Source organism: Arachis ipaensis, chromosome B7 (genome assembly GCF_059453495.1).
Source record: "Arachis ipaensis isolate K30076 ecotype BB chromosome B7, ASM5945349v1, whole genome shotgun sequence".
Taxonomy (NCBI): Eukaryota; Viridiplantae; Streptophyta; class Magnoliopsida; order Fabales; family Fabaceae; genus Arachis; species Arachis ipaensis.
Genome location: NC_142442.1, coordinates 63,225,626 through 63,297,714, shown reverse-complemented (window position 1 = coordinate 63,297,714; position 72,089 = coordinate 63,225,626). Strand labels below are relative to the sequence as shown.

Here is a 72,089-nt window from a genome sequence, read left to right as displayed (position 1 = left end):
CCTCTTTAATTCAAGCACTTTTACTTTCACTTCCTTTTGGTTCAAGTTGCTTTGTTTATATTGCAATTTTGTGTTTCTTGAAGTTTTGATTAATGAATTTTACATTTCATGCTTCCTTTATGTTTAATTGCTTGTTTATGTTTGGTTTTGTTGATAGTTGGTTATAGTTTTACATTTTACTTTGCAATTCTCCATGTTTTACTTTTATGCACACAAGGTGTTTGTGAAAAGGCCAACTCTAGATTTTGAGTAGATTTTCCCACCTTGGCTTGTGGTTTGAGTTCCTATGATACCAGAGTCATAATATCCAATATTTAGTGGTAATTCTTGGGTAGTTAGTTGGCTCTTGTTTCCATTGACGCTAGCCTTTTATCAACTAGTTTGGTAAGTTAGTTAGAACTTATGCATTAAGGTCAATTATGCTTGCTTGACTTACTCCTCGATGGTTGGGGATGACTAGGCAAGATTGACTCATGATAATTACCATAGTTGTGGTTATGGCGATGATAGGATTCCTTGGATGCTCATTCCCAAGTCAAGGCTTTCCTTAATGCATTTACAGCATTTTCACTAGTTTGGATCCTATTTACCTTTACTTGCTTTAATTACAATTTTGATCATTGCTTAGTTCTTTTAACCTTTCGTTCTTTAATTGAACAAAACCCCTTTTGTTCTCTTCACAACCGAAAGAAGTAACATTTTATTTGCATTCCTAGGTTTAACGACTCGAGGTTTAACTACTCTCGGTTTAGATTAGTAACATTTTATTTTTCCTTTGCCGAGAAGGAATTCTCAACCGATGAATTTGCTTGCATCATCGATCCCACGAGGATTGTGGTTTGAAGCAAGCTTTGGTTATCCTGCAGGTCTTAGTCAGGCATATCAAAAGGATTGAATGTGGTAATTACTTTTTATATCAAATAGATTCAGTAATGGGAATAGAGAAAAAGAGTAATTAGAACTCAGAAATTGTGTAAACTATGAAAAGAGAATAGTTAAGGTTTGGAGTTGCTTAGTCTTTCTGAATTAACTCTGGCATTACTGTCTTCTTTGCTTGTGAGTGATCTCTTCTATGGTAGGCTGCATCTGATCAACGCCATGGGCCATGGTCATTGATCTCATCTGCTACAGATTGAATGCCATTGGCCGTGGTCATCCAATCTGGCGAAGGGTGAAGCGCTAGCAGTTCATTCTCTTGGCGATCCTACTCAAAATGCCACAAACAAGGTCAAATCTTCCGGATCAGAGGATGCTGCTTCTTTGAATTCTAGCCTATACCATGGAGACCATAATCTCCCCGAAAATTGGCTGAACTGGTGTCTCGAGAAGTCCCCAACGAAGTCGTTGATTAGCCGTCTGAGAGATGTATAAACATAGTTGTTGGCTCATGCTTTCCAATCACGTATTCACATGTACCCAAGTAGACGCGGGTATTTGTCAGGAACGTTCATCTTAATATGATGAATAGAGCTGATTATCACTGATCATCCTATCTACCATGTTGAAGATCAAATATACATCCTAGAAATAAATCAAACACGGATCGAAGAAGAAACAGTAATACTTTTATTAATTCATAGGATTCAGCAGGGCTCGTCCCCTCAACCTATGAGGTTTAGAAACTCATACTGATGAGAAATACAATGGTAAAACATGTATGATGGTAAAAGTGATGTAAAAGTGTTCGAATAACATGAATAAAATCCGTTAAATACTAAACAATAACTAGTAAGGGTTAAACAGTCTTTTTAGTGCTAAAATCCACTTCTGGGGACCACTTGGGGAGTGTTTAGGCTGAGATTTGATGAGATCCACATGCTATGAGGTCTCTTGGGTGTTGAACGCTGGCTAGGGGGTCCTTTCTGGGCGTTTGGACACTGGGCTCTGCTCCTTGGGCGCTGGATGCCAGAAAAGGGGCAGGAGGCTGGCGTTGGACTATTAAACAAAGTATGGACTATTAAACATTGCTGGAAAGCTCTAGAAGTCAGATTTTCATAGCCGTTGAGAATGTTCTATTTGGACTTCTGTAGCTCCAGAAAATCTCTTCCGAGTTCAAAGAGTTCAGATCTGGACAGCATCTGTAGTGCTTCCTCTGTCTCTGAATCAGACTTTTGCTCTAGTTCCTCAATTTCAGCCAGAAAATATCTAAAATGGTGCAAAAATGCACAAACTCAAAGTGGAATAAAAAAATGTGAATTTAACACTAAAACCTGTAAAAACTTAATAAAAACTAAACAAAACATATGAAAAACTATATGAAAACTATGCCAAAAAGCGTATAAAATATCTGCTCATTAGCATATCGTGACTATCAGGGCGATTGCCAGTCCTTTGGCAAATATCATAGTTATGGACAAACTATGTAGAGTCCTTAAAGAGTGTGGGCCAGTAGAAGCCACTTTGGAGAATCTTTGTGGCTGTTCGCTCACCTCAAAAGTGTCGTCCATAGTCTGAGCCATGACAATGCCATAGGATTCTCTGTCCCTCTTCTTCGGATATGCAATGTCAGATTATTCCATCCGAGCATCTTTTAAATAGATAGGATTCATCCCACAAGTAGTACATTGCATCATGCATGAGTTTCCGGGCTTGCTACTTGTTGTACTCTTTGGGAATGAATCTTATAGCCTTGTAATTTGCAATGTCTGCAAACCAAGGTGCTGTCCGGATGGCATAGAGTTGCTCATCTGGAAAGGTCTCAGATATGCCAGTGGAGGGGGGAGAAGTCCCTGCCACTGGTTCAATCTGAGACAAGTGGTCAGCCACTTGATTTTTGTACCCTTTCTGTCTCTGATTTCTATATTAAACTCTTGCAGGAGTAATGCCCATCTTATGAGCCTGGCCTTAGAGTCTTGCTTTGTGAGTAGATACCTCAGAGCAGCATGGTCAGTGTAGATAATGACCTTAGATCTTACTAAATAGGATCTAAACTTGTCAATAGCATAAACCACTACTAGTAATTCTTTTTCTGTGGTGGTATAGTTCTTTTGTGTGTCATTCAAAACCCGACTGGCATAATAAATGACGTGCAGAAGCTTGTCATGTCTATTCCTCAGAACTGCACCAATGGCATGGTCACTGGCATCACATATCAGTTCAAATGGTAAGTCCCAGTTGGGTGCAGAGATTATAGGCACAGTGATAAGGTTAGTTTTCAGACTCTCGAAGGCCTGCAGACACTCTTGGTCAAAGACAAATGGAGTGTTAGCGGTTAATAAGTTGCATAGAGGTTTTACAATTTTAGAAAAATCTTTTATAAATCTTCTGTAGAATCCTGAATGTCTAAGGAAGCTTCCGATTCCTTTGACATTATTGCGTGATGGTAATCGCTCAATCACCTCAACCTTAGCTTGATCCACTTCTATTCCCTTGTTTGAAATCTGGGCCCAAGAACAATGCCTTCAGTCTCCACAAAGTGGCATTTTTTCCAGTTTAAAACTAGGTTTTCCTCTTGGCATCTCTTTAAAACTAGGGCCAGATGGTCAAGGCAGGAGTCAAATGAGTCTCCAAAGACAGAGAAGTCATCCATGAACTAACACTTCAAGGAACTTCTCCACCATATCAGAGAAGATAGAGAGCATACATCTCTGGACGGTGGCAGGTGTATTCCACAGGCCAAATGGCATTTGCCTATAGGCAAACACGCCATATGGGCATGTAAATGCTGTCTTCTCTTGATCCTATGAATCCATTGCTATTTGATTGTACCCAGAATATCCATCCAGGAAGCAATAAAAAGCATGCCCTGCTAGTCTCTCTAGCATTTGATCAACAAATGGTAAAGGAAAGTGATCCTTTCTGGAGGCGTTATTGAGCCTTCTATAGTCAATACACATACGTCACCCTGTAACTGTCGTTGTAGGAATCAGTTCATTCTTTTCATTATGAACCACTGTCATGCCTCCCTTTTTGGGAACAACTTGGACAGGGCTCACCCACGGGCTATCATAGATGGGATAAATAATCCCAGCCTCCCAGTGCTTAGTGACTTCCTTCATAGCTGGATTCAGTTGCCTTTGTGGTTGTACCACTGGTTTGGCATCATCCTCCAGCAGGATTTTGTGCATGCATCGAGTCGGGCTAATACCCTTAAGGTCACTTATAGTCCATCCAAGGGCGGTCTTGTGAGTTTTGAGCGCTTTAACTAGTGTGTCTTCTTCCTATGGCTCTGGTGCACGAAATTGTGATGTCCAGGCTCGAACAATCCCTGACAACGTGAGCAACTTGGTACGCGTAATTGTGATTACACTTTAATGATGTAAAATTCATGGCTCTTTCTTTCCCTGGCAATGGCGCCAAGAACATGGTGCCAATACCATGGTTCACAACTTCGATACAACTAACCAGCAAGTGCACTGGGTCGTCCAAGTAATACCTTACGTGAGTAAGGGTCGAATCCCACGGAGATTGTTGGTATGAAGCAAGCTATGGTCACCTTGCAAATCTCAGTCAGGCAGATATAAATTGATAATTATATTTTCGAATAATAAATAATAGAATAGGGATAGAGGTACTTATGTAAATCATTGGTAGGAATTTCAGATAAGCGAATGGAGATGCTTTTCGTTCCTCTGAACCTCTGCTTTCCTGCTATCTTCATCCAATCAGTCTTACTCCTTTCCATGGCTGGCTTTATGCAAGGGCATCACCATTGTCAGTGGCTACATCCCCTCCTCTCAGTGAAAAATATGCTCACATGCTCTGTCACAGCACGGCTAATCATCTGTCGGTTCTCGATCATGCTGGAATAGGATTCACCCTCCTTTTGCGTTTGTCACTAACGCCCAGCACTCGCGAGTTTGAATCTCGTCACAGTCATTCAATCATTGAATCCTACTCTGAATACCACAGACAAGGTTTAGACTTTCCGGATTCTCTTGAATGCCGCCATCATTCTAGCTTACGCCACGAAGATTCCGATTAAGAGATCTAAGAGATACTCATTCAGTCGAAGGTAGAACGGAAGTGGTTGTCAGGCACGCGTTCATAGGGAATGATGATGATTGTCACGTTCATCACATTTAGATTGAAGTGCGAATGAATATCTTAGAAGCGAAATAAGATAAATTGAATAGAAAACAGTAGTACTTTGCATTAATCTTTGAGGAACAGCAGAGCTCCACACCTTAATCAATGGAGTGTAGAAACTCTACCGTTGAAAATACATAAGTGAAAGGTCCAGGCATGGCCGAGAGGCCAGCCCCCATGGTCTAAGAACTATGCGTTCAAAGATGCCTAATACAATAGTAAAAGGTCCTATTTATAATAAACTAGCTACTAGGGTTTACAGAAGTAAGTAATTGATGCATAAATCCACTTCCGGGGCCCACTTGGTGTGTGTTTGGGCTGAGCCTGAGTGTTGCACGTGTAGAGGTCCTTCTTGGAGTTGAACGCCAGCTTTTGTGCCAGTTTGGGCGTTCAACTCTGGTTTTGGCTCCTTTTCTGGCGTTGGACGCCAGATTTGGGCAGAAAGCTGGCGTTGAACGCCAGTTTACGTCGTCTATCCTTGGCCAAAGTATGGACTATTATATATTGCTGAAAAGCCCTGGAAGTCTACTTTCCAACGCAATTGGAAGCACGCCATTTCGAGTTCTTTAGCTCCAGAAAATCCACTTTGAGTGCAGGGAGGTCAGAATCCAACAACATCAGCAGTCCTTCTTCAACCTCTGAATCTGATTTTTGCTCAAGTCCCTCAATTTCAGCCAGAAAATACCTGAAATCACAGAAAAACACACAAACTCATAGAAAAGTCCAGAAATGTGAATTTAATATAAAAACTAATGAAAACATCCCTAAAAGTAACTAGATCCTACTAAAAACATACTAAAAACAATGTCAAAAAGCGTGTAAATTATCCGCTCATCACAACACCAAACTTAAATTGTTGCTTGTCCCCAAGCAACTGAAAATCAAATAGGATAAAAAGAAGAGAATATACTACAAATTCCAAACTATCAATGAAACAGAGCTTCAATCATATGAGTGGGACTTATAGCTTTTTGCCTCTTGAATAGTTTTGGCATCTCACTTTATCCATTGAGGTTTAGAATGATTGGCATCTATAGGAACTTCAGATTTCGAATAGTGTTATTGACTCTCCTAGTTCAGTATGATGATTCTTGAACACAGCTTCTTTATGAGTCTTGGCCGTGGCCCTAAGCACTTTGTTTTCCAGTATTACCACTGGATACATAAATGCCACAGACACATAATTGGGTGAACCTTTTCAGATTGTGACTCAGCTTTGCTAAAGTCCTCAATTAGAGGTGTCCAGGGTTCTTAAGCACAATCTTTGTTTTTGCTTTGGACCTTGACTTTAACCGCTCAGTCTCAAGTTTTCACTTGACACCTTCACGCCACAAGCACATGGTTAGGGACAGCTTGGTTTAGCCGCTTAGACCAGGATTTTATTCCTTTAGGCCCTCCTATCCACTGATGCTCAAAGCCTTGGGATCCTTTTTATTTCCCTTGCCTTTTGGTTTTAAGGGTTATTGGCTTTTTCTGCTTGCTTTTTCTTTTTCTTTCTATATTTTTTTTTTCGCCTATTTTTTTTTCTGCAAGCTTTGTTCTTTGCTGCTTTTTCTTGCTTCAAGAATCATTTTTATGATTTTTCAGATTAACAAATAACATGTCTCCTAGTCATCATTCTTTCAAGAGCCAACATATTTAGCATTCTTAAACAACAACTTCAAAAGACATATGCATTGTTCAAGCATACATTCAGAAAACAAGAAGCATTGTCACCACATCAATATAATTAAACTAAGTTCAAGGATAAATTCGAAACTCATGTACTTCTTGTTCTTTTGATTTAAAACATTTTTCATTTAAGAGAGGTGATAGATTCATAGGACATTCATAACTTTAAGACATAGTTACTACTACTAATGATCATGTAATGAAGACACAAACATAGATAAGCACATAACATAGAAAACGAAAAACAGAGAAAGCAAGAACAAGGAATGAATCCACCTTAGTGATGGTGGCATTTCCTTCTTAAGGAACCAATGATGTCCTTGAGCTCTTCTATGTCTCTTCCTTGTCTTTGTTGCTCCTCCCTCATTGCTTTTTGATCTTCTCTTATTTCATGAAGCATGATGGAGTGCTCTTGATGTTCCACCCTTAGTTGTCCCATATTGGAACTCAATTCTCCTAGGGAGGTGTTGATTTGCTCCCAATAATTTTGTGGAGGAAAGTGCATTTGAGGCATCTCCGGGATCTCATGGAAATGAGCTTCTTGCGCCTCTTGAGCTCCATGACTGGGCTCTCTTGCTTGCTCCATCTTTTTCTTAGTGATGGGCTTGTCCTCTTTAATGAGGATATCTCCCTCTATGTCAATCCCAGCCGAATTGCATAGGTGGCAGATGAGGTGAGGAAAGGCTAACCTTGCCATAGTGGAGGACTTGTCAGCCACCTTGTAGAGTTCTTGAGGTATAATCTCATGAACTTCCACCTCTTTTCCAATCATGATGTTATGGATCATGATGGCCCGGTCTATAGTAACTTCAGACCGGTTGCTAGTGGGAATGATTGAGCATTGAATGAACTCCAACCATCCTCTAGCTATAGGCTTGAGGTCCAATCTTCTTAATTGAACCGGCTTGCCTTTGGAGTCAATCTTCCATTAAGCTCCTTCTACACATATGTCCATAAGGACTTAGTCCAACCTTTGATCAAAGTTGACTCTTTTAGTGTAGGGGCGTTCATCTCCTTGCATCATGGGCAAGTTAAACGCCAACCTCACATTCTCCGGACTAAAATCTAAGTATTTCCCCCGAACCATTGTAACATAGTTCTTTGGATCCGGGTTCTTACTTTGATCATGGTTCTTGGTGATCCATGCATTAGCATAGAACTCTTGAACCATTAGGATGCCGACTTGTTGGATGGGATTTGTTAGAACTTCCCACCCTCTTCTTTGAATTTCATATCGGATCTCTGGATACTCATTTCTTTTGAGTTTGAAAGGGACCTCAGGGATCACCTTCTTCTTGGCCACAACATCATAGAAGTGGTCTTGATGGGCTTTGGAGATGAACCTTTCCATCTCCCATGACTCGGAGGTGGAAGCTTTTGTCTTCCCCTTCTCCTTTCTAAAGGATTCTCCGGTCTTAGGTACCATCAATGGTAATGGAAAAACAAAAAGCTTATGCTTTTACCACACCAAACTTAGAATTTTGCTCGCCCTCGAGCAAGAGAAGAAAGAAGAGATGAAGAAGAAGAAGAAATGGAGGAGAGGGAGAAGGTGATGTGGTTCGGCCAAGAAGGGTATAGAGGGGTTGTGTTGTGTGAATTTGATGAAGAATGGAGGGCTTTATATAGGGAAGGGAGGGGGGTTAAGGTTCGGCCATATGGGTGGGTTTGGGTGGGAAATTGGTTTTGAATTTTGAAGTTAGGTGAGGTTTATGAGGTAGGTTTATGGGGAAGAGTGGATGGATGTGAGTGGTGAAGAGGTGATGGGGAAGAGAGTTTATGGGGTTGTGTGAAAGAGAGTGGTGAGAAGAAGTGAGTGGAGGTAGGTGGGGATCCTGTGGGGTCCACAGATCCTAAGGTGTTCAAGGATTTACATCCCTGCACCCATTAGGCATGTAAAAATGCCTTTGCACACAACTCTGGGCGTTCAGCGCCAGGTTGGTGGCCATTTTGGGCGTTCAACGCCCATTTGTGTGCCATTTCTGGCGTTGAACGCCAGAACCATGCCTTTCTGGCATTCAGCGCCCAGAAGCTGCCCATTTTGGGCGTTCAGCGCTAGAACCATGCTCTGTTCTGGCGCTGAACGCCAGACAGATGCTCCTCCAGGGTGTGATTTTTCTTCTGCTATTTTTGATTCTGTTTCCAATTTTTCTATTTATTTTGTGACTCCACATGATCATGAACCTAAGAAAACATGAAAAACAAAAATAGAATTAGATAAATAAACATTGGATTGCCTCCCAACAAGCGCTTCTTTAAAGTCAATAGCTTGACATTGGGCTCTCATGGAGCCTCACAGATGTTCAGAGCATTGTTGAAACACTCCAACACCAAACTTATAGTTTGGATATGGGAGTTCAACACCAAACTTAGAGTTTGGTTGTGGCCTCCCAACACCAAACTTAGAGTTTGACTGTGGGGGCTCTGGTTGACTCTATTTTGAGAGAAGCTTTTTCTGCTTCCTCTCCATGGTTGCAGAGGGAGATCCTTGAGTTTTAAACACAAGGAAGTCCTCATTTATTTGGAGGACTAATTCTCCTCTATCAACATCAATCACAGCTCTTGCTGTGGCCAGGAAAGGTCTTCCTAGGATAATGGATTCATCCTCTTCCTTTCCAGTATCCAGGACTATGAAATCAGCAGGGATGTAAAGGCCTTCGACCTTTACTAACACGTCCTCTACTTGTCCATAAGCCTGTTTTCTTGAATTGTCTGCCATCTCTAGTGAGATTTTAGCAGCTTGCACCCCATAGATTCCCAGTTTCTCTATTACAGAGAGGGGCATGACGTTTATCCCTGAACCAAGGTCACATAGAGCCTTAAAGACCATGGTGCCTATGGTACAAGATAGTATGAACTTTCCAGGATCCTGTCTCTTCTGAGGCAATGTCAGTTGATCCAGATCACTTAGTTCATTGATGAACAAGGGAGGTTCAACTTCCCAAGTATCAATGCCAAATAATTTGGCATTCAGCTTCATGATTGCACCAAGAAACTTGGTAGTTTGCTCTTCAGTAACATCCTCATTCTCTTCAGAAGAGGAATACTCATCAGAGCTCATGAAGGGCATAAGGAGGTTCAATGGAATCTCTATGGTATCTAGATGAGCCTCAGAGTCCTTTGGTTCCTCAGAGGGAAGCTCCTTATTGATCACTAGACGTCCTAGGAGGTCTTCCTCCTTAGGATTCACGTCCTCCTCTCCTTCTTTGGGTTCGGCCATGGTGCTTATGTCAATGGCCTTGCACTCTCTTTTTGGATTCTCTTCTGTATTGCTTGGGAGAGTACTGGGAGGGATTTCAGTGATTCTTTTACTTAGCTGGCCCACTTGTGCTTCCAAATTTCTAATGGAAGACCTTGTTTCATTCATGAAACTCACAGTGGCCTTGGACAGATCAGAGACTAAGTTTGCTAAATTAGAGGTATTTTGTTCAGAGTTCTCTGTCTGTTGCTGAGTGGATGATGGAAAAGGTTTATTATTGTTAAACCTGTTTCTTCCACCATTATTAAAGCCTTGTTGAGGCTTTTGATTCTTCCATGAGAGATTTGGATGTGATGCGCATAAACTAGTTATGCTACGATTTAGGAAATTGCACAATCGGCAAAATTCCTTCCGGCAAGTGCACCGGTTATCGTCAAGTAAAAACTCACAATAGAGTGAGGTCGAATCCCACAAGGATTGGTTGAATGAGCAATTCGGATTAGAAGTGTGTCTAGTTGAGCGGAATCAAGAATTAGATGAGAGTTGCGGAATGTAAAATTGGCGGGAAACGTAAATGGCAAGAAATTGAAATTGCGGAATCTTAAATTGCATGAATTAAAGAGCGAGAAGCTAAATTGCTGAAATTAAAAGGGAATAGGGGTGATTGCATGAATTGAATTGCAGAATGTAAAGAGAAAGTGGAAATCGGAGATGGGGAATTTATTGGGTTATAGGAGATATTGAGATCTCCGAATCAAAACATTTTTATCTCTTCCTCAACCAATGCGTTCATTGAATTTTGCTTGGCAATCTTATATGATTGGATCCCAATCCTTTGGCTCACCAATTCTCTCTAAAAACAAACAAATTCCCAATCCCTTGGTTTAAATGTTCATAAGAAGAGATGATGCTCGATCACTGATTATACCACACAGTTTCATGAACCACAATTTGGTAGGATTACATGTCACAATATCCATCCAAACCCCAATCCAATTCACTGTGAGAAAGCTTCTCTAGCATGAATCCTCCATTCCTTTCCCAAGGTTCCGAAGGATTCCAATTATGGGTAGTTTCTTTCCCAAGACAACTACCCAATGGAATTAGATCGAGAAGCTTTCTAACAAAATTCAAGAGAAAAGATTGAAGAAGAAGATAAACTATTATTGATTCATTGAATTACAATAGAGCTCCCTAACCCAATGAAAGGGGGTTTAGTGAGTCATAGCTCTGAATTCAATTACAAAGGTATGAAAACTAGCAAAATGAAAAAGTCAAAGTCCCTCCTAACTTAAATTCTATCCTATTTATACACTTTCTATATTGAGCTTCTGTTGTGTTTCTTGGGCTTTGAGGCCTCTCCCTGCTTTCCTTTTGCTTTGGGTTTATGATCCATAATCCTGATGAGGCTGTGATCCAATTCTGTAACATTCATTGAGCAAACTTAGTGATAAACAAGTAATGACACAAGACTCAACAAATTAAAGCTCCAGACTCATCAATTCTTCAGGCCCAATTCCATAAACCATGATATTCAATTGGGTTTCATACCAGAGTAAGTTTAAGTTAATGTTTGTGCTCAAAAGCTAACTTAAACTACAATATTTTTGGCCCAGAAACCTTTTCCAATAGTGCCGTTTAAGTTGTAGTTTAAGCTTAAACTGCAGCTTAAACGCCAGACACTTCCAGTGATGCCTTTTGTGGAAGCACGTTTAAGCTTCAGTTTAAGGTTAAACTGAAGCTTAAACGTGGAAATGGAAGAAGGCAGCCCTGGAGGGTAACGTAGTCGAACACGTTTAAGCTTCAGTTTAAGGTTAAACTGAAGCTTAAACGTGGAGATAGGAAAAGCAGCCCTGGAGGTCGAACACGTTTAAGCTTCAGTTTAAGGTTAAACTGAAGCTTAAACGTGGAGATAGGAAAGGCAGCCCTGGAGGTCGAACACGTTTAAGCTCCAGTTTAAGGTTAAACTGGAGCTTAAACGTGGAAATAGAGAAAGGTAGCCCTGGAGGTGTCGAACACGTTTAAGCTCCAGTTTAAGGTTAAACTGGAGCTTAAACGTGGAAATGGAGAAAGGTAGCCCTGGAGGTGTCGAACATGTTTAAGCTCCAGTTTAAGGTTAAACTGGAGCTTAAACGTGGAAATGGAGAAAGCAACCCTGGAGGAGAAAACTTGGTCGAACACGTTTAAGCTCCAGTTTAAGGTTAAACTGGAGCTTAAACGTGGAAATGGCTCCCTGGTGCATTTCCCATTTCTGGCGTTTAACTTCCAGTTTAAGGTTAAACTGGAGGTTAAACGCCACTTTCACCCTTTCCTCAGCTTTTATGATTTTGGCCGTTTAAGTTCCAGTTTAAGCTTAAACTGGAACTTAAACTCCACATGTGATATTCAAGCTTCCTTTATTGATTTTTGTTGCTTCCTGGCCTAGGTAATTTACCTCTGCTATTGCAGGGTTTTCAGGATCATAAGCTTCTTCTTCAGAAGATGCCTCTTGAGTACTGTCGGATGCAGCTTGCATTCCATTCAGACTCTGAGAAATCATATTGACTTGCTGAGTCAATATTTTATTCTGAGCCAATATGGCATTCAGAGTATCAACTTCAAGAACTCCCTTCTTCATAGGCGTCCCATTATTCACAGGATTCCTTTCAGAAGTGTACATGAACTGGTTATTAGCAACCATGTCAATGAGTTCTTGAGCTTCTGCAGGCATTTTCTTTAGGTGAATGGATCCACCTGCAGAAGTGTCCAGTGACATCTTTGATAGCTCAGATAAACCATCATAGAATATATCCAGGATGGTCCATTCTGAAAGCATGTCAGAAGGACACTTTTTGGTCAACTGTTTGTATCTTTCCCAAGCTTCATAGAGGGATTCACCTTCTTTCTGTCTGAAGGTTTGAACATCAGCTCTAAGCTTGCTCAGCTTTTGAGGAGGAAAGTACTTGGCTAAGAAAGCCGTGACCAGCTTATCCCAAGAGTTTAGGCTGTCTTTGGGTTGAGAATCCAACCATAATCTAGCTCTGTCTCTTACAGCAAAAGGGAAAAGCATGAGCCTGTAGACTTCAGGATCTACTCCATTAGTCTTAACAGTATCACATATCTGCAAGAATTCAGTTAAGAACTGAAAAGGATCTTTAGATGGAAGTCCATGAAACCTGCAGTTCTGCTGCATCAGAGAAACTAATTGAGGTTTCAGCTCAAAGTTGTTTGCTCCAATGGCAGGAATGGAGATGCTTCTTCCATGTAAATTGGAATTAGGTGCAGTAAAGTCACCAAGCATCTTCCTTACATTATTATTATTTTCGGCTGCCATCTCCTCTTCCTGTTCGAAAATTTCTAAAAGGTTATCTCTGGATTGTTGTATTTTAGCTTCTCTTAGTTTTCTTTTCAGAGTCCTTTCAGGTTCTGGATCTGCTTCCACAAGAATGTTCTTATCCTTGCTCCTGCTCATATGACAAAGAAGAGGGCACAGAAAAATAATAATAATAATAGAGATCCTTTATACCACAGTATAGGGATCCCTGTGTGAGTGAAAGAAAAGAGGGAGACAAAGAGTATGATGTAAAGAAAGAAACACAACTGTGAGGATGGCAGAGATGTGAGATGAGATGTTAGTGAATGAATAAATAAATAGAAGGAGATGAGAGAGAGAGAATTTTCGAAAATAATTTTTGAAAAAGAGTTAGTGATTTTCGAAAATAGTTTTTGAAAAATGTTAGTATTTTTTGAAAATTTTTAAAATCAAAAATAAAAATAAGAATAATTAGTCAATTTAAAAAGAAATTTTTGAAAAAGAGGGGAGATATTTTCGAAAATTAGAGAGAGAGAGTTAGTTAGGTAGTTTTGAAAAAGTTAAGAAACAAACAAAAAGTTAGTTAGTTAGTTGAAACAAATTTTGAAAAGATAAGAAGTTAGGAAGTTGGAAGAGATATTTTGAAATTAGATTTTTGAAAAAGATAAGATGAGAAGATATTTTTTAAAAGATATGATAGAAATTAGTTTTTGAAAAAAGATTTGATTTTTTTAAATCACAATTAATGACTTGATTCATAAGAAATCACTAGATATGATTCTAGAACTTAAAGTTTGAATCTTTCTTAACAAGTAAGTAACAAACTTGAAATTTTTGAATCAAAACATTAATTGATTATGTTATTTTCAAAAATTTGATATAAAAATAAGAAAAAGATTTTTGAAAAATATTTTTTTGGAATTTTCGAAAATAACTAAGAATTTTGAAAAAGATTTGATTTTTGAAAAAGATTTTGAAAAAGATGAGATTTTCAAATTGAAAATTTGATTTGACTCATAAGAAACAACTAGATTTTTAAAAATTTTGAAAAAGTCAATTCAAATTTTCGAATTTGATGAGGAGAAAAAGGGAAATATATATATTTTTTATTTTTGAAATTTTTATGAAAAACATGAAAATGATGCAATGCATGAAAATTTTTGGATCAAAACAATGAATGCATGCAAGAATGCTATGAATGTCAAGATGAACACCAAGAACACTTTGAATTCCAAGATGAACATCATAGACACAATTTTGAAAAACTTTTAATGCAAAGAAAACATGCAAGACACCAAACTTAGAATTCTTTAATGCTTAGACACTAAGAATTCAAGAATGCATATGAAAAACAATAAAAGACACAAAACAAAAAATCATCAAGATCAAACAAGAAGACTTACCAAGAACAACTTGAAGATCATGAAGAACACTATGAATGCATGATATTTTCGAAAAATGTAAGATGCATATGCAAGTGACACCAAACTTATGATATGACTTCAAGACTCAAACAAGAAACACAAAATATTTTTTATTTTTATGATTTTATGAATTTTTTTGGATTTTTATTTTATATTTTTCGAAAATTATTTAGAAAAGAGAAAAATAAGGATTCAAAATTTTTAATATGAATTCCAGGAATCTTATGCTCTAAAGCTCCAATCAAAGGGTCAAGCATGGCTGAATAGCCAGCCAAGCTTTAGTATGTAACTTAGACATGACACACCCAACATACTCATTCCCAAAGGAATTAGACATGGCTTTACAGCCAGCCAGGCTTCAACATGCTTCATGAAACACTAGAATTCATTCTTAAAAATTCTGAAGACAAATAGATTTTTGAAAACATTTTTATTTTTTTTCGAAAACAAAGGAGAAATTTTTGAAAGATTTTTGAAAAATTTTTGAAAACAAAACAAAAAGAAAATTACCTAATCTGAGCAACAAGATGAACCGTCAGTTGTCCAAACTCGAACAATCCCCAGCAACGGCGCCAAAAAATTGGTGCTGTTGCCGGATCAAACTTGGAACTGATGTTACCGGACCAAAAGCTTGCCGAAAACTCAAACAATCCCCGGCAACGGCGCCAAAAACTTGGTGCGCAGAAATTGTGTAATTCATCGGTGAGAATTTCAGATAAGCGAATAGAGATGCTTTTCGTTCCTCTGAACCTCTGCTTTCCTGCTATCTTCATCCAATCAATCTTACTCCTTTCCATGGCTAGCTTTATGCAAGGGCATCACCGTTGTCAGTGGCTACATCCCCTCCTCTCAGTGAAAAATATGCTCACATGCTCTGTCACAGCACGGCTAATCATCTGTCGGTTCTCGATCATGCTGGAATAGGACTCACCCTCCTTTTACGTTTGTCACTAACGCCCAGCACTCGCGAGTTTGAAGTTCGTCACAGTCATTCAATCATTGAATCCTACTCGGAATACCACATACAAGGTTTAGACTTTCCGGATTCTCTTGAATGCCGCCATCATTCTAGCTTACGCCACGAAGATTCCGATTAAGAGATCTAAGAGATACTCATTCAGTCGAAGGTAGAACGGAAGTGGTTGTCAGGCACGCGTTCATAGGGAATGATGATGATTGTCACGTGGTGCACGAAATTGTGATCTCCAGGCTCGAACAAATCCTGGTAATGGCTCCAAAGCTTGGTGCTCTGATCTTATTTCATAATTGTCACAACTTCGATACAACTAACCAGCAAGTGCACTGGGTCGTCCAAGTAATACCTTACGTGAGTAAGGGTCGAATCCCACGGAGATTGTTGGTATGAAGCAAGCTATGGTCACCTTGCAAATCTCAGTCAGGCGGATTTAAACATGATACTTTATTAGATTAAAATAAACAATAAAAGGGATAGAAATACTTATGTAGATTCATTGGCAGGAATTTCAGATAAGCGAATGGAGATGCTTTTCGTTCCTCTGGACCTCTGCTTTCCTGCTATCTTCATCCAATCAGTCTTACTCCTTTCCATGGCTGGCTTAAGTGATACATCACCACTGTCAATGGCTACTTTCGGTCATCTCTCGGGAAAATGATCCAATGCCCTGTCACGGCACGGCTAATCGTCTGGAGGCATCACCCTTGTCAATGGCTTCATCTTATCCTCTCAGTGAATAATATGCTCACACACCCTGTCACGGCACGGCTATTCATCTGTTGGTTCTCGATCATGCCGGAATAGGATTTACTATCCTTTTGCGTCTGTCACTAACGCCCTGCAATCGCGAGTTCGGAGCTCGTCACAGTCATTCAATCATTGAATCCTACTCGGAATACCACAGACAAGGTTTAGACTTTCCGGATTCTCTTGAATGCCGCCATCATTCTAGCTTACGCCACGAAGATTCTGGTTAGGAGATCTAAGAGATACTCATTCTAGCTTAATTCATGTAGAACAGAAGTGTTTGTCAGGCACGCGTTCATAAGGGAGAAGGATGATGAGCGTCACACATAATCATCACCTTCATCACATTCTTGGGTGCGAATGGATATCTTAGAAGAGAAATAAGAAGAATTGAATAGAAAACAGTAGTACTTTACATTAATCTTTGAGGAACAGCAGAGCTCCACACCTTAATCTATGGAGTGTAGAAACTCTACCGTTAAAAATACATAAGTGAAGGTCCAGGCATGGCCGAGATGGCCAGCCCCCTTGATCTAAGAACAATGCGTTCAAAGATGATCCTAAGATCCTAAGATGATCAAAAGATACCTAATACAATAGTAAAAGGTCCTATTTATAATAAACTAGTCACTAGGGTTTACATGAGTAAGTAATTGATGCATAAATCCACTTCCGGGGCCCACTTGGTGTGTGTTTGGGCTGAGCTTAAGTGTAGCACGTGCAGAGGCCATTTGTGGAGTTGAACGCCAGTTTCTGTGCCAGTTTGGGCGTTCAACTCTGGTTTTGGATCCTTTTCTGGCGCTGGACGCCAGATTTGGGCAGAAGGCTGGCGTTGAACGCCAGTTTACGTCGTCAATTCTTGGCCAAAGTATGGACTATTATATATTGCTGGAAAGCCCTGGATGTCTACTTTCCAACGCAATTGGAAACGCGCCATGTCGAGTTTTGTAGCTCCAGAAAATCCACTTTGAGTGCAGGGAGGTCAGAATCCAACAGCATCAGCAGTCCTTCTTCAACCTCTGAATCAGATTTTTGCTCAAGTCCCTCAATTTCAGCCAGAAAATACCTGAAATCACAGAAAAACACACAAACTCATAGCAAAGTCCAGAAATGTGAATTTAACATAAAAACTAAGGAAAACATCCCTAAAAGTGGCTGAATCCTACTAAAAACATACTAAAAACAATGCCAAAAAGCGTATAAATTATCCGCTCATCACAACACCAAACTTAAATTGTTGCTTGTCCCCAAGCAACTGAAAATCAAATAGGATAAAAAGAAGAGAATATACTATAAATTCCAAACCATCAATGAAACAGAGCTTCAATCATATGAGCGGGACTTATAGCTTTTTTGCCTCTTGAATAGTTTTGGCATCTCACTTTATCCATTGAAGTTCAGAATGATTGGCATCTATAGGAACTTCAGATTTCGAATAGTGTTATTGACTCTCCTAGTTCAGTATGATGATTCTTGAACACAGCTTCTTTATGAGTCTTGGCCGTGGCCCTAAGCACTTTGTTTTCCAGTATTACCACCGGATACATAAATGCCACAGACACATAATTGGGTGAACCTTTTCAGATTGTGACTCAGCTTTGCTAAAGTCCCCAATTAGAGGTGTCCAGGGTTCTTAAGCACACTCTTTGTTTTTGCTTTGGACCTTGACTTTAACCGCTTAGTCTCAAGTTTTCACTTGACACCTACACGCCACAAGCACATGGTTAGGGACAGCTTGGTTTAGCCGCTTAGACCAGGATTTTATTCCTTTAGGCCCTCCTATCCACTGATGCTCAAAGCCTTGGGATCCTTTTTATTTGCCCTTGCCTTTTGGTTTTAAGGGTTATTGGCTTTTTCTGCTTTGCTTTTTCTTTTTCTTTCTATATTTTTTTTTCGCCTATTTTTTTTTCTGCAAGCTTTGTTCTTTGCTGCTTTTTCTTGCTTCAAGAATCATTTTTATGATTTTTCAGATTATCAAATAACATGTCTCCTAGTCATCATTCTTTCAAGAGCCAACATATTTAACATTCTTAAACAACAACTTCAAAAGACATATGCACTGTTCAAGCATACATTCAGAAAACAAGAAGCATTGTCACCACATCAATATAATTAAACTAAGTTCAAGGATAAATTCGAAACTCATGTACTTCTTGTTCTTTTGAATTAAAACATTTTTCATTTAAGAGAGGTGATGGATTCATAGGACATTTATAACTTTAAGACATAGTTACTAACTACTAATGATCATGTAATGAAGACACAAACATATATAAGCACATAACATAGAAAAACAAAAAATAGAAGAAATAAGAGCAAGGAATGAATCCACCTTAGTGATGATGGCGTTTCAATGATGTTCTTGAGCTCTTCTATGTCTTTTCCTTGTCTTTGTTGCTCCTCCTTCATTGCTTTTAGATCTTCTCTGATTTCATGAAGGATGATGGAGTGCTCTTGATGTTCCACCCTTAGTTGCTTCCAATAATTGTGTGGAAGAAAATGTATCCCCTGAGGTATCTCAAGGATCTCTTGATTTGTAGTCAAATGTTCTACCACTGAGCTATAGACCCTTGATGGAAGCTTTTATCTTCCCTTTCCTCTTTCTAGAGGTTTCTCTGGCCTTAGGTGCCATCAATGGTTATGGAAAAAACAAAAAAGCTATGCTTTTACCACACCAAACTTAGAATGTTGCTCGCCCTCGAGCAAAAGAAGAAAGAATAGAAGAAGAAGAGGATATGGAGGAGATGGATGGCTGTGTGTATTCGGCTATATGGGTGGGATTGGGTGGGGAAGAGATGTTGAGTTTTTGAAGGTAAGTGGGTATATGGGTGTGAGTGGTAAATGGAAGACAGAAGGGATGAGTGTTTATTGGGAATAGAGGATGATTGAGAAGAGAGAAGAGAGTGAGTGAAGGTAGGTGGGGATCCTGTGGGGTCCACAGATCTTGGGGTGTCAAGGCATTTACATCCCTGCACCAATTTAGGCATGCAAAATGCCCTTGCACACAACTCTGGGCGTTCAGCGCCAGGTTGGTGCCCATTTTGGGCGTTCAGCGCCAGAACTATGCTCTGTTCTGGCGTTTGAACGCCAGACAGATGCTCCTCCAGGGTGTGATTTTTCTTCTGTTGTTTTTGATTTCGTTTTTGATTTTTTTGTTTATTTTGTGACTCCACATGATCATGAACCTAAGAAAACATGAAAAACAATAAAAATAATAATTAGATAAACATTGGGTTGCCTCCCAACAAGCGCTTCTTTAATGTCAATAGCTTGACAGAGGGCTCTCAAGGAGCCTCACAGATGTGCAGAGCTTTGTTGAGACTTTCCAACACCAAACATAGAGTTTGGATATGGGAGTTCAACACCAAACTTAGAGTTTGGTTGTGGCCTCCCAACACCAAACTTAGAGTTTGACTGTGGGGGCTCTGGTTGACTCTGCTTGGAGAGAAGCTTTTTCTGCTTCCTCTCCATGGTTGCAGAGGGAGATCCTTGAGTTTTAAACACAAGGGAGTTCTTATTCCATTGAAGGAATATTTTACCTCTGTCAACATCAATCACAGCTCTTGCTGTGGCCAGGAAAGGTCTTCCTAAGATGATGGATTCATCCTCTTCCTTTCCAGTATCCAGGACTATGAAATCAGTAGGTATGTAAAGGCCTTCAACCTTTACTAATACATCTTCTACTTGTCCATAAGCCTGTTTTCTAGAGCTGTCTGCATCTCTAATGAGATTTTAGCAGCTTGCACCCCATAGATTCCCAGTTTCTCTATTACAGAGAGGGGGCATGAGGTTTATTCCTGAACCAAGGTCACACAGAGCCTTAAAGATCATGGTGCCTATGGTACAGGGTATTATGAACTTTCCAGGATCCTGTCTCTTCTGAGGCAATGTCAGTTGATCCAGATCACTTAGTTCATTGATGAACAAGGGAGGTTCGACTTCCCAAGTATCAATGCCAAATAATTTGGCATTCAGCTTCATGATTGCACCAAGAAACTTGGCAGTTTGCTCTTCAGTAACATCCTCGTTCTCTTCAGAAGAGGAATATTCATCAGAGCTCATGAAGGGCATAAGGAGGTTCAATGGGATCTCTATGGTCTCTAGATGAGCCTCAGAGTCCTTTGGTTCCTCAGAGGGAAGCTCCTTATTGATCACTGGACGTCCCAGGAGGTCTTCCTCCTTGGGATTCACGTCCTCTCCTTCCCTTACAGGTTCGGCCATGGCGCTTATGTCAATGGCCTTGCACTCTCCTTTTGGGTTCTCTTCTGTATTGCTTGGGAGAGTACTAGGAGGGATTTCAGTGATCCTTTTACTCAGCTGGCCCACTTGTGCTTCCAGATTTCTAATGGAAGACCTTGTTTCATTCATGAAACTTACAGTGGCCTTAGATAGATCAAAGACTAGATTTGCTAAATTAGAAGCATTTTGTTCAGAGTTCTCTGTCTGTTGCTGAGTTGATGATGGAAAAGGCTTGCTATTGCTAAACCTGTTTCTTCCACCATTATTAAAGCCTTGTTGGGGCTTTGGATCCTTCCATGAGAAATTTGGATGATTTCTCCATGTTGAGTTATAGGTGTTTCCATAAGGTTCACCTAAGTAATTTACCTCTGCTATTGCAGGGTTCTCAGGATCATAGGCTTCTTCTTCAGAAGATGCCTTTTGAGTACTGTTGGATGCAGCTTGCATTCCATGCAGACTCTGAGGAATCATATTGACTTGCTGAGTCAATATTTTGTTCTGAGCCAATATGGCATTCAGAGTATCAACTTCAAGAACTCCCTTCTTCATAGGCGTCCCATTACTCACAGGATTCCTTTCAGAAGTGTACATGAACTGGTTATTAGCAACCATGTCAATGAGTTCTTGAGCTTCTGCAGGCGTTTTCTTTAGGTGAATGGATCCACCTGCAGAAGTGTCCAGTGACATCTTTGATAGCTCAGATAAACCATCATAGAATATATCTAGGATGGTCCATTCTGAAAGCATGTCAGAAGGACACTTTTTGGTCAACTGTTTGTATCTTTCCCAAGCTTCATAGAGAGATTCACCTTCTTTCTGTCTGAAGGTTTGAACATCAGCTCTTAGCTTGCTCAGCTTTTGAGGAGGAAAGTACTTGGCTAAGAAAGCCGTGACCAGCTTATCCCAAGAGTTCAGGCTGTCTTTAGGTTGAGAATCCAACCATAATCTAGCTCTGTCTCTTACAGCAAAAGGGAAAAGCATGAGCCTGTAGACTTCAGGATCTATTCCGTTAGTCTTAACAGTATCACATATCTGCAAGAATTCAGTTAAGAACTGAAAAGGATCTTCAGATGGAAGTCCATGAAACTTGCAGTTCTGCTACATCAGAGAAACTAATTGAGGTTTCAGCTCAAAGTTGTTTGCTCCAATGGCAGGAATGGAGATGCTTCTTCCATGTAAATTGGAATTAGGTGCAGTAAAGTCACCAAGCATCTTTCTTGCATTATTATTATTTTCGGCTGCCATCTCCTCTGCTTGTTCGAAAATTTCTGAAGGGTTATCTCTGGATTGTTGTATTTTAGCTTCTCTTAATTTTCTCTTCAGAGTCCTTTCAGGTTCTGGATCTGCTTCCACAAGAATGTTCTTATCCTTGCTCCTGCTCATATGACAAAGAAGAAGACACAGAAAAGTAATAATAATAATGGAGATCCTTTATACCACAGTATAGGGATCCCTGTGTGAGTGGAAGAAGAGGGGGAGATAAAGAATGTAATATAATGGAAGAAACACAACTGTGAGGAGGCTAGAGATGTGAGATGAGATGTTAGGATATAAATGAATAAATAGAATAAGATGGGAGAGAGAAAATTTTCGAAAATATTTTTGAAAAAGAGTTAGTGATTTTCGAAAATGGTTTTTGAAAAATGTTAGTAATTTTCGAAAATTTTTGAAATCAAAAATAAAAAATAAAATTAATTAGTTAATTAAAAAGAAATTTTTGAAAAAGAGGGGAGATATTTTCGAAAATTAGAGAGAGAGAGTTAGTTAGGTAGTTTTGAAAAAGTTAAGAAACAAACAAAAAGTTAGTTAGTTAGTTGAAACAAATTTTGAAAAGATAAGAGGTTAGGAAGTTAGAAAAGATATTTTGAAAAGATATTTTTGAAAAAGATAAGATAAGAAGATATTTTTGAAAAGATATGATAGAAATTAGTTTTTGAAAAAGATTTGATTTTTAAAATCACAATTAATGACTTGATTCATAAGAAATCACAAGATATGATTCTAGAACTTAAAGTTTGAATCTTTCTTAACAAGCAAGTAACAAACTTCAAATTTTTTGAATCAAAACATTAATTGATTAGTTATTTTCGAAAATTTTATATAAAAATAAGAAAAAGATTTTTGAAAAATATTTTTGAAATTTTCGAAAATAACTAATAATTTTGAAAAAGATTTGATTTTTGAAAAAGATTTTGAAAAAGATAAGATTTTCAAATTGAAAATTTGATTTGACTCATTGGCAACAACTTGATTTTAAAAATTTTTGAAAAAGTCAATCCAAATTTTCGAATTTGATGAGAGAAAAAGGGAAAGATAATTTTTTGATTTTTGAAATAATTTTTTTTTTTTGAAAAGCATGAAAAATATGCAATGCATGAGATTTTTAGATCAAAACAATGAATGCATGCAAGAATGCTATGAATGTCAAGATGAACACCAAGAACACTTTGAATGTCATGATGAACACCAAGAACATATTTTTGAAAAATTTTTAATGCAAAGAAAACATGCAAGACACCAAACTTAGAATTCTTTAATGCCTAGACACTAAGAATTTCAAGAATGCATATGAAAAACATGAAAAGACACAAAACAAAAAATCATCAAGATCAAACAAGAAGACTTACCAAGAACAACTTGAAGATCATGAAGAACACTATGAATGCATGATATTTTCGAAAAAATGCAAGATGCATATGCAAATGACACCAAACTTATAATGTGACTCAAGACTCAAACAAGAAACAGAAAATATTTTTGATTTTTATGATTTTCTAATTTTTTTGGATTTTTATTTATATTTTTCGAAAATTTAAAAGAAAAAAATAAGGATTCCAAAATTTTTAATATGAATTCCAGGAATCTTGCCATGTTAGTCTAAAGCTTCAGTCCAGGAATTAGACATGGCTCACTAGCCAGCCAAGCTTTCAAAGAAAGCTCCAGTCCAAAACACTAGACATGGCCAATGGCCAGCCAAGCTTCAGCAGGTGATCAGAAACAGTAGCAGGTGAATTAACTCCAACTAGCTTGCTCTTGATAACAAATTGCTGCCTCAGTCCAAATGAATTTAGACATGGCTTTACAGCCAGCTAGGCTGCCACATATAATTACATGGGCTGGAGTGATTAGTTGAATACCAATCCCAAAGTAGTTTGGGTATGGCTTTACAGCCAGATATGATTCAACATATTTCATGAAACACTAGAATTCATTCTTAAAAATTTTGAAGCCATAGAATAATTTATTTTTGAAAACATTTTTATTTCTTTCGAAAACAGATGAGAAAATTTTAGAAATTTTTTTTTGAAAAATTTTTTTGAAAATAAAATAAAAAGAAAATTACCTAATCTGAGCAACAAGATGAACCGTCAGTTGTCCAAACACGAACAATCCCCGGCAACGGCGCCAAAAACTTGGTGCACGAAATTGTGATCTCCAGGCTCGAACAAATCCTGGTAATGGCTCCAAAGCTTAGTGCTCTGATCTTATTTCATAATTGTCACAACTTCGATACAACTAACCAGCAAGTGCACTGGGTCGTCCAAGTAATACCTTACGTGAGTAAGGGTCGAATCCCACGGAGATTGTTGGTATGAAGCAAGCTATGGTCACCTTGCAAATCTCAGTCAGGCGGATTTAAACATGATACTTTATTAGATTAAAATAAACAATAAAAGGGATAGAGATACTTATGTAGATTCATTGGCAGGAATTTCAGATAAGCGAATGGAGATGCTTTTCGTTCCTCTGGACCTCTGCTTTCCTCCTATCTTCATCCAATCAGTCTTACTCCTTTCCATGGCTGGCTTTATGTGATACATCACCACTGTCAATGGCTACTTTCGGTCATCTCTCGCGAAAATGATCCAATGCCCTGTCACGGCACGGCTAATCGTCTGGAGGCATCACCCTTGTCAATGGCTTCATCTTATCCTCTCAGTGAATAATATGCTCACGCACCCTGTCACGGCACGGCTATTCATCTGTTGGTTCTCGATCATGCCGGAATAGGATTTACTATCCTTTTGCGTCTGTCACTAACGCCCTGCAATCGCGAGTTCGGAGCTCGTCACAGTCATTCAATCATTGAATCCTACTCGGAATACCACAGACAAGGTTTAGACTTTCCGGATTCTCTTGAATGCCGCCATCATTCTAGCTTACGCCACGAAGATTCTGGTTAGGAGATCTAAGAGATACTCATTCTAGCTTAATTCATGTAGAACAGAAGTGTTTGTCAGGCACACGTTCATAAGGGAGAAGGATGATGAGCGTCACACATAATCATCACCTTCATCACGTTCTTGGGTGCGAATGGATATCTTAGAAGAGAAATAAGAAGAATTGAATAGAAAACAGTAGTACTTTGCATTAATCTTTGAGGAACAGCAGAGCTCCACACCTTAATCTATGGAGTGTAGAAACTCTACCGTTAAAAATACATAAGTGAAGGTCCAGGCATGGCCGAGATGGCCAACCCCCTTGATCTAAGAACAATGCGTTCAAAGATGATCCTAAGATCCTAAGATGATCAAAAGATACCTAATACAATAGTAAAAGGTCCTATTTATAATAAACTAGTCACTAGGGTTTACATGAGTAAGTAATTGATGCATAAATCCACTTTCGGGGCCCACTTGGTGTGTGTTTGGGCTGAGCTTAAGTGTAGCACGTGCAGAGGCCATTTGTGGAGTTGAACGCCAGTTTCTGTGCCAGTTTGGGCGTTCAACTCTGGTTTTGGATCCTTTTCTGGCGCTGGACGCCAGATTTGGGCAGAAGGCTGGCGTTGAACGCCAGTTTACATCGTCAATTCTTGGCCAAAGTATGGACTATTATATATTGCTGGAAAGCCCTGGATGTCGACTTTCCAACGCAATTAGAAGCGCGCCATTTCGAGTTCTGTAGCTCCAGAAAATCCACTTTGAGTGCAGGGAGGTCAGAATCCAACAGCATCAGCAGTCCTTCTTCAACCTCTGAATCAGATTTTTGCTCAAGTCCCTCAATTTCAGCCAGAAAATACCTGAAATCACAGAAAAACACACAAACTCATAGTAAAGTCCAGAAATGTGAATTTAACATAAAAACTAAGGAAAACATCCCTAAAAGTGGCTGAATCCTACTAAAAACATACTAAAAACATTGCCAAAAAGCGTATAAATTATCCGCTCATCATCACGTTCATCACATTCAGATTGAAGTGCGAATGAATATCTTAGAAGTGAAATAAGATGAATTGAATAGAAAACAGTAGTACTTTGCATTAATCGTTGAGGAACAGCAGAACTCTACCGTTGAAAATACATAAGTGAAAGGTCCAGGCATGGCCGAGAGGCCAGCCCCCATGGTCTAAGAACTATGCGTTCAAAGATGCCTAATACAATAGTAAAAGGTCCTATTTATAATAAACTAGCTACTAGGGTTTACAGAAGTAAGTAATTGATGCATAAATCCACTTCCGGGGCCCACTTGGTGTGTGTTTGGGCTGAGCCTGAGTGTTGCACATGTAGAGGTCCTTCTTGGAGTTGAACGCCAGCTTTTGTGCCAGTTTGGGCGTTCAACTCTGGTTTTGGCTCCTTTTCTGGCGCTGGACGCCAGATTTGGGCAGAAAGCTGGCGTTGAACGCCAGTTTACGTCGTCTATCCTTGGCCAAAGTATGGACTATTATATATTGCTGGAAAGCCCTGGAAATCTACTTTCCAACGCAATTGGAAGCGCGCCATTTCAAGTTCTTTAGCTCTAGAAAATCCACTTTGAGTGCAGGGAGGTCAGAATCCAACAGCATCAGCAGTCCTTCTTCAACCTCTGAATCTGATTTTTGCTCAAGTCCCTCAATTTCAGCCAGAAAATACCTGAAATCACAGAAAAACACACAAACTCATAGTAAAGTCCAGAAATGTGAATTTAACATAAAAACTAATGAAAACATCCCTAAAAGTAACTAGATCCTACTAAAAACATACTAAAAACAATGTCAAAAAGCGTATAAATTATCCGCTCATCAGGCTCAAAGGCAGAGCTTATGATTACAGAATAAGTGTCTCCATCTCCCAGAAATGCATATTTCAGGGAGAATGGTAATGGCTTGAGCTCGAGTTTTGGAGGTTTATCATCTTCTTTAGGAGTACATAAAGTCTCTTGTGTTTCATGTGCTTCCTCCAGCTCGAGTCTGGCAACCATAGTTACTTCTTCCACCAGGGAGTCAATGATGTCAATGCTCAAGCACTCCTCTGGGGTGTCTGCCTATTGCATAGCTTTGACAGCATTCAGTACATATTTATCCTCATTGACTCTTAGGGTTATTAACCCTTTTTGCACATCAATGAGGGTTCTTCCTATAGCTAGGAAGGGTCTCCCTAGGATAAGGGATGCACTCTTGTACTCATCCATATCCAACACCACAAAGTCAGTGGGAAAAGCAAAGGGTCCAACCCTAAGAATCATATCTTCAACCATCCTGATAGTATCTTAATAGAACCATCAACAAGTTGAAGGCATATGCAGGTTGGTTTGACTTCATCAGTCAGGCAAAGCTTCTTTATTAATGAAGCAGGTATTAGGTTAATGCTTACTCCAAGATCACATAGAGCTGTCCTTGTGCAAGCATTCCCTAGAGTGCATGGTATCATAAAACTTTCAAGATCCTTAAGTTTCTCTGGTAACCTATTTTGAATGACCGCACTGCACTATTCAGTGAGGAGGATTGTTTTTGTCTCTCTCCAATCCTTCATGAACTTAGCATAAGAAGGTATCTATTCAAGAGCCTCTGCAAAAGGGATCTTGATCTCTAATGTTCTGAGATAATCCGCAAAGCGGGCAAACTGTTTATCTTTCTCCGCTTGACAGATTTTTTGAGGGAATGGCATCTTGGCCTTATACTCATCAATCTTGGTTGATGGTGGCTGAGTGCCTTGTGTATTAGAAGGGGGGTTACTAGCTTGCCTAGGGGGGTTGTTATCAATAGGTGACTGACCACCCTTGCTTGGGCGTTCAACGCCCTTATTGCTGCCCCCTTCCTGGCGTTCAATGCCAGGGACACTGCTCCTTGTTGGGCGTTCCTCTGTTAGATTTTCTTCCTTTGATCTCTTGTTGCACTGAAGTTGGTTGTTTAAGGATTTCCCACTCCTCAGTTGCATAGCCTGGCATTCCTCTATTATCTTCTTGGATAACAGCTGCCTTCTTTGACTCAGCTGGGCTTCTATAATCCTGTTAGAAGCCTGAGTTTCTCGCACAGCCTCTTGCGATTCCAGTATTTGCTGGGCAAGGGTGTGTAGTTGCTGAGTCAATGGGCCATCCTGTTCTGGAGGGTTAGGTTCAGTAGATATTGCCTTAACCTCTCCTTTCATAGGAGTCTCAAAAGATGAGTACAGATGCTGATTAGTGGCAACTGTCTCAATAAGCTCATGAGCCTCTTCAATGGTCTTTCTCATATGTATAGAACCACCAGTAGAGTGGTCCAGAGACATTTTAGCCATGTTTGAAAGTTCATAGTAGAAATGTCTAATTGTACCTATTCTGAAAACATTTTAGTGGAACATTTTCATAGCATCCTTTTATACCTCCCCCAGGCATCATGAAGAGATTCATTATCTCCTTTTTTAAAGCCTTGGATGTCTAGTCTCAAGTGGGTCAGTTTCCTTGGAGGAAAGTATTGATTTAAAAACTTGTCCACTAGTTGTGTCCAAGTTTTCAAGCTAGATCTGGGCTGGTTATCTAACCACCTCTTAGCTTGGTCTTTTACAGCAAAAGGAAAGAGCAATAGTCTGTAGACATCTTGGTCTACTCCCTCATTATGTACTGTGTCAGCAATTTGTAAAAAATCAGACAGAAACTCAATAGGTTCTTCCTGTGAAAGTCCAAAATACTAGCAATTTTACTGCACCAGAGTAATGAGTTGAGGGTTCAACTCAAAGTTGCTTGCTCTGATGGGAGGTATGCTAATACTTCTTCCATAGAAGTCAGCAGAGGGGGTTGTATATGACCCTAGAGTTCTTCTGAACTCTTCATTCCCATTTGGGTCCATGATGAAGAAAGGTAGGAGAAGAAGAAGAAGAATAAAGGATAAAGATGTAAATTGTAACTAAAATATTTTTGTTTTTATTTATTTATTTAATTCAAAAAATAGAATTTAATTAATTAATAAATTTTGAAAAATAAGAGAGAGAAATAAGTGGAGAATTTTCGAAAATTTAGAAGAGAGAAGAATTACTTAGGAAGTTTTGAAAAAGAAGAAAGAGAAAATAAGTAACTAATTAAGAAAGATAAGATAAGATAGAAGATTAGAAAAGATTTGAACTTAAAATTTAAATTTTGAATTTTGAATTTGAAACAAGATAAAATAAAGATTTAAAAAATATTTGATTTTTGAAAAGGTTTGATTTTGAAATTTGAAATTTGAAATTTAAATTTTGAATTTTGAAATTGAATTTTAAAATTTGAATTTAAAATAAGATAAGATAAAATTTTTGAATTTTGTAAAGAAAGATAAAAAGATAAGATAATAATTTGAAAAAGATATGATTTTTTAAAAGATTTGATTTTGAAAAAATTTGAATTTTGAAATTTAAAACTAAGATAAGATAAGATAATGATTTTGAAATTAAATTTTGAAATTTTTGTTGATATTTTCGAAAATTAAGATAAAGATAAGAAAAGATGTTTTATTTTGTTTATTTTTGAATTTAATGAAGAAAGAGAAAAATAACAAAAAGACACCAAACTTAAAATTTTTAGATCTAAGATACCTAGAATTCAAAAATTGCAAAGAAAAATACAAAGAGACTCCAAACTTAAAAATTTTAAGATCAAAACAAGAAGAAAAATAAGAACAATTTGAAGATCAAGAAGAACCAAGAACAAAACTCAAAGAATTCAAAGAAAACAAGAAAATGCAAAAGACACCAAACTTAAAAATTTTGAAAACCACAAACACAAATTTTCGAAAATTTTAAAGAAAAAACACAAGAAAACACCAAACTTAAGGATTGACACAAGATTCAAACAAAAGACACTATTTTTGAAATCTTTTAGAAAAAAGACTAAAGAAATTCGAACAAAGACTCAAACAAAAGATAAAGATCAAAGAAAAGGCTTTTGAAAAAGTTTTAAATTTTTTTTCGAAAAAAGAAGAAAATAAAAGACTCCGATAAAACAAAACTAAACCTATAAAGAAAAGGAAATTACCTAATGTAGGCAACAAGATAATCCGTCAGTTGTCCAAACTCGAACAATCTCCAGCAACGGCACCAAAAACTTGGTGCACGAATTCCCACACTTCAACTGAACCAGCAAGTGCACTGGATCGTCCAAGTAATACCTAAGTGAGTCAGGGTCGATCCCATGAGGATTGTGATTTGAAGCAAGCTATGGTTATCTTGTAGATCTTAGTCAGGCGGATAGAAAAGTTATTTGTTTGTTTGAACGCATAAAAAAAACGTTACTCAGTTGATGGTGAATGCTATGATAAGAAGATGGTTAAGGCTTGGAGATGCTTTGTTCTTCTGGATTAATCCAGTCTTACTGTCTATTCCAACTGTGAATGATTTCTTCTATGGCAGGCTATATGTGATCAAAGCCTTTCTTACAAGATTGCTAATGCTCCTACAGATCTGAACCCCAGGGTTAGTGCGGATCCAGTCTGATTGAGGGTGAAGCTCCTGCAGTTCATTCTCTCTTGTGATCCTACTCAAAATGCCACAGACAAGGTCGAATCTTCCGGATCAGAGAATGATGTGCCTTGGGTTCTAGCCTCTACCACAAAGACTCTATTCTCCCCATACCTCAACTGAACTGGTGTCTCGAGAAGTCCCCAATGAAGTTGTGGATTAGCCGTCTAGGAGATGTCTAATCAAACTAGTGGTTCATCATTGTCCGATGAAAGACTCACTCTGAACCACTGTAGAATGAGATAACCTTGTGTCGGTTCAACGCATTCATAATGATGAAGAATGGATATACATCTTAGAATAGAGAATCAAACACGTATTGAGATAGAACAGTAGTACTTTATTGATCCATAAAACTCAGCAGAGCTCCTCCCCTCAACCTAGGAGGTTTAGAAACTCATACTGATAGAAAATACAATGTGGAATTCGAAAATATGGCATAAAGTCCTCAATAAGGGTGATCCTTGTCCTTTAAATACTAAACTAACGACTAAAATCCACTTCTGGGGCCTACTTGGTAAGTATTTGGGCTGAGCTTGATTGAGATCCACGTGCTAGGAGGCCTCTAGGGCGTTGAACGCTGGCTAGGGGTTTTTTATGGGCGTTGGACGCTGGTCTCTTCTCCTTTGGGCGTTGGACGCCAGAATAGGGCAGGAGGCTGGCGTTGAACGCTAGTTTTGGGCCTTCAATTCTGAAGCAAAATATGGACTATTATACATTACTGGAAAGCTCTAGTGTTAGCTTTCCATAGTCACTGAGAACACTCTATTTGGACTTTTGTAGCTCCAGAAAAGCTCTTTCGAATGCAAGGAGCTTAGATTCGGACAACATTTGTAGTGCTTTCTGTGTCTCTGAATCAAACTTTTGCTCCAGCTCCTCAATTTCAGCCAGAAAATACCTGAAATTGCATAAAAACGCACAAACTCAAAGTAGAATCTAAAAATGTGAATTTTGTACTAAAACCTATGGAAACTCAATAAAACTTAAATAAAACATACTAAAGACTATATGAAAATAATTCCAAAAAGCGTATAAAATATCCGCTCATCAGGCCTACTTTGACAAGTAAATTCTCAACAATTCCAAGGGGATACTTAATAGAATGGTCAGCAAGTTGAAGAGAAATGCGAGTAGGTTTTACTTCGTCAATTTGGAGCTTTTTCATTAATGAAAGAATATGAGGTTGATGCTAGCTCCAAGGTCACGTAAGGCTTTCTGAATAGTGGTATCTTCAATGGTACAATGAATTAGAAAGCTCCTTGGATCCTGTAACTTTTCTAGGAGATTTTTATGGATGATTGCACTGCATTCCTTAGTTAGTACCACTATCTCACTCTCTTTCCAATCCTTCTTATTACTCAACAACTCTTTCATAAGCTTGCCATAAAGAGGCATTTGCTCAAGGGCCTCTGCAAACGGGATGTTGATCTGAAGCTTCCTAAAAACTTCCAAAAATTTGGAATATTGCTTGTCTTTAGATGCTTCCTGAAGTCTCTGAAGGTATGGTATTTTAGGCTTCTATTCAGGAGCCTTGGGTAGCACAGGGTGTGTATCAAGAGTGACCAAAAAGGGGTTGTCTAGGAGACTAGAGGGGGCGTGCTCTACTTCTTTAGTTTTTTTCTCTGGAACTTTTTCTTCAATCTGTTCCTCCCTAACCTTGGTCTCTGATCCTGCGATTTTTCCACGTCTCAATTGAACGGCCTGGCACTCTTCTCTTGAATTGGAAACCGCATCACTAAGAGGAATATTAGAAGGTCTCTCATGTGTTTGCTTGCTTAACTGACCCATTTGTTTCTCCAGATTCCTAAGTGAGACTCTGGTTTCATGCATAAAGCTATGTTAGTTTTGGAGAGTTCTGCAACAATAGATGCTGAGTCAGGGACACTCTAAGGTCGAGAGGGTTGAAATGGAAGGTTATTGAAATAGTTCTAACTGAAACCACATTGAGGACTGTTGGGATAATTCGGTTGTTGCTTCTGAGGTTGTTCTCTCCACCCAAAGTTTGGGTAATTCCTCCACCATTGATTAAAAGTCTAGGAATATGGATCATTCTTGGCATTTTTGGAGGACTTTTCCATGTAATTAACCTGCTCAGGTGTAGGCCAGCCATAGTCATAAGTCTCACCTTGAGAGAAGCCACTATTCATATCATAAGAAGTGTTTTGAGGAGCATTGTGAGTATTAACCGCTGAAACCTACATCCCTCCTAGATGTTGGGTAATGACACTCATTTGTTGAGACAAAAGCTTGTTTTGAGCAAGAAGGGCATCTACAACATCCACCTCCATGAATCCTTTCTTCACTGAGGTCCTCTCAGAAGAGTATAAGTACTGGTGATTGGCAACCATCTCAATCAACTCATTGGCCTCTTCAGGTGTCTTCTTCATGTGCAAAGATCCCCCTGCAAAATTGTCTAGAGATATTTTGGCTATTTCAGAGAGTCTCTCATAGAAAATATGCAACCTGATCCAATCTGAGAACATGTCAGGAGGACACTTCCTGAGCATCAACTTGTACCTCTCCCAGGCTTCATAGAGGGATTCACCATCTCTCTGCCTAAAAGTTTGAACATCCGTCGTCAGCTTAGTCAACCTCTGAGGAGGAAAGAACTTGGTCAGAAACTTGTTGACCACCTTGTTCTCTCTTTGGGTTGAGTATCAAGCCACTGCTTTGCTCTATCACTCACAGCAAATAGGAAGAGTAGTAGCTAGACACTTCAGGATTCACTCCATTAGTCTTCACAGTATTACAGATCTAAAGAAAATTAGAGATGAACAAGTTTGAGCCTTTCCATGGGAGTCCATGAAATTGGCAATTCTGTTGCAAGTGATCAACTAATGAGGTTTCAACTCAAATTTGTTTGCACCTATAGGAGGCACCACAATATTGTTCCCATAGAAATCAGGGGTGGGGGTAGTGTATGAGCCAAGTGTTCTTCTAGGCTGCTCATTCCCATTCGGATGCATAGTGGACTCTTTCCTGTTCATGCTCGTTAACAAGTATAAAACAAAGAAAAGTGGAAATCTCTATGTCAAAGTGCAAAGAGTTCCCAGTGAGGTATCCTGTGTAATCAAAATAAAATAAAATAGAATAATGCAAGAAATAAACCTAAAAATTTCGAAGATAAATAGGAAAATAAACTAACAAATTTCGAAATTCAAATAAGGGAAATCAACTAGTTTTTTTTTGAAAATCCTAAAAAGAAAAATTACTACGGGGATACGAAACTTAATTTCAGAAGTTAAAGAGAAAATTTTTTTAAATAAAGCTAAATTTTTGAAAATTTAAAGAACCAGAATAATTAAAAATTAAAATTAAGAATGCCTAATCTAAGCAATCAGACAATGGTTAGTTGTTAATCACAATCAATCCCTGGCAACGGTGCTAAAAACTTGATGCGGAATTCAGAATCCACAAACTACCAGCAAGTGCACCAGGTCATACCAAGTAATACCTCAGTTGAGTGAGGGTCGATCCCACGAGGATTGATGGACTGAGCAACAATGGTCGAATGACTTACTTAGTTAGGCAAGTGGAAAGTGATTGTTTTGGGGTTCAAAAGCATTAAACAATGATTCAAAGAATAAGAAAGCAAACAGTGGATTTGATGTAGAATATATGAAAGAAGGAAGTTAAGGTATCGGAGATGTTTATTGTTCTGGATTAAGTTTTCTTACCAACTATTTTAATCATGCAAGATTCATTTCATGGCAAACTGTCAATGACAAAACCCTAATATCTTAGTGATTTAGTCTCCTCTAACCTAGTTAACCGCGAACAGTGTTGTCAGAACCGGACCGACCCAACCAGTCGGACCGGAAAACTGGCGAACCGGTGCTATAACCGGTCCGGGTGAGGCATCGAACCGAAGAAGGAGTTGAACCGGTGAGACCCGTATTGAACCGGCCGAGTTTTATCAGAACCAGTGAACCGGCGGGTTTTGTTTAACCCGGACCGGAAAAAAAAATATTTTTTTTCTGCGATGGAAAACGACGTCGTTTCTTTAAAAAAAAAAAAAAAGTGTAGAGCTGCTGCGTTTCAATGATGTAACCCTAGCCTCCATCCCCTTCCCCTGTTTCCCAATTTCCCTTCCCAAGTTCCCATACCCAAACGGTTTGAGTTGAGAGACCACCATCACCATCACCATGGCGCCATGACTCTATCCCCTGCTACTCGCCTACTCTGCTTCAGCTTCAGGCTTTCAGCCACTTCGTCGCCCCATCGGCCCGTCAGCTTCAAGCCTTCAACCACGTGGCACTCACCTCACCACCGCATCCAGAGCAGTGCGCCACTCACCCCGTGCATCGAAGATTGAACATTGAAGTCGCCGCCTCGTCGCTCCTCGCTCCAGGTCTCCCTCTTCTCTGCTCGACGCTCGTCGCTCCATCCCTCCAGGTCTAGGGTCCAATCGTGCAGCCGTGCAGGTAAGTATTTTTAATTTTTTAATTTTTTGAAGTTAATTGATTAATGATTATGGTATGCGGGCAGATGAGAACATGTTTGATAGTTTACATATATTTGAAGTTAATTTTTTAATTGGTGGTTCACATATGTTTGATAGTTTGATTTCTGTTTGATTTTGGTATATGGGCAGATGAGAACATGAACACTTCCATATGTTTTTTCTGTTTGATCTCTCATGTTTCTTGATTTTTTTTTATTTCTGTTCATTACTTCAGTTTGTTGATTGTGAATTGTTGGTTGCTATTGGATATTATTCTTAGTAGTTAGTGGATTGTTGTTGTGTATTGTTAGTCATTTAGTCCTGGACCCTGGTTGATTAGGAATTTAGGATGGCTTCATCAAATACACCATCAGAAACACCAACACCAACTTCTCAGGAACAAGGATCAACTCCTGATCCAACAATTGGAACCCAAAAAAATAGTAACAAAGGAAAAACTGATCCTACATGGGGCCGTTGTAAACAAGTTTTGGATAAAGGAAAAACTGCTCTGGTATGTATTTATTGCGAGAAGCTTATTAGGGGTGGAGGAATTAACCGGGTTAAGCATCATTTGGCTGGAAAAGGTGGAGATATTGAGGCATGTCGAAAGGTGCCAGCTGCGGTGAGACACCAATTCTCCCAAAACATTGAAGATCTTCGAACCAAGAAAAGGAAAACTCAAGAAGAATATGCAGAAAGTTATGGTGCTTGTGATGACGTTGAAAGGGAATTTGATGAGATTGAACGTAATGAGATGCGACAACAACAAGCATCAAGAATTCCAGCACCTAGCTCTAGAAAGGGAGTTGGAAAACAACTCAAGGGACTACAATCCTTTTTTCCACTGGCAGCAACACCTGGAGCTCAACCAAGTATTAAAAGTGTTCTCCAAAGCAAAGAAATTATGGAGAAGTGTGATATTGCTATTACAAGATGGATGATGGATGACTCTGTGCCATTCAATGCGGTTAATTCAGCTTATTATCAGCCGATGATCGATGCTATCGCAAATATGGGTGCAGGGTATAAAGGGCCAAATTACCAAAGAGTTCGTGGATATTTGTTGAGTAAATTGGTTGAAGATGTAAAGAAGATGATTGAAGGTTATCGTGTGATTTGGAAACAAACTGGATGTACTATCATGGCTGATGGATGGACTGATCGTTGTAGGCGTACTTTAATTAATTTCTTGGTTTATTGCCCTAAAGAAACTGTTTTCCTAAAGTCAGTTGATGCTTCTCATATCTCAAAAACTGCTGAGGCTTTGTTCAAGTTGCTTAGGGATGTTGTGTTATTTGTTGGTCCTGAGAATGTTGTACATGTAGTGACGGATAATGCTGCAAATTACGTTGCTGCTGGAAGGTTGTTGAAATCAGAGTTTCCTAGATTGTATTGGTCTTCTTGTGCGGCACATTGTATTAATCTGATGTTGCAGGATATTGGAAAGTTTGTGGAAGTGACTGAAACTGTGTCAGAAGCTTCAATGATTACGAAGTATATCTATAATCACTGCCATCCTTTGTACTTGATGAGGCAGTTCACAGGCGGCCGAGAAATACTTCGTCCAGCTCCAACTCGATTCGCCACTAATTTCATTACTTTGCAAAGTATTTTGGCTCAAAAGGATGCATTGAGAGCTATGGTGACATCTAAAGAATGGACAAGTTCAGCTTACTCTAAAGAAGCCAAAGCAAAAAAGTTTGTGGATCAAGTCTTAGATTCTAAACTTTGGAATCAATGCACTGATATTGTTAAGCTTACGGAGCCACTTGTTCATGTATTGCGTATTGTGGATAGTGAAGATAGAGCTGCAATGGGTTTCCTTTATCAAGCTATGTATAAGGCTAGGGAAGACATGGTGAAAAGGTTTCAAAAAAGAAAGAGGGTTGTTGAACCTTATTTGAAGATTTTAAATTCACGTTGGGATTTATAACTTAAAAGAAACCTTCATGCTACTGGTTATTGGTTAAATCCAGCTTTTTGATTTAATTCTGCAGAATTTGACAAGCACAAAGAAATAATTTCTGGCCTATTAGATGTGATTGAGAGATATGCTTACGGTGATGCTGATTTGATTACTAAATTGACAAGTGAGAAGAGAATCTTTAAGAATGCTGAAGGAGACTTTGGGAGACAGTTTGCAATACGTGAGCGAAGCACAGTGATGCCTGGTAAATTTTGTATTAAAATTAGTTTTTTATGATTGTGATATGTTTAAGATTTGATTTTTATGATTGTGATTGTTTTCTTTTTATGTTAAGATCAATGGTGGGAATCTTATGGATGTGGAGCACCAAACCTGCAAAAGTTAGCAATTCGTGTTTTGAGTCAAACTTGCAGTTCTTCAGGTATTGAGCGTAACTGGAGCATTTTCGAACACATTCACTCAAAGAAAAGGAATTGGTTAGAGCATCAAAAGCTTAATGATCTTGTTTATGTTCATTACAACTTAAGGCTACAACAAAGGTACTTTTTATTATTCTTTCTTGAAGGCATTATTTAAAATTTTTAGTCATAATAAGAATAATCAAGTTAATTGATAACATAGGAACCGAATGTGAAAGCAAAGTTATGATCCAATTTATCTTGATGCATTTGAGGATCATTCAGAATGGATAATGGAAGATTCACCACCATTTTTAACTCCTAAAGAAGTTGATGCTTTACGGAATGATCTTGCAAATATGTCTCTTCAATCAGCTTTAGATGATTTGGGTATGTTGTTGTTAGGGATGATTTTGTAATACTTTAACCAAATATTTTGCCTTATTATTGATTATGATTTGTGAAACATTATTGAAATGCTAGATGAATTAAATCTGGAACACGATCGAGATGATGGTGAAGCTAATAATACTTCTGTGGAAAATGCAAATCAGAATGAAACCAATCAACATGTAGCTCCAGATTTGTCAGATGAAGAAAGATATCCAGACTTTGAAGTTACTCCTTGGATATAATCCATGAATTGTTATTTTTATTATGTTAAATTGAGTTGTTCATGTAATAGACTAATAGTACTAAATTTTATGTTTATTCTCGTATTACTAATTATTTTTAAGATTTGAGATTTAATGTTTATTAAAATGTTATTGGAGATATATTTTTTAACTGTTAATTTTTCAGTTTTTAGCTATTTTATACATTTTACTTATGTGGGACCGGGTTAACCGGTTCAACCAGTGACCCACCAGTTGAACCAGTGACCCAGTGACCCAGTAGCCTGACCGGTTCGATCACCGATTCGGTTCTGACAACTATGACCGTGAATGTCTTGGTCACTTAATTTCAGTTAGAGGGTTAAGTTCAATTCTAGTTTATGGCCACAAAAACCCTAATTACCCATATATAAAAAGATTATATGTCACATATCCTGTTAAGTCTAAGTAATTAGCAATTTAGGAGGAATTTCCTTTCAAGTTGTTGTTCAAGTGAGATAACTCTTCCAAGAATCACAAGAACGCAAATAGAATAAGGGTTATTCTTCCGATCTACCCAGATTCATAAGGTGAAGAACGAAAGTAATCCTTGAAACTAAATCAATACATTAATTAAAATAGAAGAACAATAATCTTAATCCATAGAAATAAACAGAGCTCCTAACCTTAACCAAGGAGGTTTAGTGGCTCATGCTTCAGAGAGAAAAATTAGGGTTCAGAAAATGTGAAAGTGTGGAAGTGAGGAGATTCCCCTAAAGGGTGAATCTTTTCCCTTATATATCTAACCTAATTTGATTTAGAACAAAAATAAAATAATAAATTTTAAACCTAAAAGATTTTGTTTGTAATTAAAAATAACTAAAATAAAATAAAATAAAATAACTAAAAGCTAAATCCAACTAAAGATGCTCCTTTGGTGAAGTTTGATTCGAATTGCTTGGCGCTAAACGCCAGTTGTAGTGTTTAGCCCCCTTGAGGGCAAAAGGTTCATTTTTGCTTCTGAGTTCCTGGCACTAAATGCCAAACCTGGCGCTAAACGCTAGGTTTTGCGTTTAGCGCCCTAGTGGACTGCTCTAATTCTTCTCTTTCTTGTATAAAACTCTGCTAAACTTGTCCAAACTTCACCTAAAATAATTAAAACAATGAAACAACCCAAAGTAGCATCCAAAGAGGTTTAAAACACAAAAATTAAATTAAAACTCATGAAATTCTAACTTAAAATAAACAGAAAATAAGGTAAAGATGCTCACTTATCAAGCATACCTTTGGGATTTGAAGCACTAGACTTGAGATATAAAGACTGGTCACCGTAATATCAATTGTTCGATGTAGACAAGACCCAAATGTCATCTCGTGGATGTGAGCGGGGCTATCTGGTTGATTTTTATGGCTTCTTTGGAGAATATGGCTGCTGCTATACAAGCTACTCCTGATAGGCTGGGACAACATGTCGGAAATAGAAATGGAGGCAGAAATGAATCTGGTAGTGGAGACAACTAATGAGTTAGAGCTTATGCAGCTAAAGCAGGGTTCTATGACGGTGGTGGAATACACCAACAAATTTGAAGAGCTATGTCATTTTTCGAGGGTGTGCCTAGGTGTTCCGGAAGGCTATGATGAATGAAAATGTATTAAATATGATGGTGGTCTTCAGAGTGGCATAATGAGTGCCGTTGTGCCTATGGAGATCCGAATCTTTTCTGAGTTAGTGAACAAGAGCAGGGTAGTTAAGGATTGCTCGAGAAAGGCTGCTTTGGCGAAGGGTGATCGCCAAGAATTCTATAAGAGGGACCAAGGCAAGGGTTATGCACCGAGGAGTCAAAAATTTAAGAGAGGTGGTCGTGTGCCTCAATACAACCAAGGCCAGACAACTTCCAAAGGAACAATAACAAAAATTACCAAGGAAGAGGAAGATAGGGAAGCAAGCTCATGTTCCTCATAATGACATGACTTGTAGGAGGTGTGGAAGTTATCATTCTAGTACTCCACGTAGATCCGGTTTGGGTTTATATTACTCTAGTGGTGGAGCCATGCACATGTCATAAAATTGTCCAGAGAAATGGAATTAGGATGCTGGTAGAGCTCAGCAACAGGGTCGAGTTTTCTCTTTGACTACGGATGGTGCGGCTAGGTCGGACACACTGATCAGAGATAACTGTGAAATTGGTAACAAGATTTTAACTACTTTATATGATACTGGGGCGTCACATTCGTTTATATCATTTAAAAAAATGATGAATTAGGGTTGAAAATATCTGGGTTAGCCTATGATTTACACGTGCATACTCCAGCCTCTAAAGTTGTGGTAACTAGGCTAGGTTGTCAACAAGTACTCTTTTGAATTGAAAATAGACAGTTTACATGATTTGATAAGCTTTCCAATGACTGGACTTGATTTAATTTTGGGTTTGGATTGGTTGTCAAAATACCATGTGTTATTAGACTGTTTTGAGTGTTCGGCTCAGGTCATGTTTGAGGGGTCAGAAGGACCATTTGTAGCAAATGGCTATTATTTGAATTCAGTTATGGTGAACTGTAATGGGAGTGAATCTCAGGGATTTATACTATTAGCTGCGAGTTCTTCGGGAGATGAGAAGAATTTAAGTCAGATTCTGGTAGTGAGTGAATTTCCTGAGGTATTTCTTTAAGATATACCTGAATTTCTCCCTCCTGGAGAAATAGAGTTCGCAATAGAGTTAATGCCTGCAGTTGGACCAATTTTGATTGTGGAACACTCTACCATATAAGGCCTTACGCTGCAGTCATAAGTCAAGGTGGTGAGGCATTATGACCTCTAAAAACAAAGTATGAATGTATAGATTGAAGAAATATAATTTAATTAGGAGCTTATGAAGAAAAGATATAACAAATAACCGCATCACACTCGAACGTCAACGATATAAAGCATCGGTATACAGAAACAAATGTAATATATATATATATAATTCAAAAGGAGCTACATAACAATACTAGTCTCGACCTGCGAAGACAAGGCCGGATAGAAAGTATAATATAAACCAGAAGCAAACAAAATACAACCTGTTTCTCCATAATTCAACCGCTAAGAGGGATATATATATACACATATACAAAAGTGGAGAAATAATAATCTAAGTACAAAATAAACTCCCAAAATGCAAGCCTTTGCTTTCCAAGAATAACCTAGCACGCTCAGTAAGGTGCATCACGTCTTGCATCTGAAAACAAAATCCCTAACGGGTGAGAACCCGAAGGTTTCCAGTAGGGTACTAATTTTAAATAGAGACTACATAAAAAGATCTGAACTGGCTAGGCAATCCTAAACTCCAATCATTCAAGGTTCAAGCCTAGGGTCCTTTCTAAATCTAAACAGGGTAATCAGACTAAATCTCGGTTAAATTAGTCATTTTTTATTCTCATCTCTACTCAATACAAGTCGTCAGTCATACTAGTGATCTCAAAACCTCAGTCCTTCCCAATACAAGTCATTAGCTCTCTTTATATCTTAATTATCCAAATTTTGTAATTCTATATCAAGTCTTGTCTCAATGGTATCGATTTATTCTCAATAATTAGTCGCAATCTCAACCCGAAGAAAGTGGGACAAACCACAATCCTTGCATCTACCCAGGAAGTTTTAAGTCTCAATCCGGAGCAAATGGGGTAAACCACAACCCTTGTATCTACTTAGGGAGTTCAAATATCAAACCAGATCAAGTGGAATAAAGCCACAACCCTTATATCTACACAAGCAACTCAAATATCAATTCATCATAAATTCTCGTCAACACATCGCATCAAAAACAACTCTTAGCTTCTCCACCGCCAGCATAAGGAATCTCTCAGTTGTTCAAACACATACAAAATAATTAAAAAAATACACAAATAGAGAGAATAAATAAAGCAAGTAGCTAAAATAGCATATAGATAAAATTATTCAATAAGAAAAACCAAATACAAGATGCACACCCAATCAATACACACAAATACAGATGATGCATGTCTATTCCTAAACAGGACATGAGCTCACATGTCAGTTAGTTGTCCATACCCAAAAATATTTCTGAGATAGAGAGACCTAAAGGAGGGTTCCTATAAGGACGGCGATATGTAAAGTTCACAGAGAAAACGCATTTGATCAGTGGGGATAGACATACGTAACGCCCACTAGACTTGAGATTGATGGTATAGCTCGGTGGGGACAGCGATACGTAACGCTCATCCGAGTTATATTTGACTATCACAAGGTTTTCTTCCCAATACAAAGAAAAAATGGGCTCATCCTCATCATTCAGGAAAAAAGGTCAGACACTCTCTACAACTCGGACCTTAAAGAAATAATTTTTAAAGTCGCGGAAAGATTCATCAAAAATAGCAAAAACTTTCCTACCATGAATAGCACGAAAAGAGATCCAACCTTGTTTTTTAGAGCTAAAAAGTTTGGTGAGCACAAAGAGGTAAAAGAAGACTTTAAGAGAAGGTCGGACATCAAGTTCCCGACAAAAAAGTAGGTATGTTTTTAAGAAGCCCCAAGAATTGGGATGCAATTGGGTAAGGGCAACATTGTAGAATTTAAAGAGCACGGACTCAAACTCAGAAAAAGGAAAGGTAACCCCTAACTTCGTAAAAAAAATCATAGACATATATGAAATGCTATTCCGACCTATCAAGTCAGGGGAAGCATACTGATGAATGGATAATTTATACGCTTTTTGGCATTGTTTTTAGTATGTTTTTAGTAGGATCTAGTTACTTTTAGGGATGTTTTTATTAGTTTTTATGTTAAATTCACATTTCTGGACTTTACTATGAGTTTGTGTGTTTTTCTGTGATTTCAGGTATTTTCTGGCTGAAATTGAGGGACTTGAGCAAAAATCAGATTCAGAGGTTGAAGAAGGACTGCTGATGCTGTTGGATTCTGACCTCCCTGCACTCAAAATATATTTTCTGGAGCTACAGAACTCAAAATGGCGCGCTTTCAATTGCGTTGGAAAGTAGACATCCCGGGCTTTTCAGCAATATATAATAGTCCACACTTTGCCCAAGTTTAGATGACACAAAAGGGCGTTGAACGCCAGTTCTACGCTGCAATCTGGAGTTAAACGCCAGAAACACGTCACGAACCAGAGTTGAACGCCAGAAACATGTTACAAACTCACGTTCAACTCCAAGAATGACCTCTCCACGTGTAAACTTCAAGCTCAGCCCAAGCACACACCAAGTGGGCCCCGGAAGTGGATTTCTACATCATTTACTTACTTCTGTAAACCCTAGTGACTAGTTTAGTATAAATAGGACTTTTTACTATTGTATTAGATCTTTGATCAGTTTTTATGCTATCTTAGACTTTCATGGGGGCTGGCCATTCGGCCATGCCTGGACCATTATCACTTATGTATTTTCAAACGGTAGAGTTTCTGCACTCCATAGATTAAGGTGTGGAGCTCTGCTGTTCCTCATGATTTAATGCAAAGTACTATTGTTTTTCTATTCAATTCAACTTATTCCGCTTCTAAGATATCCATTCGTTCCCAAGAACATGATGAATGTGATGATTATGTGACGCTCATCATCATTCTCACTCATGAACGCATGCCTGACAAACACTTCCGTTCTACATGCAAACAAGCTAGAATGAATATCTCTTAGAACCTTGTCTTCGTGGTATAAGTTAGAACCCATGGATGGCCATTCCTGAGATCAGGAAAGTTTAAACCTTGTCTGTGGTATTCCGAGTAGGATCTGAGATGGGATGGCTGTGACGAACTTCAAACTCGCGAGTGCTGGGCGTAGTGACAGACGCAAAAGGAGGGTGAATCCTATTCCAGTATGATCGAGAACCTCCAGATGATTAGCCATGCCGTGACAGAGCATTTGGACCTTTTTCACAAGAGAGGATGGGATGTAGCCATTGACAACGGTGATGCCATTACAGAAAGCTTGCCATGGAAAGGGGTAAGACTGATTGGATGAAGACAGCGGGAAAGCAGAGATTCAGAGGAACAAAAGCATCTCTATACGCTTATCTGAAATTCTCACCAATGATATACATAAGTATTTCTATCTTTATTTTCTATTTATTTATTATTATTATTCGAAAACTCCATAACCATTTGATAAGTGAATCCCAAGGAGGAAGACCTCCTGGGACGTCCAGTGATCAATAAGGAGTTTCCCTCTGAGGAACCAAAGGAATCTGAGACTCATCTAGAGACCATAGAGATTCCATTGAACCTCCTTATGCCATTCATGAGCTCTGATGAGTATTCCTCTTCTGAAGAGAATGAGGATGTTACTGAAGAGCAAGTTGCCAAGTTCCTTGGTGCAATCATGAAGCTGAATGCAAATTTATTTGGTAATGAGACTTGGGGAGATGAACCTCCCCTGTTCATCAATGAACTAAATGCATTGGATCAATTGAGATTGCCTCAGAAGAAACAGGATCCTGGAAAGTTCCTAATACCTTGTACCATAGGCACCATAACCTTTGAGAAGGCTCTATGTGACCTTGGGTCAGGAATAAACCTCATGCCACTCTCTGTAATGGAGAAACTGGGAATCTTTGAGGTACAAGCTGCTAAAATCTCATTAGAGATGGCAGACAATTCCAGAAACCAGGCTTATGGACAAGTAGAGGACATGTTAGTAAAGGTTGCAGGCCTTTACATCCCTGCTGATTTCATAATTCTAGACACTGGAAAGGATGAGGATGAATCCATCATCCTTGGAAGACCCTTCCTAGCCACAGCAAGAGATGTGATTGATGTTGAGAGAGGTGAACTAGTCCTTCAATTAAATGAGGACTCCCTTGTTTTTAAAACTCAAGGTTACCCTTCTGTAAACATGGAAAAGAGGCACGGTAAGCTTCTCTCACTACAGAGTCAACCAGAGCCCCCACAGTCAAACTCTAAGTTTGGTGTTGGGGAGTCTCAACAATGCTCTGAACATCTGTGAGGCTCCATGAGAGCCCACTGTCAAGCTATTGACATTAAAGAAGTACTTCTTGGGAGGCAACCCAATTTTTATTTATCTAATTCTATTTTTATTTTTATTGTTCTTTCGTGTTTTATTAGGTTCATGATCATGTGGAGTCAAAAAATAAATAGAAAAATCAAAAACAGAATCAAAAATAGCAGAAGAAAAATCACACCCTGGAGGAAGAGCTTACAGGCGTTTAAACGCCAGTAAGGAGCATCTGGCTGGCGTTCAACGCCAAAACAGAGCATGGATCTGGTGTTGAACGCCCAAAACAAGCAGCATCCTAGCGTTCAGATGCCAGAAATGCACACTGAGGAAAGCTGGTGCTGAACGCCAGAAACATGCTACATCTGGGCGCTGAACGCCCAGAACAAGCATCAATTCGGTGTTTAAATGCCAGAATTGCATGCAAAGGCATTTTACATGCCTAATTGGTGCAGGGATGCAAATCCTTGACACCTCAGGATCTGTGGACCCCACAGGATCAACTCAGCATCTGTGGAGCCCACAGGATCCCCACCTACCACCACTCATTCTCTTTCCTCTTCTCATTCATCTTCTCTTTCCAATAAACACCCTTCCCCAAAACCCTTCACCAATCACCTCAAGCTCTCTTCCATATCACCCATTCACCACTCACATCCATCCACTCTTCCCCATAAACCTACCTCATAAACCCCACCTACCTTCAAAATTTAAAATCATTTTCCCACCCAAACCCTCCCTAAATGGCCGAACCTAACCCCTCTCCCTTCACTATATAAACCCCTCCATTCTTCTTCAATTTCACACAACACAACCCCCTCCTCCTCTTCTTGGCCGAAACACATCTCTCTCTCCCTCTCCTCCATTTTTTCTTCTTCTTCATCTATTCTTTCTTTTCTTGCTCGAGGGCGAGCAATATTCGAAGTTTGGTGTGGTAAAAGCATAAAGCTTTTTATTTTTCCATTACCATGGCACCTAAGACCGGAGAATCCTCTAGAAAAGGGAAAGGGAAGACAAAAGCTTCCACCTCCGAGTCATGGGAGATGGAAAGATTCATCTCCAAAGCCCATCAAGACCACTTCTATGATGTTGTGGCCAAGAAGAAGGTGATCCCCGAGGTCCCTTTCAAACTCAAGAGAAATGAGTATCCGGAAATCCGACATGAAATCCAAAGAAGAGGTTGGGAAGTTCTAACAAAACCCATCCAACAAGTCGGAATTCCAATGGTTCAAGAGTTCTATGCTAATGCATGGATCACTAGGAACCATGATCAAAGTAAGAACCCGAACCCAAAGAATTATCTCACCATGGTTCGGGGGAAATACTTAGATTTTAGTCCGAAAAATGTGAGGTTGGCGTTTGACTTGCCTATGATGCAAGGAGATGCACACCCCTACACTAGAAGGGTCAACTTTGATCAAAGGTTGGACCAAGTCCTCATGGACATATGTGTGGAAGGAGCTCAATGGAAGATTGACTCAAAAGGGAAATCGGTTCAACTTAGAAGACTGGACCTCAAGCCTGTGGCTAGAGGATGGTTAGAGTTCATCCAACGCTCCATCATTCCCACTAGCAACTGATCTGAAGTTACTGTGGATCGAGCCATCATGATTCATAGCATCATGATTGGAGAGGAAGTAGAAGTTCATGAAGTCATCTCCCTTGAACTCACAAAATAGCCAAAAAGCCCTCCTCCTTGGCAAGGATAGCTTTCCTTCATCTTATTTGCCATCTATGTTACTCAGCTGGAGCTTTCATAGAAGGAGACATTCCCATTGAGGAAGAGAAGTGCATCACTAAGAAAAGGATGGAGCAAACAAGAGAGCCCACTCATGTAGCTCAAGAAACACGTGAGGAAGTTCATCATCAAGAAATCCCTGAGATACCTCAAGGGATGCACTTTCCTCCATAGAATTTTTGGGAGCAAATCAACACCTCCCTAGGAGAACTAAGTTCCAACATGGGACAACTAAGGGTGGAACATCAAGAGCACTCCATCATACTCCATGAAATTAGAGAATATCGAAGAGATATGAGGGAGGAGCAACAAAGACAAGGAAGAGACATAGAAGAGCTCAAGGACATCATTGGTTCCTCAAGAAGGAAACACCACCATCACTAAGGTGGACTCATTCCTTGTTCTTAAATTTTCTTTTTTTTGTTTTCTTATGTTAAATGTTTATCTATGTTTGTGTCTTTATTACATGATCATTAGTGTCTAAGTGTCTATGCCTTAAAGTAGTGAATATGAATCCATCACCTCTCTTAAATGAAAAATGTTTTTAATTCAAAACAACAAGAAGTACATGAGTTTCGAATTTATCCTTGAACTTAGTTTAATTATATTGATGTGGTGACAATACTTTTTGTTTTCTGAATGAATGCTTGAACAGTGCATATTTCTTTTGAAGTTGTTGCTTAAGAATGTTAAATATGTTGGCTCTTGAAAGAATGATGACAAAGAGACATGTTATTTGATAATCTGAAAAATCATAAAAATAATTCTTGAAGCAAGAAAAAGCAGTGAATACAAAGCTTGCAGAAAAAAAATGGCGAAAAAAATAGAAAGAAAAAGAAAAAGCAAGCAGAAAAAGCCAAATGCTCTTAAAACCAAAAGGCAAAAGCAAAAAGCCAATAACCCTTAAAACCAAAAGGCAAGGGTAAATAAAAAGGATCCCAAGGCTTTGAGCATCAGTGGATAGGAGGGCCTAAAGGAATAAAATCCTAGCCTAAGCGGCTAAACCAAGCTGTCCCTAACCATGTGCTTGTGGCGTGAAGGTGTCAAGTGAAAACTTGAGACTGAGCGGTTAAAGTCACGGTCCAAAGCAAAAGAAGAGTGTGCTTAAGAACCCTGAACACCTCTAATTGGGGACTTTAGCAAAGCTGAGTCACAATCTGAAAAGGTTCACCTAATTATGTGTCTGTGGCATTTATGTATCCGGTGGCAATACTGGAAAACAAAGTGCTTAGGGCCATGGCCAAGACTCATAAAAATCAGGTATTTTCTGTGATTTCAGATATTTTCTGGCTGAAATTGAGGGACTTGAGCAAAAATCAGATTCAGAGGTTGAAGAAGGACTGCTGATGCTGTTGGATTCTGACCTCCCTGCACTCAAAATGGATTTTCTTGAGCTACAAAACTCAAAATGGCGCGCTTTAAATTGCGTTGGAAAGTCGACATCCAGGGCTTTCCAGCAATATATAATAGTCCATACTTTGCCCAATTTTAGATGACGCAAAAGGGCGTTGAACGCCAGTTCTACGCTGCAGTCTGGAGTTAAACACCAGAAATACGTCACGAACTAGAGTTGAACGCCAGAAACACGTTACAAACTCGCGTTCAACTCCAAGAATGACCTCTCCACGTGTAAACTTCAAGCTCAGCCCAAGCACACACCAAGTGGGCCCCGGAAGTGGATTTCTACATCATTTACTTACTTCTGTAAACCCTAGTGACTAGTTTAGTATAAATAGGACTTTTTACTATTGTATTAGATCTTTGATCAGTTTTTATGCTATCTTAGACTTTCATGGGGGCTGGCCATTCGGCCATACCTAGACCATTATCACTTATGTATTTTCAAACGGTAGAGTTTCTGCACTCCATAGATTAAGGTGTGGAGCTCTACTGTTCCTCATGATTTAATGCAAAGTACTACTGTTTTTCTATTCAAATCAACTTATTCCGCTTCTAAGATATCCATTCGTTCCCAAGAACATGATGAATGTGATGATTATGTGACGCTCATCATCATTCTCACTCATGAACGCGTGCCTGACAAACACTTCCGTTCCACATGCAAACAAGCTAGAATGAATATCTCTTAGATATCTAATACAGGGGACCGAGTCCGAGTTATTAGTATCTTCGTGGTATAAGTTAGAACCCATGGATGGCCATTCCTGATATCTGGAAAGTCTAAACCTTGTCTGTGGTATTCCGAGTAGGATCTGGGAAGGGATGGCTGTGATGAACTTCAAACTCGCGAGTGCTGGGCGTAGTGACAGACGCAAAAGGAGGGTGAATCCTATTCCAGTATGATCAAGAACCTCCAGATGATTAGCCATGCCGTGACAGAGCATTTGGACCTTTTTCACAAGAGAGGATGGGATGTAGCCATTGACAGCGGTGATGCCGTTACAGAAAGCTTGCCATGGAAAGGGGTAAGACTGATTGGATGAAGACAGCAGGAAAGCAGAGATTCAGAGGAACGAAAGCATCTCTATACGCTTATCTGAAATTCTCACCAATGATATACATAAGTATTTCTATCTTTATTTTTTATTTATTTATTATTATTATTCGAAAACTCCATAACCATTTGATATCCGCCTGACTGAGATATACAAGATGTCCATAGCTTGCTTCATACCAACAATCTTCATGGGATCGACCCTTACTCACGTAAGGTTTTATTACTTGGATGACCCAGTGCACTTGCTGGTTAGTTGTGCGAAGTTGTGAAGTTATGTTTGGACCATGGTATTGTGCACCAGTTTGTTGGCGCCAGTACCAGGGAGAGAACGAACAACAAATTTTACAGCCTGAGTAACAATTTCGCATACCAAGTTTTTGGCGCCGTTGCCGGGGATTGTTCAAGTTTGGACAACTGACGGTTCATCCTGTTGCTCAGATTAGGTAATTTTCTTTTTGTTTTATTTTCAAAAATTTTCTTCAAAAATCTTTCAAAAAAATTTTTTCCCTTTTGTTTTCGAAAATTATTTCAGAATTTTTAAGAATGAATTCTAGAGTTTCATGAAGCATGTAGAAGCCTGGGTGGCTGTAAAGCCATATCCAAATTCATTTGGACTGAGGCTTCCAAGTCATCATTACAAGAGCAAGCTAGTTGTTGCTAATAAAATTTGTTATTGTATGACTGATTTGTATCTTCTAAAGCTTGGCTGGCTATTAAGCCATGTCTAACCCTTGGATTGGAGCTTTAGGCTAACATTGAAAGATTCTTGTAATTCTTATTGAAAATTTTTGAATTTCTTATTTTCTTTTTCCTATATGTTTTTCGAAAATAATATACAAAAATCCAAAAAAATTAATAAAATCATAAAAATAAAAAATATTTTGTGTTTCTTGTTTGAGTCTTGAGTCAATTTTTAAGTTTGGTGTCAATTGCATACTCATCTTGCATTTTTCGAAAATTGCATTCATGCATTGCATTCATCATGATCTTCAAGTTGTTCTTGATAAACCTTCTTGATTGATCTTCATATTATATTGTTTTGTGTTGTATGGTGTTTTTCATATGCATTCTTGCATTCATATTGTCTAAGCATTAAAAATTTCCAAGTTTGGTGTCTTGCATGTTTTTTCTTTTCTTAAAAATTTTTCAAAAATAAGTTCTTCGTGTTCATCTTGACATTCAAAGTGTTCTTGGTGTTCATCTTGACATTCATACTGTTCTTGCATGCATCACATGTTTTGATCCAAGATTTTCATGCATTGAGTCTTTTTCATGTTTTTCTCTTTCATCATTAAAAATTCAAAAATCAAAAAAATATCTTTCCCCTTTTTCACTCATAAATTTCGAAAATCTGGATTGACTTTTTCAAAAAATTTTAAAATTTAGTTGTTTCTTATGAATCAAATCAAATTTTCAATTTAAAAACCTTATCTTTTTCAAAATCTTTTTCAAAAATCAAATCTTTTTCATTTTTCTCATTTATTTTCGAAAATTTTAAAAATATTTTTCAAAAATCTTTTTCTTAATTTTATCTCATAATTTTCGAAAATATCATCAAAAATTAATGTTTTGATTCAAAAATTTCAAGTTTGTTACTTGCTTGTTAAGAAAGATTCAAACTTTAAGTTCTAGAATCATATCTTGTGATCACTTGTGAATCAAGTCATTAGTTTTGATTTTTTAAAAATCAAATCTTTTTCAAAAACTTTGATTTCAAAATCTTTTTCTAACTTCTTATCTTTTCAAATTTAATTTTCAAATCTTATCTTTTTGTTTCAATCATATCTTTTAAAATTTCAATCATATCTTTTTCAAAAACAAATTTCAAATCTTTTTCAACTAACTAATTGACTTTTTATTTGTTTCTTATCTTTTTCAAAACCACCTAACTAATTTTCCCTCTCTAATTTTCGAAAATTATCTCCCTCCTTTTTCAAAATTCTTTTAATTAACTAATTATTTTAATTTTTGATTTTAATTTTATTTCATTCCTAATTTTCGAAAATTACTAACATTTTTCAAAAACTATTTTCAAAATTTAACTTTAAATTTTAATTTTTAATTTTCGAAAATCCTCTCACCTCTCATCTTCTTCTATTTATTTAATTACTTACTAACACTTCTCTTCATCTCATATCTCTGCTCTCCTCATCCTTGTGTTTGGATTCTCCTCCCTTCTCTTTCCTTACATTACATTCTTTTCTTCTTCTACTCACACAAAGGAATCTCTATACTGTGACATAGAGGATTCCATATTTTCTTTGTTATTCCCTTCTTTGTCATATGAGCAGGAGCAAGGACAAGAACATTCTTGTTGAAGCAGATCCTGAACCTGAAAGGACTCTGAAAAGGAAACTAAGAGAAGTTAAAATATAACAATCCAGAGACAACCTTACAGGAATTTTCGAACAGGAAGAGGAGATGGCAGCCGAAAATAATAATAATGCAAGGAGGATGCTTGGTGACTTTACTGCACCTAATTCCAATTTACATGGAAGAAGCATCTCCATCCCTACCATTGGAGCAAACAATTTTAAGCTTAAGCCTCAACTAGTTTCTCTGATGCAACAAAACTGCAAGTTTCATGGACTTCCATCTGAAGATCCCTTTCAGTTCTTAACTGAATTCTTGCAGATCTGTGATACTGTTAAGACTAATGGAGTAGATCCTGAAGTCTACAGGCTCATGCTTTTCCCTTTTGCTGTAAGAGACAGAGCTAGAATATGGCTGGACTCTCAACCTAAGGATAGCCTGAACTCTTGGGATAAGCTGGTCAAGGCTTTCTTAGCCAAGTTCTTCCCTCCTCAAAAGCTGAGTAAGCTTAGAGTGGATGTTCAAACCTTCAGACAGAAAGAAGGTGAATCCCTCTATGAAGCTTGGGAGAGATACAAGGAACTAACCAAAAAGTGTCCTTCTGACATGCTTTCAGAATGGACCATCCTGGATATATTCTATGATGGTCTATCTGAATTAGCTAAAATATCATTGGATACTTCTGCAGGTGGATCCATTCACCTAAAGAAAATGCCTGCAGAAGCTCAAGAACTCATTGACATGGTTGCTAACAACCAGTTTATGTACACTTCTGAGAGGAATCCTGTGAGTAATGGGACGCCTCAGAAGAAGGGAGTTCTTGAAATTGATACTCTGAATGCCATATTGGCCCAGAATAAAATATTGACTCAGCAAGTCAATATGATTTCCCAGAGTCTGAATGGAATGAAAGCTGCATCCAACAGTACTCAAGAGGCATCTTCTGAAGAAGAAGCTTATGATCCTGAGAACCCTGCAATAGCAAAGGTGAATTACATGGGTGAACCCTATGGAAACACCTATAACCCCTCATGGAAAAATCATCCAAATCTTTCATGGAAGGATCAACAAAAGCCTCAACAAGGCTTTAACAATGGTGGAAGAAACAGGTTTAGCAATAGCAAGCCTTTTCCATCATCCACTCAGCAACAGACAGAGAACTCTGAACAAAATACCTCTAATTTAGCAAACTTAGTCTCTGATCTACCTAAGGCCACTCTGAGTTTCATGAATGAAATAAGGTCCTCCATTAGAAATTTGGAAGCACAAGTGGGCCAGCTGAGTAAAAGAATCACTGAAACCCCTCCTAGTACTCTCCCAAGCAATACAGAAGAGAATCCAAAGAGAGATTGCAAGGCCATTGATATAACCATCATGGCCGAATCCAAGGAGGAAGGGGAGCACGTGAATCCCAAGGAGGAAGACCTCCTGGGACGTCCAGTGATCAATAAGGAGTTTCCCTCTGAGGAACCAAAGGAATCTGAGACTCATCTAGAGACCATAGAGATTCCATTGAACCTCCTTATGCCATTCATGAGCTCTGATGAGTATTCCTCTTCTGAAGAGAATGAGGATGTTACTGAAGAGCAAGTTGCCAAGTTCCTTGGTGTAATCATGAAGCTGAATGCCAATTTATTTGGTAATGAGACTTGGGGAGATGAACCTCCCCTGTTCACCAATGAACTAAATGCATTGGATCAACTGAGATTGCCTCAGAAGAACAGGATCCTGGAAAGTTCCTAATACCTTGTACCATAGGCACTATAACCTTTGAGAAGGCTCTATGTGACCTTGGGTCAGGAATAAACCTCATGCCACTCTCTGTAATGGAGAAACTGGGAATCTTTGAGGTACAAGCTGCTAAAATCTCATTAGAGATGGCAGACATTTCCAGAAACCAGGCTTATGGATAAGTAGAGGACATGTTAGTAAAGGTTGCAGGCCTTTACATCCCTGCTGATTTCATAATTCTAGACACTGGAAAGGATGAGGATGAATCCATCATCCTTGGAAGACCCTTCCTAGCCACCTCAAGAGCTGTGATTGATGTTGACAGAGGTGAACTAGTCCTTCAATTAAATGAGAACTCCCTTATGTTTAAAACTCAAGGTTACTCTTCTGTAAACATGGAAGAGAGGCACAGTAAGCTTCTCTCACTGCAGAGTCAACCAGAGCCCCCACAGTCAAACTCTAAGTTTAGTGTTGGGAGGCCACAACCAAACTCTAAGTTTGGTGTTGAACTCCCATATCCAAACTCTAAGTTTGGTGTTGGGGAGTCTCAACAATGCTCTGAACATCTGTGAGGCTCCATGAGAGCCCACTGTCAAGCTATTGACATTAAAAAAGTACTTGTTGGGAGGCAACCCAATTTTTATTTATCTAATTCTATTTTTATTTTTATTGTTCTTTCATGTTTTATTAGGTTCATGATCATGTGGAGTCACAAAATAAATAGAAAAATCAAAAACAGAATCAAAAACAGCAGAAGAAAAATCACACCCTGGAGGAAGGGCTTATTGGCAATTAAACGCCAGTAAGGAGCATCTGGCTGGCGTTCAACGCCAGAACAGAGCATGGATCTGGTGTTGAACGCCCAAAACAAGCAGCATCCTAGCGTTTAGATGCCAGAAATGCACACTGAGGAAAGCTGGCGCTGAACGCCAGAAACAAGCATAGAACTAGCGTTCAACGCCAGAAACATGCTGCATCTGGGTGCTGAACGCCCAGAACAAGCATCAATTCGGTGTTTAAACGCCAGAATTGCATGCAAAGGCATTTTACATGCCTAATTGGTGCAGGGATGCAAATCCTTGACACCTCAGGATCTGTGGACCCCACAGGATCAACTCAGCATCTGTGGAGCCCACAGGATCCCCACCTACCACCACTCATTCTCTTCCCTCTTCTCATTCATCCTCTCTTTCCAATAAACACCCTTCCCCAAAATCCTTCACCAATCACCTCAAGCTCTCTTCCCTATCACCCATTCACCACTCACATCCATCCACTCTTCCCCATAAACCTACCTCATAAACCCCACCTACCTTCAAAATTCAAAATCACTTTCCCACCCAAACCCTCCCTAAAAGGCCGAACCTAACCCCTCTCCCTTCACTATATAAACCCCTCCATTCTTCTTTAATTTCACACAACACAACCCCCTCCTCCTCTTCTTGTCCGAAACACATCTCTCTCTCCCTTTCCTCTATTTCTTCTTCTTCTTCATCTATTCTTTCTTTTCTTGCTCGAGGGCGAGTAATATTCTAAGTTTGGTGTGGTAAAAGCATAAAGCTTTTTGTTTTTCCATTACCATGGCACCTAAGACCAGAGAATCCTCTAGAAAAGGGAAAGAGAAAACAAAAGCTTCCACCTCCGAGTCATGGGAGATGGAAAGATTCATCTCCAAAGCCCATCAAGACCACTTCTATGATGTTGTGGCCAAGAAGAAGGTGATCCCCGAGGTCCCTTTCAAACTCAAGAGAAATGAGTATCCGGAAATCTGACATGAAATCCAAAGAAGAGGTTGGGAAGTTCTAACAAAACCCATCCAACAAGTCGGAATTCTAATGGTTCAAGAGTTCTATGCTAATGCATGGATCACTAGGAACCATGATCAAAGTAAGAACCCGAACCCAAAGAATTATCTCACCATGGTTCGGGGGAAATACTTAGATTTTAGTCCAAAAAATGTGAGGTTGGCGTTTGACTTGCCTATGATGCAAGGAGATGCACACCCCTACACTAGAAGGGTCAACTTTGATCAAAGGTTGGACCAAGTCCTCATGGACATATGTGTGGAAGGAGCTCAATGGAAGATTGACTCAAAAGGCAAACCAGTTCAACTTAGAAGACTGGACCTCAAGCCTGTGGCTAGAGGATGGTTGGAGTTCATCCAACGCTCCATCATTCCCACTAGCAACCGATCTGAAGTTACTGTGGATCGAGCCATCATGATTCATAGCATCATGATTGGAGAGGAAGTAGAAGTTCATGAAGTCATCTCCCTTGAACTCTACAAAATAGCCGAAAAGCCCTCCCCCTTGGCAAGGCTAGCTTTCAATTATCTTATTTGCCATCTATATTACTCAGCTGGAGCATTCATAGAAGGAGACATTCCCATTGAGGAAGAGAAGCGCATCACTAAGAAAAGGATGGAGCAAACAAGAGAGCCCACTCATGTAGCTCAAGAAACACGTGAGGAAGTTCATCATCAAGAAATCCCTGAGATACCTCAAGGGATGCACTTTCCTCCACAGAATTTTTGGGAGCAAATCAACACTTCCCTAGGAGAACTAAGTTCCAACATGGGACAACTAAGGGTGGAACATCAAGAGCACTCCATCATACTCCATGAAATTAGAGAAGATCAAAGAGCTATGAGGGAGGAGCAACAAAGACAAGGAAGAGACATAGAAGAGCTCAAGGACATCATTGGTTCCTCAAGAAGGAAACGCCACCATCACTAAGGTGGACTCATTCTTTGTTCTTAAATTTTCTGTTTTCATTTTCTTATGTTAAATGTTTATCTATGTTTGTGTCTTTATTACATGATCATTAGTGTCTAAGTGTCTATGCCTTAAAGTAGTGAATATGAATCCATCACCTCTCTTAAATGAAAAATGTTTTTAATTCAAAACAACAAGAAGTACATGAGTTTCGAATTTATCCTTGAACTTAGTTTAATTATATTGATGTGGTGACAATACTTTTTGTTTTCTGAATGAATGCTTGAACAATGCATATGTCTTTTGAAGTTGTTGCTTAAGAATGTTAAATATGTTGGCTCTTGAAAGAATGATGACAAAGAGACATGTTATTTGATAATCTGAAAAATCATAAAAATGATTCTTGAAGCAAGAAAAAGCAGTGAATACAAAGCTTGCAGAAAAAAAATGGCAAAAAAAATAGAAAGAAAAAGAAAAAGCAAGCAGAAAAAGCCAAAAGCTCTTAAAACTAAAAGGCAAGAGCAAAAGGCCAATAACTCTTAAAACCAAAAGGCAAGGGTAAATAAAAAGGATCCCAAGGATTTGAGCATCAGTGGATAGGAGGGCCTAAAGGAATAAAATCCTGGCCTAAGCGGCTAAACCAAGCTGTCCCTAACCATGTGTTTGTGGCGTGAAGGTGTCAAGTGAAAACTTGAGACTGAGCGGTTAAAGTCAAGGTCCAAAGCAAAAGAAGAGTGTGCTTAAGAACCCTGGACACCTCTAATTGGGGACTTTAGCAAAGCTGAGTCACAATCTGAAAAGGTTCACCCAATTATGTGTCTGTGGCATTTATGTATCCGGTGGTAATACTGGAAAACAAAGTGCTTAGGGCCACGGCCAAGACTCTTAAAGTAGCTGTGTTCAAGAATCAACATAATGAACTAGGAGAATCAATAACACTATCTGAACTCTGAGTTCCTATAGATTTCAATAATTCTGAACCTCAATGGATAAAGTGAGATGCCAAAACTATTCAAGAGGCAAAAAGCTACAAGTCCCGCTCATCTGATTGGAGCTATGTTTCATTGATAGTTTGGAATTTATAGTATATTCGCTTCTTTTTATCCTATTTGATTTTCAGTTGCTTGGGGACAAGCAACAATTTAAGTTTGGTGTTGTGATGAGCGGATAATTTATACGCTTTTTGGTATTTTTAGTATGTTTTTAGTAGGATCTAGTTACTTTTAGGGATGTTTTTATTAGTTTTTATGTTAAATTCACATTTCTGGACTTTACTATGAGTTTTTGTGTTTTTCTGTGATTTCAGGTATTTTCTGGCTAAAATTGAGGGACTTGAGCAAAAATCAGATTCAAAGGTTGAAGAAGGACTGCTGATGCTGTTGGATTCTGACCTCCCTGCCCTCAAAATGGATTTTCTGGAGCTACCGAACTCAAAATGGCGCGCTTCAAATTGCGTTGGAAAGTAGACATCCAGGGCTTTCCAGCAATATATAATAGTCCATACTTTGCCCAAGTTTAGATGCCACAAAAGGGCGTTGAACGCCAGTTCTACGCTACAGTCTAGAGTTAAACGTCAGAAACACGTCACGAACCAGAGTTGAACGCCAGAAACACGTTACAAACTCGCGTTCAACTCCAAGAATGACCTCTCCACGTGTAAACTTCAAGCTCAGCCCAAGCACACACCAAGTGGGCCCTGGAAGTAGATTTCTACATCATTTACATACTTCTGTAAACCCTAGTGACTAGTTTAGTATAAATAGGACTTTTTACTATTGTATTAGATCTTTGATCAGTTTTTATGCTATCTTAGACTTTCATGGGAGCTGGCCATTCGGCCATGCTTGGACCATTATCACTTATGTATTTTCAAACGGTAGAGTTTCTGCACTCTATAGATTAAGGTGTGGAGCTCTACTGTTCCTCATGATTTAATGTAAAGTACTACTGTTTTTCTATTCAATTCAACTTATTCCGCTTCTAAGATATCCATTCGTTCCCAAGAACATGATGAATGTGATGATTATGTGACGCTCATCATCATTCTCACTCATGAACGCGTGCCTGACAAACACTTCCGTTCTACATGCAAACAAGCTAGAATGAATATCTCTTAGATATCTAATACAGGGGACCGAGTCCGAGTTATTAGTATCTTCGTGGTATAAGTTAGAATCCATGGATGGCCATTCCTGAGATCCGAAAAGTCTAAACCTTGTCTGTGGTATTCCGAGTAGGATCTGGGAAGGGATGGCTGTGACGAATTTCAAACTCGCGAGTGCTGGGTGTAGTGACAAACACAAAAGGAGGGTGAATCCTATTCCAATATGATTGAGAACCTCCAAATGATTAGCCATGCCATGACAGAGCATTTGGACCTTTTTCACAAGAGAGGATGGGATGTAGCCATTGACAACGGTGATGTCCTTATAGAAAGCTTGCCATGGAAAGGGGTAAGACTAATTGGATGAAGACAGCAGGAAAGCAAAGATTCAGAGGAACGAAAGCATCTCTATACGCTTATCTGAAATTCTCACCAATGATATACATAAGTATTTCTATCTTTATTTTCTATTTATTTATTATTATTATTCGAAAACTCCATAACCATTTGATATCCGCCTGACTGAGATATACAAGATGACCATAGCTTGCTTCATACCAACAATCTCCGTGGGATCGACCCTTACTCACGTAAGGTTTTATTACTTGGACGACCCAGTGCACTTGCTGGTTAGTTGTGCGAAGTTGTGAAGTTATTTTTGGACCATGGTATTGTGCACCAGTTTGTTGGTGCCATTGCCAGGGAGAGAACGAACAACAAATTTTACAACCTGAGTAACAATTTCGCATACCACATACGTTCTCTTCAGGGTCGATAACAACAATCTCATAGTTTCTCTCATCCTCTCGACATAAACATAACTTATGATATCTACTAAAGGATTCAACATATTCGTTATCAATCACAGGGACAGGGGTAAGAACAGTTAAATCTACCCATTTCAAGTCAGACGAGACCTTAGACGACATGCTGTGAACTACTGAACGAGACATAAAAGCTACACCTATAATACAACAAAACAAAAATCCATTACTAAAAATAGGACAAAACAAGGCAAGCAATCAGAAGGTCTGGTCAATTTCAAATATCTCTACTAACATCTCTAACGTAAAACATAAGCAACACAAGCATTCAGATATTCAAAACAGGTCAACTCAACATCCTGAGCACAGACACTTATGCTATATTTTCAAGATATAGAAATGAGGCCATCTCTTGTACAAAAATGGCATCATTTGGGGCAATACAAAACCCCACGTTCAGATTCCCAGAATACAAAACCCCAAACTCAAAGTCGCAAATTGCAAGCAACATTTCAAAAACCACCATTCATTCAAACACGGATACTACCAAGAACAGAAATGAGGAACAGTTGGAGTAAAGGACTAACCTTGAAGGAGCACAAAAGCAAAGAGCACTTCCAACAGAAATACACGAACGATCCTCCCCCAAAAAACGAAGCAAGACCTTTGAAAACCTCAAGATAAATAAATCATGAAATGAAGATAGTTACATGAACGAAGAATGAAGGAAGAATAAGAGAAAGAGGCAAACGTATAATGAAAACGGAAAAAGGAAGAAAAGGAAAAAAGTAAAGTATTTATAAGACACTAGAGGCAAAAGTGATATTCCGCACCCCACATTAATGACGCACACGGATCCCAAGGAAACTGCAACGTAACACACGCCATGTCATTAAGCGGCACATCGTTTCAAAAGCTTTCAAAACACGTCGAGTACCTGACCTCTTGAAGGTGGTGCACTTGACGAAGGGAACTGAAGCCACGAATGCTCGAGCCCGAACTCATAAAGGTCCAGACTCAAGCAGGGGCACTGTACATACCTTGACCCAAAAACATAGAGTCAGGCCCAATAAGAATAAAAGCCCACCCAAAAAAGGTGGCCTCATCTACTTACCCGACCTCTATGATAAGGGAGGTTCAACCCTATTTATCTGAATAAATAACTACCTTCTGAAACATCTCCTTCTATCTCTTCACTTTATCTAGAAGGGAGATCTCAGCAAATTCCCAAGATAAAGAAAGCGATCATCCACCATCAAAGGTGGAACTACTCTAAAAGTGGTTATCTTTTCTACTATAAATACATTGACACTCTCATGTATATTCGGAACCCAATCTACTAAAATCTACTTAAATTCTTGCTAATTTAAGCGTCAGAGTCTCTTGTAAGTACCATCCCCACATTCTCATGAGGAACTCGGACGACGGCACCTTGGCTCCAACACAAGTCAGTCGCTGCCTCAGAAAGTGTCTGGACCTCACGTTTAAGTCCAAAAGCAACTAAGTTTCAAGTAACGCTTAGAACATAAATATATATATTATTTAATTAATTTAATTTTAATATATATTTTATACTAGTGGTTAATTTTGATGCGCACCATTGATCTAAGAAAGGCTAACAGATTTGGTAGCAAATTCGGCTTCGATTAATCAATGTTGTTACCTCTTAATTTTCACAAGCCTAGATAATCATATGCCACCATCCTATATCATAATTATAAAAGACGGCATCATGTACGGAATTCCAAGCTGTCAACCCTTTTAAGCATGGTAGCACTGTTCATCTCATGTCTATCATTCTACATGACATGCCATGATTGTATACATGCATAGGGATTGGTGACCAGCATTTCTCAACATCATAGTATTCACATGTATCATGTTTAGATAGTTGATGCACACCATACAAGACTTTTTTAATGTTTTATGGTTTTACCTGCTGGTTTCTCACCTTAGCCAATAAGATTAATTGCTTATATCCTTTGCCGGCACCGGATTCGATGATCCCAGAACGTTTAGACCATTAAATGGTTCCATAACAAAATATGTTTTTTAAGTTTTTTTAATAACCGCTAAATAATTCTTTTTTAATTTTAATTACAAATTAATCTCATATATTTTATTTAATTATAAAAATTATTTTTTATTTTATAAATTATTATTTTATCATTCATCTATTATGTTTATTAACAATAAAAAACAAAAATAATAACAAATTAAATCTTCTATTGATCATAATAATTTTTTTGGCAATCCCAATCGATTAAAAATTTATCTTTGATCTGTTACATTCGTCGAGAGTTGTGAAATCGTGTTTTTTAAAAAATCAATAGATTGGATTAACAAAACAATCGATTGAATTTCAGGTTTCCCAAAACTCAATCGATTGGACTTCTTGTTATCACAAAATAATTGATTAAAATAGCGTTTGAAGCTGGGCTTGTGAGTGGGAAGAATAAGATGATAGATCGGGAGATTCAAGATGCTTATATTCAAGCTACTCGGCGAGCAAAGAATTTCATCTATATTGAGAGTCAATATTTCATAAGAAGTGAATTTGATTGGAGTCGTGCTGTGAATGGCATAGAACAAAAGGACACTATTTATGAGGCATTGAATCTGATCCCAATTGAGGTTTCACTTAAAATTGTTAGCAAGATTAAAAAGGAGGACAAATTTGTTGTGTACGTTGTGATTCCGATGTGGCTGGAGGGTCACCCAAATGGCAGAAGGAGAACCGTTCAGGACATATTATATAGGGAAATGCAGATGCCTTGTTCAAGCACTTAAGGAAAAGGAAAATGCAGCGGATAATAAGAAAATTAAAGAAGAAGCCCGGAAATATTTGTCATTCTTTTGCCTCGGCAATCGATTGATTTTTTGGGCAAACCATACTGCCTTACAATTTTTAATCGATTATTTTGTAATAACCTAAAATCCAATCGATTGAGTTATGGGAACCTGAAATTCAATCGATTGTTTTGTTAATTCAATCGATTGATTTTTTAAGAAACACGATTTCACAACCCTCAACGGATGTAACGGATCAAAGATAAACTTTTAATCGATTGGGATTGCCAAAAAATTATTACGATCAATGGAAGATCTAATTCGTTGTTGTTTTTGTTTTTAATTGTTAATAAATATAATAGATGAATGATAAAATAATAATTTATAAAATAAAAAATAGTTTTTATAATTAAATAAAATATATGAGATTAATTTGTAATTAAAATTAAAAAAAAACTATTTAGCAATTATTAAAAGAACTTAAAAAACATGTTTTGTTATGGGACCATTTAATGGTCTAAATGTTTTGAGACCATCGAATCCGTGCCTTCTTTACCCCCACTTTTCAGTTTAAAATCATATACAAGTTCCTCATTCACCCCATTTTCATCTCATGTTTTTAAATTTTGTCTCTCATTTTAGAATTTTCAAAATTTAAAATTTTCTAGGATCATTCTCTCATATGTTATTCCCTCACCTTTATATAACCCCTCCATTACCATTATTCATTTTAATCGTGATGCAAAAATGTTGACTCCGATGAAGACGACGATTTTTCCTCAAACGGCACGGGATACTCAAGTGTTAGGCGAGAGCCATTGAAGAACTTCTGTAAGAACGCTGCAGAGCTCTTCTTCAGGAGTATGACCTCATCAGCCACCAGATCAATTCCTTTAACCAGTTTATTCCCACCGGCGTTCACAACGTTGTCGATTCCTTCATTGATCTCATCGTGCAGCCTGAGTTTCTTGCTTTTTTCTTTAGGGTTTTTGCAATCCTAGGTTTTTATTTTTTATTTTTAAATATATTATTATTGTTATTATTATTTGCAATGTTAAGTTTTGATTTCTTATTTTACTTTAATTTTTTTGCTGGATGTGGCCAGATCTTATGCAGAAGGCCAAGGAAGTATGTATGCTTATGTGTTTTGATGAACGACAATATGTAATTTCTATTATTAAGACAACTAGTATTTTGAAAAGTAATAAATTTAACATAGCAAATAGAAATATCATTGCATAATATATATTATATTATATGATATAACATCAAGTTTAATGAATGATTTTGAAGGAGAAGAAGTTTTAACGAAAATTTGACGTAAAAAATTTTTACTGTTTTACGATGGATAAAAATAAATTTTTATAAAAGGATCCTTGCATCAAACTTAAACACAAACTCATCAAAAATTCAATTATGCATGCAATGAGGATCATATGACAAGGAGAAGTCCAACAAACAAGTTACAATTAACTTTATAAATACTGTAGGAAAAAAGAATTAAGTGTTAATAATGAAACAAATAATCAAAGATTGAAAATATATAGTGTTGTTGAGCAATTTGTTCTAACTTTTTAGAGAATCCGATTTCAAGGCTTGGACTCGTCTTTACCTACATTTAATTGCATAAATGATAAAAAAAAAAAGCATCAAGTAATAATGATATAATGCATGAAATGTTTCGCACGGTTTCATTAAGTATTAATGATATGATGCATGAAATAAAAATTCAATTATTATATGGCTATTATATATGTCGTTATTTTAAATAGCTGACTTTGTATACCAGCACCTCTACTTTGATTTCCTATTTGTTTTCTAAACAAAACTCTAAATGGATTACTTACTTCTATTTCTTTCCGATAAGAGCTCGGCCAAAATTATTAGCTTTCTGATAATTGATAATAAAAAAGCAAAAGTTAGCCATGGAGGATATAAAATGCAAAAATATAGAAGCAGATGATAGCAAAGGTTGATTTTTTTTATCATGCTCCTTTTTCATACTAATCGAATTATTTGTAAAGTCATTAATTAATTTTATTGGGAATAAAAATTATCAAGATTTCAGAAAATTGCAAACAAAAACATAGATGTTACTTGAAAACTTTTTCAAACATATTGAATAAATTCTTGTAAAAGATTATTGAAATTGGTTCAAAAATTTAAAAGTAATTCAAGCCTTGTGAATCTTGGAAATAGAAAATTGTTTGCGTCCTTGGTAGGTGTTAAAATGTTCTGATGTTGAAATTTTTTTCCAGGGTATCACTCATTGAGCATGTTGCTCGTCGTCCGAAGCTTTTTTCATGGAGCATATAGCCGAAGTGAAGCAATGACTCCAAGCTATAAATCAATTGGAGAGTCATTCATTGAAAGCTCTTCAATAGTTATGATTAAAGTCAATAGGTGATGGTGTATCTACAAAAGATACTTTGTTTAGTTCTTATATTTATGTCTGTTATAACACTTTTAAATTTTAAAAATTATTTTATTAAATATATTTATTGTTGTTTGTGTTTATAAAAAATTATTTTTAATTTGATTTATCAAATATAAATGCTACAACTTTTAAAAATTATCTTTTAAAAATTATCTTTTGAAAAATAAAAACTTACCAAACTAAGGCCCAGTTTGGGTAAACAACTTAATTAAGTTATTTTTGAATAAATAGCTTAAACAATAAATGCTTATATTAAAAGTAGCTTATAAATAATTTATTTTATGTTTGATATGGACCTTCCCATCTTGATCTCAACTTGCCTGGCATGAGCCTCAGTCTAGAGTTGTAAAGGAGGACTAAGTCTCCAAGTTGGAACTCTCTCCTCTTGATGTGCTTATCATGCACAGCCTTCATCTTTTCCTTGTACAGTCTTGAGTTCTTATAAGCTTCTAGGCGAAGGCTTTCTAATTCTTGCAGTTGCAACTTCCTTTCAGCTCCGGCTTTCTCAAATCCCATATTGCACTCCTTCACTGCCCAAAAGGCTTTGTGCTTTATCTCAATTGGGAGGTGACAAACTTTTCCATAAACTAGGCGGAAGGGACTCATCCCAATGGGTGTCTTGTAAGCCGTTCTGTATGCCCAGAGTGCATCTTGTAGCCTGGTGCTCCAATCTCTTCTATGAGGTTTGACTATCTTCTGCAATATACGCTTTATTTCTCTGTTTGACACCTCGACTTGCTCATTAGTCTGAGGATGGTAGGTTGTTGCCACTTTATGAATTATCCCATGCTTCTTCAGTAATCCTGTTAGTCTCCTTTTACAAAAATGGGTGCCTTGATCGCTCACGATTGCTCGTGGTGATCCAAAGCGACAAATAATATGATTTCTAACAAAGGAAACAACAGTGTTAGTGTCATCACTGCGGGTAGGAATTGCTTCCACCCATTTAGAAGCGTAATCTACAGCTAACAATATATAAAAATGACCATTAGAATTTGGAAAACCCATGAAGTCAATGCTCCAAACATCAAAAATTTCACAGAAAAGCATAATCTGTTGAGGCATCTCATCCATTATGGATATATTACCAAACTTTTGGCATGGGGAACAAGATTTACAAAATTCAGCAGCGTCTTTAAAAAGAGTAGGCCACCAGAATCCATAGTCTAAAATTTTTCTAGCTGTTCTTTGAGGGCCAAAATGTCCTCCACTCTCAGATGAGTGGCAGGCCTTTAAAATGGACTGAAATTTTGATTGAGGCACACATTGTCTAATTACCTGGTCAGTGCCACACCTCCATAAATATGGGTCATCCCATATAAAATATTTGGACTCACTTTTCAACTTGTCTCTTTGATGCTTAGTAAAGTTTGGAGGGAAATTGCGGCTGACTAGATAATTAGCTATAGGCGCATACCAAGGGACTACTTCAGATACTGCTTGTAAGTTGTCGAATGGGAAATTATCATTTATAGGAGTGAAGGTATCCTTAATATGCTCAAGGTGACTCAAGTGGTCTGCCACTAGATTCTGGTTACCAGTCCTATCCTTAATTTCTAAATCAAATTCTTATAGTAGCAGTATCCAACGTATAAGCCTTGGTTTGGACTCCTTTTTAGCTAATAAATACTTTAGAGCTGTGTGGTCTGAGTACACTACTACTTTAGCACCAAGTAAATAGGCTCAGAATTTATCCAGAGCAAAAATAATAGCAAGACGCTCTTTCTCAGTAGTAGTGTAATTAGACTGAGCGGCGTCTAAAGTCTTAGACACATAAGCAATTACAAAAGGATCCTTACTTTCACGCTGAGCCAGCGTCGCTCCTACTGCATGGGTGGAGGCATCGCACATAATTTCTAATGGCTAGCTCCAGTCTGGTCCTCTCACAATTGGAGCTTGAGTTAAGGCGGTCTTCAGCTTATAAAACGCTTGTTTGCAATCCTCACTGAACTCGAATTCAATATCTTTCTGCAGTAGTTTGGATAAGGGTAGTGCTACCTTACTGAAGTCCTTAATGAATCTCCGGTAAAAACCTGCATGGCCAAGGAATGAACGGACTTCCCTCACAGAGGAGGGGTAAGGTAAACTAGAAATAACATCCACCTTTGCTGGATCTACAGAAATGCCAGTATTAGACACAACATGTCCTAGTACAATCCTTTATTTTACCATAAAGTGACATTTTTCAAAATTCAATACAAGGTTCGTACTAACACATCTATCTAATACTCTAGATAAACTATCTAAGCAAAGGCTAAATGAATCACCATAAACGCTAAAATCATCCATAAAAACCTCCATACAGTCCTCAATAAGGTCAGAAAAAAGACTCATCATGCACCTTTGGAAAGTAGCTGGTGCATTGCATAAGCCAAAGGGCATTCTCTTATAAGCATAAGTTCCAAAAGGACATGTAAAAGTATTCTTTTCCTGATCTTCAGGAGCTATATAAATATGAAAATAGCCCGTATAACCATCTAAAAAGCAATAATGGGATTTACCTGATAGGCGATCAAGCATCTGATCAATGAAGGGCAAGGGGTAATGATCCTTGCGAGTGGCTTGGTTGAGACGCCTATAGTCAATGCAAACTCTCCATGAATTCTACACTCTAGTTGTTAGAAGCTCTCCATGCTCATTTCTTACTGTTGTGATTCCAGACTTCTTGGGCACCACTTGTACTGGACTGACCCATTCGCCATCTGAGATGGGGTAAATGATATTTGCTTCAAGTAGTCTGGTCACTTCTTTCTTGACAACTTCTAAGATGGTGGGATTCAGTCTTCTTTGAGGTTGACGAACAAGTTTTTCTCCCTCTTCTAGGAATATTCTGTGCTCACAAACCTGAGGGTTGATGCCTACTATATCCGCTAGGCTCCATCCAATTGCTTTCTTGTGTTTCCTCAGCACACTGAGTAGCTGTTCTTCTTGTTGGGAAGTGCGTTCCCTTGCAATGATAACTGGAAACTTCTCCTTGTCCTCAAGGTAAGCATACTTGAGGTGTGGAGGGAGGGGCTTTAATTCTAATTTCTGCTCATGGCCAGGCTCTGGATCATCCGGAGCTGGTGATAATGGTGCAGTGCTCTCATTGTCCTCTGAGAATGTCCCCACACTTGGACCTTGTCCTGTGTACTTCTCTTCTAATTCCTCCTAGTGAAATTCAGAAACGGTTTCATCTATGATGTCACACTGGGAGATAGAATGATCATCGGAAGGGTGCTTCATAGCTTCATTTAAACTGAATTTCACTATTCTGCCATCGATTTCAAAAGAATAAGTTCCGGAAAATGCGTCCAGCTTGAACTTTGAAGTCTTCAGGAATGGTCTTCCAAACAGGATTGATGACGGCCTTCCTGAGTTATTAGGGGGCGTTTCCAGGATATAGAAGTCAATGGAAAATGTGAGTCCCTTAATGCTCACCAATACATCTTCGGCAATTCCAACCACTGTAATAATGCTTTTATCTGCTAACACAAAACGAGTTGCCGACCTTTTTAAGGGAAGGAGCCTCAAAGTATCATATATAGACAAAGGCATTATACTAACACACGCTCCTAAATCACACATGCAGTCAGAAAATATCACACCTCCAATAGTACAATTAACCATACATGGACCTGGATCACTACACTTTTTAGGTATACCTCCCATTAAAGCAGATATAGAACTACCTAAAGGAATAGTTTCTAATTCATTAATTTTGTCTTTATGTATACATTAAATCTTTTAAAAACTTTGCATATTTAGGTACCTGCTGAATAACATCAAAAAGGAAAACAGTTACCTCAACCTTTTTGAATATTTCTACCATTTTGGGATCAAGTTCCATCTGCTTCCTGGGCTTCCTAGCAATTTGTGGAAATGGAATAGGAAGGGTGCTTTCTGCAGCGTCTGCAACCCTTGGTGCTTCTTTCTGTGGTTGAGCTTCTTCTTCTTCAACCATGTCTTGTATGTCCTCTTCCTCTTTAGCATCTTCTACTTCCACCACCTCTTCAGCTGGGGCGTGTTCTGGTGGGTTTGGCTCCTCCTGATTTCTCTCTTGCAGTGTGGTTCCGGACCTTAGGGTGATGGCATTGATGCCACCCTTTGGATTGGGTAGGGGTTGAGAAGGAATTCCACTGGAGCTTGCATGTTGAGTGTTTGAAGTATTGGATGATCCCATCTGAGAGATGAGAGCTTGTATAGCGGATGTTAGACCATTAAGTGAACTTTCCACGTTCTTTTGTCCTTGCGCAATGGATTGAAACATCTCATCATTCGGAGAGGAATTAGAATAAGTGACTTGAGGAACTTGTTGTTGGTTATGATGTGGTCCTTGGGATTGCCTCAGGTGAGGTACTCTGTAAGGCTGGTTCTGGTTCTACTGCCTGTTATTGTTATTACTCCACTTCTGATTTCCCTGATTGTCTCTGCCTCTTCTGTTATTGTTGTCTCTCCAGCCCTGGTTAGAATTATCTCTCCAACCTTGGTTGGATTTGTCCTGCCATCCATGGTTGTAGCTGCCACCTTGATTGTATCCTTGATTGGGGCAGTCATAGAAGTTATGAGTGGCTGCCACAGTATTGTCTTCCTGTTGGAGTTGCGGACATTCATCAGTATAATGACTATAATCAGCACAGATCCCGCATACTCTTTGTGGTACTAACTATTGGCTTTGCTGTGGTGGAGAGGGCTGGGCTTGCTGAGCTTGTTGTTGACTCAACTGCATCTGCCTCAGTAAGTTGGTCATCTCACATATACCCTGAGTCAGAGCAGTAGTCTCTTTGCTAGAAGATACCTTTGTAACAGCTTTTGACCGGCTTTGTTTCTGCCTGTGATTCCGAGTAGATTCAGCTAAATCGTTGATCAATTGCCATGCCTCATCAGTGGTCTTGTACTTTTTCATAGACCCATTGCTAGCACTTTCCAATGTGGTCTTATCTTGAGGCCTCATGCCCTGTGTGACGTAGCCGAGCAACATTATCTTCTCAATCATATGGTGGGGGCATGCTTCCAGAAGATTGTCGAAGCGCTCCCAGTATTCGTAGAGAGTCTCGGATTCATCCTGAACAATCATGGAAATGTCTTTCCTCAGTTTATCAGTAACTTCAACTGGAAAGAATTTTTCCAAAAATTCTCTTCTGAGCGTATCCCAGTCAGAAACAGTTGATGCGGGTTGGGTGTAGTACCACTCTCTCGTCTTTCCCTCAAGAGAGAATGGGAAGGCTTTTAACAAAATAGAAGTTTCATCTGCACCATCACGCCTGACAGTAGAACAGGCTGCCTGGAAATCCCTAAGGTGCTTGATAGGCTCTTAAGCAGGTAAGCCATGAAACTTAGGCATCAAGTTGAGTAGTGCAGTCTTGAGTTCAAAATCCACAGCCACCGCTGGGTGATGCGCTTGAAATGGTTGCAGTGTAAAATCAGGGGCTCTAGCTTCCTGGATAGTAACTCTCCTAGGTGCTGCCATGTCGCCTGCACGTAAATCAACCGAATTAGTAGAAAGGGAGCTTGTTTCTTTCTTAAGTGACGTTTCAGATTCGTCCTCGGGGAGGACTAACCGACGCCGAACTTGTCTTATACGTGAAATAGTTCTTTCAATCTCAGGATCAAATACTGGCAAGCTTGGATCAGGAAGTGAACACGTCATTTAATGAGAGAAACATGCAGCTCATAGTAGCAAAATAAAATAAAATAAAAATAAATAAATTCCAATCAATAACTTAGCACTCTATTGCAACTCCCCGACAACGGCGCCAAAAATTGACGTGGCGGAAATTGGCGGATTAAGAAATTAATATAAGAGATACGTTGCAAGTACAGTCCTTAATCAACAAAAATCCGCTTATCAATTTAGAAGGGTTGTCACAAAATTAGAATTAAAATACTGGGAGTATGAATCCCAGGTCGTCTCCAACCGAGTTGCAGAAAATGGTTTTGAGTTTGATAGACAGAAAATTAAATTAGAGAATTTATGTAATTTAAATAAAAATCTTGACCGGGAGTAGATTAGTCGGAAAGTCTATCCTTGTTGGAGTTCTCCCAAGATTAATTGGTAATTGAAGGTTGTCCTGCTTAGTTATCCTTTACCAGGTAGAGGAAAGTCAAGCAAGTTGGAAGTCTATTTCTATTCACAAGTTCTAATCCTCTCCCTTGGGAAGGATTAGTGTCAGTGACTAGAGGGCGATCCAACAATAAACCTAATTACAATTTTACTCTTGAGCATTCCAACTCAAGGTTCTCCTTTCAATCAACTCCCAATCAAGTTATGGAACTACTCGCTCATTATGAATGTAAACTTCACAAAATAAGAAAGGGAAATAAAGAAAGACATGATAAATAATAATAATCAAAGAGACCAATTAAAAATAAAAATAGTTCTTGTATTAATAAATTCTAAAAATAATCCAATAATAATTCTGAACAAATTAAGGATATGAAAGAGTAAGTGACAAGTAAGGAAAACAAACTAGAATGATGAAGTCTTGGTGGAGGTAATAACTCTTTCTCAATATCCCAATCCAAAAAGCAATAAAAACAAAATCCTAAGAACTATGAATGCGTAGAGAGAAAACTTAGAGGAGGAGTAAAGTCAGATCTAAAAACTAGAATTATGCGGAATCAATGTCTCTCTAGTCTCTGCATGTTCCCTGGCTCTAATATGCTTTTCTGGGCCAAAAACTGGGTCAAAACATGGCCCAAAATCGCCCCCAGCGAATTCTGCAAATTCTGAAGATCGCGCACGTCATGCGATCGCGTCATCCACGCGTTCGCGTCATCCAGCATTTTGCCTTGCCACGCGTGCGTGTCGTCCACGCATTCGCGTCATCCGTGCAGTTTCCAATCCATGCGTTCGCGTCAGGCACGCGAGCGCGTCACTACGATTTCTCCGTTTCGCACGGTCGCATGAGCCATGCGTCCGCGTCGCTTCTCGCTGGTCATCTCTTTAATTTCTTGTGTTCCTTCCATTTTTGCAAGCCTCCTCTCCAATTTCCAAGTCATTCATGCCCTATAAAGCATGAAACACTTAACACAGGGACCACGACATCGAATGGAATAAAGGAGAATTAAAATACACAATTAAAAGTCTCTAGGAAGCAAGTTTTCAACCATGGAGTAATTTTGGGAAGGAATTGTAAATACATGCTAATCATATGAATAAGTGGGTAAAGATTTGATAAAACCACACAATTAAACACAATATAAACCTTAAAATAATGGTTTATCACTCACCAAGTGGGCCCCAGAAGTGAATTTTAGCACTAAATAGACTGTTTTACCTTTACTAGTCATCTGTTTAGTATTTAAAGTGTATTTTACATGATCAGTCGAAGAACATCAAGGACTTTATGCTATTTTCGAGTTTTACATTGTATTCTCACTTCAGTATGAGTTTCTAAACCTCCTAGGTTGAGAGGAGGAGCCCTGCTGAGTTCTATGAATTAATAAAAGTACTGCTGTTTCTCTTCGATCCGTGTTTGATTAATTCTAAGATGTATATTCGTACTTCATCGTGGTGAATAGGATGATCTAACCAATTAGCTCTGTTCATCACATTATGACGAACGTGCCTGACAAATACCCGCATATACTTGGGTCAGAATGCATCTTTCACCGAACAAGGACGACCAACAGCTTGAATATACATCTCTCAGACGGCTAATCCACGACTTTGTTGGGGACTTCTCGAGACATCAGTTCAGTCGATTTTCGGGGAGATTAGGGTCTCTATGGTAGAGGCTAGAATCCATAGATGCAGCATTCTCTGATCCGGAAGATCCGACCTTGTCTGTGGCGTTTTGAGTAGGATCATAAAGAAGAATGGACTGTATGCGCTTCACCCTCAAGTAGAGATGGATCTGCACTAAACCTGGGGTTCAGATCTGGAGGAGTATTGGCAGCTGCTCAAACCAGTGTCAATCACATACAGCCTGCCATTGAAGAAATCACTCACAAGCAAGGAGAGAAGTAGTACCAGAGTTAATTCAGAAAGACAAAGTAACTCCAACTCTCAACTCTATTCCTATCCTTATTCCTACTTAACATCCAAATATTTGATATAACAGGTACTTATACAAAGTTCCACCCAATGAACTTCTAATTTCGCCTGAGTAAGACCTGCAAGATAACCATAGCTTGCTTCAAGCCACAATCCTCATGGGATCCACCCTTACTCGCTCAGGTATTACTTGGATGACCCAGTGCACTTGCTGGTACTACAGCTGTACGGAAGTGTGGGGTTTGCGTACATGCAACACACCAAGTTTTTGGCGCCGTTGCCGGGGATTGTTGAGTTTGCACAAACTGAAGGATTATCTTGCTCCCTAGATCAAGTAATTTTTATTTTTGTTTGAATCTTTTAATTTTTGTTTTCTTCTTCAAAATTTTCGAAAAAAATTTAAAAACCTTTTCAAAAATATTTTTTTTTCTTTTCTTTGTTCAATTTATGTTCTTGTTGAGTCTTTGATTTTTGCAAGAGTATAACTTTCTTTTTTTTA

General features: G+C 38.5%; 1 protein-coding gene, 2 non-coding genes and 1 pseudogene across 3 annotated transcripts; 3 read left to right on the top strand and 1 right to left on the bottom strand.

Annotated features, from left to right (window-relative positions):
* Positions 1 to 12,704: 12,704 nt before the first annotated feature.
* LOC148552812 (small nucleolar RNA R71) lies at positions 12,705 to 12,812 on the top strand. Its single transcript, XR_015893184.1, has one exon. It is a non-coding gene; the product is annotated as a small nucleolar RNA R71 (small nucleolar RNA).
* A 22,216-nt stretch (positions 12,813 to 35,028) lies between these two features.
* LOC107607325 (uncharacterized) lies at positions 35,029 to 37,642 on the top strand. Its single transcript, XM_016309293.2, has 6 exons — positions 35,029 to 36,499; positions 36,680 to 36,853; positions 36,944 to 37,030; positions 37,137 to 37,148; positions 37,293 to 37,397; positions 37,491 to 37,642. Exons 1-6 carry the CDS (start codon positions 35,029 to 35,031, stop codon positions 37,640 to 37,642), a joined length of 2,001 nt encoding a protein of 666 aa, XP_016164779.1.
* Positions 37,643 to 51,576: 13,934 nt separating this feature from the next.
* On the bottom strand, positions 51,577 to 51,684 carry LOC148552811 (small nucleolar RNA R71). Its single transcript, XR_015892588.1, has one exon. It is a non-coding gene; the product is annotated as a small nucleolar RNA R71 (small nucleolar RNA).
* Positions 51,685 to 60,845: 9,161 nt separating this feature from the next.
* LOC148552810 (phospholipase D alpha 1 pseudogene) lies at positions 60,846 to 61,175 on the top strand (annotated as a pseudogene).
* The last annotated feature ends 10,914 nt before the right edge of the window (positions 61,176 to 72,089 follow it).

Excerpts from the sequence above, each read along its gene's own strand:
- LOC107607325 (XM_016309293.2), top strand. The coding sequence starts at position 35,029 with ATGGCTTCATCAAATACACCATCAGAAACACCAACACCAACTTCTCAG. Across the intron at positions 36,500-36,679 it reads TGAAGATAGAGCTGCAATGG|AATTTGACAAGCACAAAGAA; the intron begins GTTTCCTTTATC and ends TTAATTCTGCAG. Across the intron at positions 36,854-36,943 it reads GCGAAGCACAGTGATGCCTG|ATCAATGGTGGGAATCTTAT; the intron begins GTAAATTTTGTA and ends TTTTATGTTAAG.